Source organism: Glandiceps talaboti, chromosome 12 (assembly GCF_964340395.1).
Source record: "Glandiceps talaboti chromosome 12, keGlaTala1.1, whole genome shotgun sequence".
Taxonomy (NCBI): domain Eukaryota; kingdom Metazoa; phylum Hemichordata; class Enteropneusta; family Spengelidae; genus Glandiceps; species Glandiceps talaboti.
The window spans coordinates 4,912,064-4,977,997 of NC_135560.1; the positions used below are offsets into that span (position 1 = coordinate 4,912,064).

At 36.6% G+C, this 65,934-nt stretch overlaps 2 protein-coding genes across 2 annotated transcripts; both read left to right on the plus strand.

Moving 5' to 3' along the window:
- The first annotated feature begins 17,278 nt into the window (after positions 1-17,278).
- On the plus strand, positions 17,279-35,688 carry LOC144443835 (sodium-dependent multivitamin transporter-like). The gene is made up of 14 exons (XM_078133398.1): positions 17,279-17,406; positions 19,826-19,943; positions 20,554-20,621; positions 21,629-21,783; positions 22,736-22,870; positions 26,431-26,516; positions 26,741-26,794; positions 28,568-28,635; positions 29,240-29,328; positions 32,069-32,211; positions 33,215-33,368; positions 33,676-33,781; positions 34,560-34,699; positions 35,373-35,688. The coding sequence occupies exons 1-14, from the start codon at positions 17,329-17,331 to the stop codon at positions 35,524-35,526; spliced, it is 1,548 nt and encodes a 515-aa protein (XP_077989524.1). The 5' UTR covers positions 17,279-17,328; the 3' UTR covers positions 35,527-35,688.
- Positions 35,689-39,437: 3,749 nt separating this feature from the next.
- LOC144443638 (sodium-dependent multivitamin transporter-like) lies at positions 39,438-59,956 on the plus strand. Its single transcript, XM_078133180.1, has 15 exons — positions 39,438-39,565; positions 43,238-43,457; positions 43,896-44,013; positions 44,672-44,739; positions 50,039-50,193; positions 51,264-51,398; positions 52,168-52,253; positions 52,490-52,543; positions 53,400-53,467; positions 53,994-54,082; positions 55,382-55,524; positions 55,843-55,996; positions 58,527-58,632; positions 59,057-59,196; positions 59,803-59,956. The coding sequence occupies exons 1-15, from the start codon at positions 39,438-39,440 to the stop codon at positions 59,954-59,956; spliced, it is 1,818 nt and encodes a 605-aa protein (XP_077989306.1).
- Positions 59,957-65,934: the final 5,978 nt, after the last annotated feature.

Here is a 65,934-nt window from a genome sequence, read left to right on the forward strand (position 1 = left end):
TTAATAAAGTCAGCATTCAAAAAGAAAATGAAACTCGTCCTCTATAGAACAAGACTCGCAGAGTCACAAATCCTCTCTGTATGATCAAATCCTTCATACCGACCCGTTTCTATTGCCAGCTGGTTACTTGAACAGTGCAACTGGAGAATGCCTTTCGATGTTTTTTTTTCAAATTAAGAAGACAGTTTTCTAGTGTGGGATATCTTTTGACTTGACACAATAAATATAAACGACTTGTATTTGAACATCCTTCCCACCATTTCTGTTGCCAGGAATCTGTAACCCTTTGTGATAGGGCAAGAATAAAGTTCTTTCCGTTTCCATCACCTTAGTTTAACCAGGCATGTCCAAAGCCATACCCATTCAAAATACATCAAATGTGCATTGCCCAGTTTATCTTACAACGTTCGTCCTCCCTTATCACAAGAAAGTAGGAATGTTTAGCAATTCTACACTCTGGCATGATAAAACTTTCAGCCACCACTTGATACAATTTATAAATGTAATAACAAATACCTCCGCTGCAGTTTACGTGTGTTGAATGTTGAGTGACTTTACATTGAACTGTATGCAAAACATACGATAGAGTAACGCCCCATTAAATGACATCACATCATGAATAAGTAATAGAAAGGGGGATGGCATGAGCGAGAACAGTCATAGGAAAAATATGCTCTGGCTCAAGAGAAAGTTCAGTCAATACATCAGATTTAAACTGAATGCCTTCCATAAGTTTTAAGATTGTCGTTCCTGCAAACAATCGTTGGAATACAACAGAACATATGCAATAAGTTATTTTTCCTCATTGATTGCTATTTGACCAGTGCTGTTAGTGACCTCCTGGCCAACCACAACATGTAATTTGAAGCTTTATAGAACGTAGTAGCATAGCACTCACCGTAGAAAGAGTTTTATAGGCCAAAAAAAGAAAATTGTTTCTGGTCAGCGCCCATCACTTAAGTACTCCCTTCCCGCATTATTTTTTTTTTCATGTTTGTCCAGTCAATTGAGTCTGCAGATGAAAGGGAAAACACAAAAGTAACTCTCCCTACATTAATTGCCACCAGTGAAGACAACTGCAAAACTAATCATGAACTAGCCTATGACATCTTCCCCACATACATACTTGCTGTAAAGTACTAAATAAAAAGAACAGTGACTGCAATGATAAGTAGATTGATTAACATTTGATGAGAATGTAAAAAAAATCACATTGTCGCATCACTTTAGACAACATTTCCTGACCAGAAACTATTTTCTTTCTTTTTTATGGTCTACCAAAAATATGCCAATAACTTATTAAACCTAAAAGCTACATTAGTGATGTTTTCAGGACAGGTGCACTTTGGTATCGCAAATGTATGTACCAAGTTATAATGAATTTCAAGTGTGCATTCTTGAGAAATAGCCTAATTACCGAAAACCATTAATTACGTAAATTGCTCATTAATATTCACGGGATATTTACCAAAACCTAATCAGTTCTTGCCATTACCCTACAAAACATGTGTACAAAATTTCGTTTGAATCGAGCCAGCCGTTATGGAAAAAACGATGACACAGACAGACAGACACACAGACAGACACACTACCACCAGAAGAAACCATATTTAAACTGAATACCTTCCGTAAGGACAAAGTTTTGAGACTGTCATTCCTACAGACAGTTGTTGGAATACAACAGAGCATGTGCAATAAGTTATTTTTTTCTCATTGATTGCTATTTGCCCATTGCTGTTAGTGATCTCCTGGCCAACAACAACATGTAATGTGAAGCTTTATAGAACGTTGTAGCATAGCACTCACCATAGAAAGAGTTTTAAAGGCCCCCAAAAAATTGTTTCTGGTCAGTTCCCATCACTTAAGTACCCCCTTCCTCTGTTAATTTTTAGAAAATGGTGATAAAGTCGCACCACAATAGACAACATTTCCTGACAAGAAACTATTTTTTCCTTTTTAGTGGCCTACCAAAATATGCCAATAACTTATTAAAACTAAAAGCTACATCAATAATATTTTCAGGACAAGTGCGCTCTGGTATCGCAAATGTATGTACCAGGTTATAATGAATTTGAAGTGTGCATTCTTTGGATATAGCCTAATTACCGAAAACCATTAATTACGTAAATTGCTCATTAATATGCATGCGATGTTTACCAAAACCCAATCAAGTCTTGCCATTGCGCTACGGAATACGTCTTCAAAATTTCGTTTGAATTAAGCAAGCCGTTATATGGGAAAAACGATGACACAGGCAGACAGACAATCATACATACAGAAATGCACACAGACACACACACAGACTTCCACCCAATGAATACATCTCTTCCTTACGGAAGAAAAAATGAGAAAAGACAGAAAGAGAACAAAAATTTGTGAAAGTTCATTTATTCATTTATTTATTTGCTTTAATCACAATCAATCGATCCATTCATCCATTCATCCATCCACCCATCCATCAAGCAAGCAAGCAAGCAAGCAAGCAAGCAGTAAATCAATCAATCAATCAATCCATCAGTCAGTCAGTCAGTCAGTCAGTCAGTCACTCACTCACTCACTCACTCACTCACTCACTCACTCAATCAGTCAGTCAGTCAGCAAATCAATCAATCAATCAATCAATCAATCAATCAATCAATCAATCAATCATTCAGTCAATCAGTCAGTCAATCAGTCAGTCAGTCAATTAATCACATCTTTGCTGCCCCCTGTGCTGAAATGAGAAGTAGGTTTCAAGTTTGACGGTATTTATTGGTCCACTTGCTTGATTCGTCTTTGCAGTTTCATAACAAAGAATCATAGATATTTTTGAGAACACAATTAGTTAATCATGTTACTATTTTTGCTCACCTCAGTCACAGAACATCTCAGCTTGGTAAATATAGCTATGGTGGGTAGTGCGTCACAAAGTAGTACAGAGTTTGAGGGCTATGCCTACCAAGCTATAGATGGTAATTTCGAATCCGATTATCACTTAAAATCATGCTCTCATACCAATTATCAACTGAATGCTTGGTGGAAAGTAGATTTAAGTATGCCGTATCCTATATATGGAGTTGTCATAACCAATCGCTGGGATTGTTGTCGTAAGTAGCGAGTGTATCAATAGTCAATTAATTTAAACCAGATTTAAACTGAATGCCTCCCGTAAGGGAATCACTAGTACTAATTATGCAAATAACTCATTAAACTAAAAAAATCTATGGTAACAGGCTTTGTTTTTGGACAAGCATGCTTTCTTAGGTTAATGTAAATGATTAGAAAATGATGACACAGACACACACACGGACAGACAGGCGGACACACAGACAGACATTCCCCTTTTAATACCTCCCGTACCCTTACGGGAGGTAAAAATAACTTTTCGAGTTTAAAGTGTAGCTAAATCGTTCATTTCAAAGATATTATCGCGAATCGCCTTGTCTCCATTTGTTACTAATAGTACTCACCTCACTGAACTATATTTGATAACTACAGGTCAAAGACTACTCGATGCTGAAGTGAAAGTTGGAAACAACTATATATTTAGTGAAAATGCCCGTTGTGGAGATCTGGTTGGATGGGATACGGCTTTTGACGAAACACTGACGTTTGACTGCAATGGACCGGTGATGGGTCGTTATGCCAGTGTTCAACTGAAAGGCCGACTGAATTATCTGACTCTGTGTGAAGTTCAAATTATGGTGCCTCAATAGGTTTATTCATAGATTATTTCTTTCTCTACAGACAGTACACTGCCATAATGATAACGTTGATATGGTTCTAGGACAAACGCCCCTTGGACAAATGCCCCCCCCCCCCCGGACAAACGCCCCCGGTAGGACTGTCATTGCCTACGAATATATAGAGATAAAAACAATCCAGATGGTTTTATCACTTTTATTGTATAACGGATGAATAGTCAGAAGATGTTCAAAAAATGTTGAATTCGACCAAATAGGGCATGCTTTGATTTTATCACTTTTATTGTTACAGTATTATTACCAAAAGCGTGCTTATAAATTGATTTCGGGTGGTATACTTATGTTAAAAATGACTTAACTCAAACACAGTCATTGTTATATACACATACACATTTTATTTCAGATATTAGACTGAAATTGTGACGACAGTAAAGAAAAATACAAACAACAAACTTAAGTGTGATAAACACGGGATTTGATTTTTAAATAAGAAAGTTAATAAGCATTGTTTAAGTGTAGAACTCCAGAATCCGATTGCATAAATACTAAACATTACTATAATATTCAAAACTGGAGGTTGTAGGCTATTCCCCTCAAAGAGTCAAGCACATGACGATTCTCGAAATCGGCAACAATTTGTGTAGAACTCTGGAATCTGATTGCATAAATACTTAGTGATAAAACCATATTTTTATTTTTAAGTACACGCCTGAAATCACGTCTTTCAATCGCACTGTAGTAGAAATGCTAAGAAACCCTAAAAACATGCCATTCTTGGTTGAATCGTGAGCAACAGTCCTACCGTACGCATTTGTTCGGGGGCATTTGTCCGTAGGGCTTGTCCTATTACCCGTTGATATATAGCAATTACTCTAATCAAACAATGTTCTTTGACAATGAAATGAAAAGATTAATTAAAATAATTGTTGCAATATGGTGATACAATAACAGTTGTCATTTCTATGTTCAAATGCTTACATCTTTTATAAATATTTACATGTTATAACGAATAAATGGCAATTCGATTTTTAAACAATGTCCAGATTTTCCGATTTCAATGGCACTATATTATGCATTGCAGTGGTTCATCCCCAACTAAATATGTGAAAAATTAGATATGTACCCATTGACCAATAACGTAGTAACCGATAATGTACCAATTGAGCAATAATGTAGTAACCGATAATGTGCCCATTGACCAATAATGTAGTAACCGATAATGTACCAATTGACCAATAATGTAGTAACCGATAATGTACCCATTGACCAATAACGTAGTAACCGATAATGTACCAATTGACCAATAATGTAGTAACCGATAATGTACCCATTGACCAATAACGTATTAACAGATAATGTACCAATTGACCAATAATGTAGTAACCGATAATGTACCAATTGACCAATAACGTATTAACCGATAATGTACCCATTGACCAATAATGTAGTAACCGATAATGTACCAATTGACCAATAATGTAGTAACCGATAATGTACCCATTGACCAATAATGTAGTAACCGATAATGTACCATTGACCAATAATGTAGTAACCGATAATGTACCCATTGACCAATAATGTAGTAACCGATAATGTACCATTGACCAATAATGTAGTAACCGATAATGTACCATTGACCAATAATGTAGTAACCGATAATGTACCCATTGACCAATAATGTAGTAACCGATAATGTACCAATTGACCAATAATGTAGTAACCGATAATGTACCCATTGACCAATAATGTAGTAACCGATAATGTACCATTGACCAATAATGTAGTAACCGATAATGTACCCATTGACCAATAATGTAGTAACCGATAATGTACCATTGACCAATAATGTAGTAACCGATAATGTACCATTGACCAATAATGTAGTAACCGATAATGTACCCATTGACCAATAATGTAGTAACCGATAATGTACCATTGAGCAATAATGTAGTAACCGATAATGTACCCATTGACCAATAATGTAGTAACCGATAATGTACCCATTGACCAATAATGTAGTAACCGATAATGTACCAATTGAGCAATAATGTAGTAACCGATAATGTACCCATTGACCAATAATGTAGTAACCGATAATGTACCATTGACCAATAATGTAGTAACCGTTAATGTACCAATTGAGCAATAATGTAGTAACCGATAATGTACCCATTGACCAATAATGTAGTAACCGATAATGTACCAATTGAGCAATAATGTAGTAACCGATAATGTACCAATTAAGCAATAATGTAGTAACCGATAATGTACCAATTGACCAATAACGTAGTAACCGACAATGTACCAATTGACCAATAACGTAGTAACCAATAATGTACCAATTGACCAATAATGTAGTAACCGATAATGTACCAATTGACCAATAATGTAGTAACCGATAATGTACCCATTGACCAATAATGTAGTAACCGATAATGTACCATTGACCAATAATGTAGTAACCGATAATGTACCAATTGAGCAATAATGTAGTAACCGATAATGTACCCATTGACCAATAATGTAGTAAGTTAAACCAATAATATACCAATTGAACGATAATGTAGATTATGTTCAATTTTTTTTATTTGTTTTGTCATAATGGAGAAAAAATCATTGTTCTGTTAACAAAAACTATAAATCACGGTAGAAATAAAGCATCATAATAAAGTTATATTGTAGAGTAAATAGATATGAAAGCATTATGTAAATAAGTTGACTGACTACACAGGTAACCTTGTGTATCCTAGTGCTAGGACGTGGCCACTTCCTAGTGCTAGTGTTACGAGTCACAGAGCTAAATTATATCCATTCAGGATATTTTGGAAATTTTGATTATGAAGTCAAAATGCATTTAACTTTGTACAATACAATACAATACAATACAATACAATACAATACAATACAATACAATACAATACAATACAATACAATACAATACAATGATATTCTGTTATGTAACAACATAAGTCTTGGCATCTCAACATCGCGTGTTTCGAAATTGTTTGTACCAGATTCGATTGAAGCGTCGGCAATATGACATTATGTGTTAATTTTAGAACTTTGATTTTAGAACTTTATCGTATGATTTCATTTTTCTGTAGAAGTATTATTGCAATATTGCATAACTAGTTTATGGTGTTTGAGATATGAACTTTTATTACTAATCTATACATTGGTGATTGGATATCGAATCTCAGATGATGTCTTACATAAGACTTAAGAATACGCCATACTCTAAGAATAGAGATTTATGGACTTTGAAATGTATTTAAGTTGGGGTTTAAGCCCATCTAGGAAAGATGGAGACGAAGATTGGTTTATGTAATAAAATCAACTAAGTCGTTAGCTTGGCGTTCGTTGAAACCAGATATGAATGGTTTGTTGTGAGTTCTTTTCTAATTCTACACACAGTCCAAGACGGTACGGTACCTCGTAGAAGAGATGGAGTGGGAAGAAACTAGTTGGTCGGCTAATTCAACGTTGTAGTCTTAAATGGAACAGACTGACGACTGGACTAGCAGTGCGACTGACTACTTCCCCATTAAACACTATGCAACTGCACAGAAAGCCAATCAACAACGTTTCACAAGGAAGAAGAGCACAGCTATGTACCAACTGTGTGCCTCACAGCCCCGTTACAGTTTATATTTTTCCACAGGTCTGGTACATGATTGTGAAAAATATGCCTGTTGTATGGCTGTGAAATACCCCCTCTGTGCCATAACTGTTTTGCACATTCCAGTACCATAGCTGTGTACTATACTGCACACCTAGCACACAGTTGTGCACATCCATGTAACAGCTATGGTTGAATAATACCCTGCAGTAACCCTTTTGTTCATATCTGACTAGCATTTCTCACATAGCTGGCACATGGCTGTGGGAAATACCTATGTTACAGCTATGCTAACATAGCTGGTACATGGCTGTGGATAATACCTATGTTACAGCTATGATAACATAGCTGGTACATGGCTGTGGGAAATACCTACGTTACAGCTATGATAATATAGATATGGTACATGGCTGTGGGGAAAAGCTATTGTATATGGATGTCGTAAATACATTGCTGTTTTTAACATCCATGTTATTGATGTTGGCATACCAGTTACACATCTGTCAAATCCAGGTATGTTACACCTAATGTGTTGGCCAGAGCTGTTACAGGGATATTGTAGACATAGCTGGTACAGTCCCCATAGCTCCACTGAGCTGGTACAGCTATGTGCAGAACCCTGTCCTAGGTATGTGAATGTTACAGGGGTGTGCAAGGTTCCATGGTTCCATATCCACATGCATGATATGATCTGGTTACATGGCAACCAAAGAATGGAAAGAGGTCTCAGGGGAGACTGCATCTGACCTATTCGACACACATTCCCTTGAACTCTGGATAACTGGTGCTGAACTTGAAATATTTACACAAGACAGACATCAAGAGAGAGGTATTGTGAAAGTCTATGGGACCCGTCCTTCAATACCACCTAGACAGGCAAGCAGATTAGATAGATTTCTCCACTCCGTGTTATTTTCTCTCTCCTTACAAAGATTTCTCTTCACCGATATCTTCATAATGTTTTTATCTCAGTACAAATATTTCTTCATGCAGTGACTTCGTTTTATATGTTATGTAGTTATAAAACATGCTGCCTAAAAAAATGAATCCTTCCAAATGGTGCCTCGTTAATACTTGACATAGAAATTAATGGGAAACACATACCTTGGATCAACTCACTATTAACGTTTTTAAATTAGTTAACATGGGCGGTGTACAGAAGTCACAAAATATCGGGGAAATCCAAAAATTCTGACTGGAGTTGCTTAGTAACTAAGCAAAAATGTCGGATTTTTTTTGTGGGGGATAACTTCCATCAGCTACACCTATTGATTCGTCCAAGGATAACAAATTAGGTGAGAAAGAAGATGATAGCAAGGATATTTATTTAAAATATAAATCCTCATAACTAATACATGGTGTAAATGTTATAGCATAGTTATAATTTCACATGTATCGGCTAGATCCGACCTTAGTTGACATGGTCTGACACAGCATGGGTTGACCTTACCTGAAATGACCAAAGTTGACCTCTCGCCACCTTCATTGATAACACTCCACATAGGCATAGGTCATATATTGTCAAATTTTAACTTCAACCAACTTCAGCCTTAGGTGACCTGACCTGATCTAGCATATGTCAAAGTATCTGACATTACCCGATATGATCTGACTTGACCTCTCATGGACATAGGCCAGACATTATGTCTACATTCCTATTCCTATTCTTGGTTTGCTAAGTATCCAAAATCGATTTACCAGATAGTCCGTACAGCATATACCGTTATCAAAACAAATGAATCGTAAACTGACCGAGGCTCATGCCAAACTACTTTTTTCTTGGAAGAATTTTGGCTTGCATTTTGGTATTTGAAAGGAATTCTTTCATCCTATTTTCTCTTTGTACTCATTATACATCGTTATTAAGTGTGCAGTTTTGTCCATAACAACAACACGGACTTGGTCTTATGTTCGAGTGCTGCTATTTGCTGTACATGCCTAAGAGTTGCATGACTACCTGATTGGTTATGGAAGCAGTAGGGACAATTTAAATACCAGGATGGTCCCAAGATATTTGTTGAGGAGAATGGTTCAAACCTATTTTTCAATATCGATTTCAACGATCACGTCCGATGAAAATTCAAGAGAAAGATACTGAATCAATGACTGAGGGTAAATATTATGCACCAGACATTTTTTTGTCATTAGATCGCGATTTGGGGTGTTTTTGTTGAGGAATTGATGCATGAGCCTACAGCCCAATCCAGTCACACCCCTTGTGGTGTTTGTATAGTAGAGTATATATAGAAACATAGTATATTATTTCAATAGTATACGGGCCAGTACATACATATATACATAATTATCCATGACATTAAAAACATACAATTTAATTTACCCATGCTTATTTTGCATAGTTTGTTTGCATATTTTGTTAGTTTCGCTGTCTGTCTGTCTGTCTGTCTGTCTATCTGTCTGTCTGTCTGTCTGTCTGTCTGCCTGTCGCTGTTTGTTTGTTTGTTTGTTTGTTTGTTTTAAGTATTTATTTGTAACACGATTCCTGGGCTCCTTGTGGTGTTATATGGCTGCTACGATAGTAAATAATTCTATTTTAAACATGTGCGTTAGTTCATAGTTATAATTTGCAGGTATTTACATGGACTCATTCAAACACAAAATTAATGATCAATATCTATGTAAATATTTTCGTTCGAGGCTAGATCAAATCAACTGTAGAACTTACAGTAAGATTAATTGTTCAAACTTGTAAGGTAATTGCCTAAAGGATTATGGTCAAACCTTCTAGGATTCCCAGGTGAGAGAGTACATCTGTATTTACCTGTAATGTGACAATGATCACGTACACGGGTATCAGTTTCTGTAAAAAGAAAAATCACATATATGGCACTTGTTTGCTATTTGAAAATCTTTTTTATCATTAACTGTCATAATCATATCTTTGTTAAAATGTTCCTTCTTCATCTTTTTGCAATATTTAACTTCTCTGTATATTTCAACAGGTTTGCTATACTTTTCATCATGACAACATACAAACTTATAACCATAGCTGCAGTCAATATGCGTAATCGCATCTCCTGGAAGTAAATGACACCCAGTTATACAATTTTCAGTAAAGTATCCATGGTATTGTATATTAGGCAAAGTCAAAATTATTTGTTTACCACTGCATGATTATATATAAAGAACCTGCCCCACCCCTACCCCTGCCACTGAGAGTCACAGCAAAATGATGTTATGATGACTTCGTGTATATATAATGTACTCACTAATCACTGATGTATGCATTGCAGTTTTATGAGGCTCAGCACTTTGTATACTCACATCATCAAATGTCTTGTAAATGTTTACAATAGAATAATGAGTAATTTGCATAATTAACTATTTTCAGTAATTAGGCTTTATCTTAAGATATTAGCAAAGATGTTTATTTAAAATATATTGTATCATAGCTAATACATAATTCAAATGTTATAGCATAGTTATAATTTCACATGTATCGGCTAGACCCGACCTTAGTTGACATGGTCTGACACAGCATGGGTTGACCTTACCTGACATGACCAAAGTTGACCTCTCGCCACCTTCATTGATAACACTCCACATAGGCATAGGTCATATATTGTCAAATTTTAACTTCAACCAACTTCAGCCTTAGGTGACCTGACCTGATCTAGCATATGTCAAAGTATCTGACATTACCCGATATGATCTGACTTGACCTCTCATGGACATAGGCCAGACATTATGTCTACATTCCTATTCCTATTCTTGGTTTGCTAAGTATCCAAAATCGATTTACCAGATAGACCGTAATGCATCTACCGTCATCAAAACAAAAGAAACGTAAACGGCCTAGGCTCATTCCAAACTACTTTTTCATTGGAAGAATTTTGGCTTGCATTTTGGTATTTGAAAGGAATTCTTTCATCCTATTTTCTCTTTGTACTCATTATACATCGTTATTAAGTGTGCAGTTTTGTCCATAACAACAACACGGACTTGGTCTTATGTTCGAGTGCTGCTATTTGCTGTACATGCCTAAGAGTTGCATGACTACCTGATTGGTTATGGAAGCAGTAGGGACAATTTAAATACCAGGATGGTCCCAAGATATTTGTTGAGGAGAATGGTTCAAACCTATTTTTCAATATCGATTTCAACGATCACGTCCGATGAAAATTCAAGAGAAAGATACTGAATCAATGACTGAGGGTAAATATTATGCACCAGACATTTTTTTGTCATTAGATCGCGATTTGGGGTGTTTTTGTTGAGGAATTGATGCATGAGCCTACAGCCCAATCCAGTCACACCCCTTGTGGTGTTTGTATAGTAGAGTATATATAGAAACATAGTATATTATTTCAATAGTATACGGGCCAGTACATACATATATACATAATTATCCATGACATTAAAAACATACAATTTAATTTACCCATGCTTATTTTGCATAGTTTGTTTGCATATTTTGTTAGTTTCTCTGTCTGTCTGTCTGTCTGTCTGTCTGTCTGTCTGTCTGTCTGTCTGTCTGTCTGCCTGTCGCTGTTTGTTTGTTTGTTTTAATTATTTATTTGTAACACGATTCCTGGGCTCCTTGTGGTGTTATATGGCTGCTACGATAGTAAATAATTCTATGTGCGTTAGTTCATAGTTATAATTTGCAGGTATTTACATGGACTCATTCAAACACAAAATTAATGATCAATATCTATGTAAATATTTTCGTTCGAGGCTAGATTAAATCAACTGTAGAACTTACTGTAAATTTAATTGTTCAAACTTGTAAGGTAATTGCCTAAAGGATTATGGTCAAACCTTCTAGGATTCCTGGGTGAGAGAGATGGGGTACATCCCATATCATCAATTGGCCCTGGAAATGTAAATTCTGTTATGTCGTCCGTCATGATTGACAATGCAATTTATGTTTACAATCATGCTAATAGGTGAATTGCAAAACAGCATTCCTAAACATTGTAACCCACCAAAGAAAAATTGTTTTTTTTTTCGTAAATTTCATCCCATGAATTTCGTGCATGAATAGTACACCATAGCAATAAATGTTTTTTTCCAATACCATGATTTCAGAAAATAGGGTAGGTAGGGCGGGGTTTTATTTTACATTTTATTTTTTTTAGTTACTTCGACCCAATGACAATATCCTCGTCGGTCATAATACTTCTGTAACAGTTGATGGGGTATACAAGAAGTAAATGAAGATAATTATGTGATTTAGAAGTAGACAAACACAATATACAGACTGTGCTGTTATAGGCTGAAATGACATCGTTTCTCTCTGGAATGTGACTTCAAAAAAGTAACCAAAGATACTTTAGCAAAATAATCTACAGGGAAATGGAAGTAAATTGTCATAATTATACCTTTTTTGCATTGCAAACATCTTTTAGGTTCGGAGGCTTAAATTAGGGTCGGTCGGGTTATTTTTTTCATTTGACCTTAGTGACATACACGTCGTGCTTGTCACATCCTTGACATCCAGCATGCCCTCATGTCAATACAATTCACTGAGCTGAATAGCTTGGATGATAAGGCCCCCACCACACACTAATCTGCACGAACCGTGGATAGGTGATCAAGTGCATCGGTCTAGCTTCAACATCCAATCCAGTATTTATGTTGACGTCGCTTTAAATGTAAGTACATCTATCTTTTAGGTGTGTTTCCAACGAAACGTTAACATGTTGTTTGGACATTATAATCTCATATTTTTCAACTACACCATTGATGTTACATGTTAGCTTGAGTACCTGAAATCTAATTTAGAACGTTCTTTCACGGTACGTCGAAATACTCGACAGAAATGAAGTGACCGTGATTGCCCTGTCATCGTAGTGATGCTGTCTGATATATGCTTTTAAAAACCATTTGCAAAGGAAATTTTCAAACTTCTCCCAACTCTTTTTGTTTCCGTATAGACCAACCAACTTGTCGTCTGTACAATTACATATTTTGTACCTGTTAATGTAGTTTGTTGTATGTGTCTGGTTAGATGTTATCGCCAGTCTAGAAGTCTAGCTGAAAGAATACCATATCAAAGTTTTGTTTGTCCAAACAGGAAGATACAATAAGTCACGAACAATTCATGATAGTTGTTATGCCGCGTCGGCCAATTTGTTTTTCTGTTGACGTTTGCAACTACAGCCCCCTTCAAGTTACCGTCCACCGGCTCTCTTACAGCCATGCAGAATCCAATATTAAAGAAACTGCATATTCTATACTAAGATAGCAAGATCGAATTTCTCGCAACATTTTTTCTAATGTGAAACAAACCATTTAAACCTCAGGTGGTCTGATTTTAAATATACGGCAACCAGAGGAAGACACACGGGTGCCAGTGTTTTGAAGTCTTCATTTGATGGCTGCGTGTAGTGGTGGCAAGTTACATGTAGTTAATTTCATTTAGACAAAATGTCGCACAAAACTGTATTCATTCATTGTTGATATCTTAATGTACAGCATGTGCAGTTCTTTATTGGTTTCTACGTGGTTGTATCATTCAAACAGAGCAGCTGAACTGTAACCTGGATCGGCTGTAACTGATAGTTAACCAATAAACTTTTCAATAGTGTTATTTTATACTTGATATGCACAACACATGGTAAGGAAACATTGAAGTCGGCTTTATTTAGGTGTTATGGGTTGTAATTGTGGTATGGCCTACATCATCTAAGAAACGACGTTTAAAAAAGCAAAGTTAACTAAGTTTAGGTTACATGCACTATATAATATTGTTAGATAAGAATATTAGTGACAATTTGATTTTGTAGGGTATATACTTTGCAGATCGACCATGTAATGGGCGTTTATGGCAACAGAAACACTTATTATTATTCTACACGAATCCTGATTTATGTGGGTCATAAATTACAACCTATACACAGCCTAGTAGAACGAGTGGTTTTTGCAAGGTATACACGGTCGATTGTAGCCTACCTGTAGTCTTGAAGGACTAAAACGGCTTTAGTATTTCACTGAGCTATCCTAAAGAATCAAAATTGCTGACATTACTGGTGGAATCGCAAGTAGATCTATCTCTCGGCAATCTTGTAGCTTTTGCAACCTCTGTGAAAGTCGCAAATGTTATCTTTATTACAGCAAGTTAAGTCTAGCCTTCGGTCGTAAAGTGTGTTTCTCTTGTATTACAGACGTGTCACTATTTATACATGGGCGTATTTTGGTTGTGTTGTGAAACGCAGATTTTTTGTTCTTTTGTATCAACAACAGTTGAAAATATTAAAGTTCAACATGGATAGACCACATGTTAATATCAATGATTGATACGATGTTTACACGATACGTTTTACGCGTCTGAAAATCAGTCGGACCTGTACGACATTTGGTCATGTACAAACAATTGTTAAATTTTATTGACTTTGCAGCAAAAGATTTCAAAAAACAACTAAAGAATACAGGCACAAAATGAAAAGGAAGAAAATTGGTGGTAAATTTTTACACAAAGTTGTAGAATTACATAATGATTTTGATGGTCCGAACTTCTTCAAAATCTAACGTTGCCTTCAATAAACTGGAGTTTCGTTTTGGTGTCACCGGGACAGCTCTAGCCTGGTTTAAATCATATCTTCTCAATCGCCATCAACGTGTCAAAGTGACCTCTACAGCGTCTTCTACGTCGCATATAAAGTACGGTGTCCCACAAGGGTCAGTTGTAGGTCCGATCCTATTCACATTCTATACAGCTCCATTAGAGGATGTCATCATTGGACACGGCCTCGACTGCATGATGTATGCGGACGACTCAGAGATTTACACAATCTGTAACAAAACTGCTGACATTCTACCTGATGTTGAAACGTGCATCGTGGACATTCGTAGCTGGATGAGATCAAATATCTTCATTCTGCTGAAAAGCTACTCTTAGTCCAACCACTTGGCAATTTCAATAAATCTTATGGCCACAGGGTTTTTCAGTGTGCGCACCCTCTCTGTGGAATTCGCTTCCATTTGAAATGGAATGACTGTTGACAATGATGTCAAAAATGTACCTCAAACCATGTATTGTTTTAAGCCACTTTTTGAACCTTGGCGTCCTGACTATCTATATATATTGGAAAAGAAATGAAAGTGTTTACTATCTGTATGGTACCACGTTACCCCTGACAACCGATCAATGTGACCTTGTATGAGTTATGGTGTGAATGTGGGTATATACATGAAAATAAGAGACGGGGAAGCCACTTGAATATCGTCGTCATCGCCACAAAAGGAACCGTGGTATGAGTCCTCGTTACATATCCATTACTTGTTCAATTACAGGTAGACATGTCTTCGAACGAAGTTACCCAATTCAAAGTTGCAGACTGGGTTCTATTTATTGGTCTGCTGGTTGTGTCGGCTGCTACCGGTGTTTATCATGCCATCGTAAAGGGAGGACAGAAAACAACTTCTGCGTGAGTAGCATTGAGTGGTCTAGGTCCCCCAGTATATTTTGAGCGATAGGTGCGAATGTACTGCCAGACTGCAAGCATCACTGAAAACCAGATCAGGCAGTTAATTCGTGTAAGAATCTTAATATGTTAATGAGATTTCCCTTCAAATCAGAGATGCCATCATTTCGCGCAGCGCACTGCAGTGACTGTTCCCAGAGCCTGACGTGTTTTTTCGCTCGACAAATTGACGATTTTATTAGTCGTTACAACATTTTACATGTAGGTTATCGACTGTCGTTTTTATGAAGGTAGGTATGTTATGTAAAATGTTAACGTGAATAGAATGTTTTAGTGACATGATCCGTTCCGTGTGTGCCAACTCAATTGACATATGTACGGCTTACAGAATCTTGGCCACTATGTTTTACATCGAATAATTACTCCACAACAGTCACCGGTAACAGTAACGGTATTTTTTGAAAATAGTAAATACCTATAATAACGTCATTACTTTGTATTATGATCACCCTAGACTAGAATATCACCATCATGGAATGGAATATTAGTTCACAAGTGACTGTGATATGAACCCACTTTGCGAGCCACGGCAAATTCAACACAGACAAACCTACATACCCACAATCATTAACTTGAGAATTTGCAAGGTCAGATTGAAATATGTACGAAATATAGACCACAAAAGGCACATACACCAAATTTGGCACAGATAATGAATCTAAACTAAAATATTAGTCCTGAAAATTTTGTGTTGTTTCAAGCATCGAAACCCACCTTGCTGGCCAGACAAATTTCGACACAGACACAACATAGCCACAGTTATTAGCACAGACAGTCATTTGACAATTTGCAAATTTCCTGTTATAACGTTATATATGGTTTGTTTTATCCTTGTTAAGCATAACTTCCATTGTGAAAAAATGAAATCGACCTACCTACCCAATGTGATGGGTTAGGTTGCCTGTTGACCAGCTTTTCTAATTTTTTTTGGCCTTACATATGATATTTAATTGCGTATGCTAAAATAGATATTATGTAAATTGAATGCAAATTTATTTAAAATAGCCACCTTTCTAAATTTTTGAATGCATGATTGCACCAAGACAAAGTTCTTCCCCCCCCCCCCCCTCCCTGGCAATTTGGTCAGGCTACGGCCCTATAACAGTATTGGTTGAATACATAATAAGACATTTAAATCATTCCATCATACATCAGCTCACATGATGAATTCACATGCAACCTCTCTCTAACTACGTATGTTGCCTCCTATGTACGCTAATCACGGTTTTCCACACCTTGTGTGTGGTGGGGTGCGTGGCGTCTAGACCAGTGTGACACAGCTATCATTGTAGACTTGTTGGACGGAGCGAAAATTTAAAAACAACATGTCAATAACGGAAATAGTGTTGTATTCCCACAGAAACTGACGACTAATGATGTCATGTGCGCATGCGTACATGTTTTCATCTCTCTTTCTTTCTCTCATTCCATTCCCAGGTATCTTGTTGCTAATCGCAGGATGGGCTGCTTACCGCTTGCCATGTCGTTTTTTGTTACCTTTACGTCGTCTATCTCTGTTTTGGGATTTCCAGCAGAGATATTTGCATATGGCTTCACATATATTTGGGCATTATTGGCCATGATAATTGGGATAACAATAATGACGTTCACGTTTATACCTGTCATCCGGGGACTTGAAATAGTCAGTATTTATGAGGTTAGTTTAAAGTCTCAATTAATAATTAGACTCTCTTCCATGTGCGCCGCCAACAGAGTGTCTAGGGGGAATACTGCATTGGAACCCCCCCCCCCCCTGGAACATAAGATGGCGACTGTCACCGGGTCTGAACATGCTTCTAATTGGATGAAAACGATTCCTACTTTTCATTTTCAGTAACTCTATATATTTTACGGAATCATGATACATTTATAACAATTTTGAATTTGCAGTAGGGAGGCAGAGCCGAGGAAAAAATGGGCCTTGACAAAGTTTGAGGGTGAGGGGGTGGGGGGTTTAAATTTCAATGGTCTGAAAGGGGAGCTATGAAATATCTTGGGCTAGATACTCTTTGAACCATTACATTCAATCTCATGAGCAGTCAATCGACTGTAAGATACTTTGTGTCGTTTCGCCCTCACCGGCCGCCCCTCCGATGTGTGTGGGCGCCCCTTCACGGCGTACCCGGCTTCACAGACTAAAGCACGGAACAGGATGAATAATTTTGTTCTCACGATTTTCCAGATTTCTAATATTTTCTTATTCTCTCTACATTTCAAATAAAGTTTATAACTATTGTTATGAACAGGATGAATAATTTTGTTCTCACGATTTTCCAGAATTGTAATATTTTCTTATTCTCTCTACATTTCAAATAAAGTTCATAACTATTGTTTCCTGTCACTGTTTTTCTCATTTCCTACCGTTATCACTGTGTTATCAGTGTTTACTAGCTTTGCATTAATTAGTAGATTGCTAATCAAAGAACGAACTCACGGGCTATTTGCCCAATTAACACATTGCGCAGTGAGTGTCAACATCCGAGTACTGATACGACTAATGGAAGTAAACATATACTAGTAGTTATGATGACAATATTGAAAACTTTTATTTGAAATATAGAGATAATAAGAAATAATATTAGAAATCTGGAAAATCGCAAGAACAAAATTATTTATTTGTCCTGTTCCCAGTGACTAGAGCAGTCATTTACCTTCTTCAATAAGAAAATGTATTCTTATAATGTGACTAGAACCCACAGACAGTGGAGTCTCCCCTCCACTGTCTATGCTAGAACTTCGTCTCGGCTCAGACCACGTTAGTGGTCTGAGGTCTCGGTTACCTATTCTTGCTGCTAGACGTTCGGGCTTTCTTTCGATATATATACTATAAGCGAACGAAGTTCGCAGTGAGGAACTCGGATGTTCCATCCTCGATAGCGATGTTCGGGCGTGTGTCGTATTCTATCGGAAGAACATCCGAGGTCTAGCAGATAGACTATCGGTTACCCAGCCTCATGCCTCATATGGGGGAGCCCTCAACGGCAAGAGGCTGGGTAACTGAGACTAATCAGAACTAGGACAAAGGTCAGATAATATATACCGAGGGTAAAGACTAGCTTCAAGTTTTCTACCTGAGGAGGGATATGTGTTATCTAATTAGGCTAAGTGGGGATCATGTACTTTGTGATTGGCACTGTGGATTACAAAATCTATGTAATCATGGTAGCATGGAAACCTGGAATCTGGAATAATCTTTACAGGGGCACAAAGTGAATTTACATGTGATGTATTTTGTCTGCATTTCAAAAGGTACTAACCATCACTTACATTTGACTGAACTAAAACCTGGTACTAGGATATCATTTATTAACGATCCAATGACGTAATTTATCATGTGTCTGAAAAAATGAAATAAAAAACATGTAGGCAGACAGACAGTGCCCAATGCCATCCAAAATTTTTCCTGTTCCTTGTTTTCAAAAAAGGAATATCATGTGACGTGCACGTGGTACTGTCGTGTAAGTGTCACATGATTATCAAAGTGGCACAAGCTGAGTTTATATGCTTATGTGAAAATACTTGCAAAACTTTCAATTTACTATTCCCCTGTAATGTTAATATCGATGTATACCTTCTATGATATTACTATTTGTGTTCTGGCATTCTTGATTGCATAGTGGACGTACGCTTATGCTGCTCCAAAGCTTTGGAATTCACTGCCAACTGACATTAAACTTGCACCAACTATTGATTGTTTCAAAAGAAAACTGAAGACACATTTCTTTTGTAAAGCCTACGGTGTGGACTAACCACCCAGCGCCCCTGAACAGAATTTTGCCTGGATTTTGGCGCTCTACAAATTATTGTGATTGATTGATTGATTGAGTTCCTGTACATTTTTTGTTATGTACCATAAATTATGTCATTGAATAGTTTATAAGTTATATCCTAGTACCAGCAGGTTTCAGTTCTGTCAAATGTAAGTGAAGGTAAGTACACATCAGTAGAATACCATGAGTACCTTTTAAAATGCAGAAAAAGTACATCCCAAAAAAATATGAATTCAGCTTGTGCCCCTTTAATGACTGGATTCCGGGGTTTCTATGCTACCTTTAATTATTTTGAATTCCCTATAGTATGTTTCTCTCCGATTTCATCACTCACTGCGCATCGCCGTATCATGTCTTTATCTGTTGACAACAAACCTATATATGGCTACCACATTGGTTGGACCAGCATTGGCTTTCCAAGCAGGTAGGCAAACTTGTACTTGTGACCTGTTAAAAGTAGTATTGTCAGATTTCTCGTATTAGTGATATAAAGTGGATACATCATGTACATCAACCCTCAACTTTGTATGAATCTCAATCGTGTTCACATCCAGGTTTCATAATCACATCAATCTAGTGATTAGTTCATGTTCACATCAGTGCAATATCATATAATATTGGAACAAGTTCATCATCGTGTAGTAGCATAGAACTTTAATAATGATATGGATTAGGGGGTAGAGTAGGGTTAGGGCTCTGATAGAAAGAAGGACGTCTGTTTTACAAATTGTAAATGATGTTGGTAGACAGACTGGCGACAGACATACAAACGGACAGACAGGCAGGCAGGCAGACATGTACAGACAGACAGACAGACAGACAGACAGACAGACAGACAGACAGACAGACAGGCTGTCAGACTGTCATTGATAAAATGAACGACGAATGAAGTTTAATATAGACATTGAAACACGACAATGGCTAATTATGCATGTCAACTGTAATTAATGTGAGTAGCGAGGTTTCAATTAATAGTCTTCCGAAGTGTAGTAATTTCATTAACTCTTGTCTACTATTTCACTATGACCATCTAGTACAAGGCATAGACTATTGGATAACCATCGTCATTACAGGGGCTGTCTGTACCTTTTATACGACCTTGGTGAGTGAGAGAACTAGCAGAATTTACGTCGGGGTGGGGTCCTGATGAGAAAGTAGGGTAACCTGAAAAAAGTTAGTAGAGAGTGAGAGAGAGAGAGAAATTCATACACAAGTGAACAAAAACATTCAAAAATGTATTCAAGTATATCTAACAACATGACCACGCCCATAGCAACAGATCGCGTATATCGCAAAGATAGCCACATGATTGGATAGGCAACTGGATAGTCATTCAGCACTGAAATGAACACCTATTGTTAACATGGCCTAGCATATGGATAAACAGTTTTTTTTTAAACTGTACAGTTGTGCTCCAACGCCTTTGATGGTATGTTTTTCAAAATTGTGCTCACCGTGGGAGGCGGACACACCCTCCTCACCAGCTATCACGTTGATGCCGTTTCTCCCAAATTAAGGGTGGAGGGGGAAACACCTGCTGGCTAAGTATCTCCAAGTATACGGGTTACAGCCTGAATGTGAGACCTCCCCTTGCAAAGCCCACTTGTATTTATAAAGAAATCTCTTTTATGTATAGAAGCTGAAGTCGATTGCCATGGTTTAATACTTTAATGTAATGTACCATATAATTGTACACCTCCAGAACGTATGGTACCATATAATTGCACATATAAACACATGTGTAGTCTTGAGGAGGGGGCTACGAAAATCCATGTTAAATGTTTTTTCCCTCAGACCCCATCCCCTGCCGTACATTCTGCTCGTCCCCTAAACAGATATTGATTTGCACTTTGTTAAACATTAATTACATAGAGTATCTTGTAGAACTGACTCTAATAGAAATGTATGTATGTATGTATGTATGCATGTATGTATGTATGTATATGTATGTATGTATGTATGTATGTATGTATGTATGTATGTATGTATGTATACCGTACGTGTGAAGATTAGAGACATATATAATGACTTCCATGTGCAATGCCTCTGAAGAGACGTTTTGTAATTCATGTTAATAAACTGTATTGCTGTTCATGTCATGCCGTATAGGGTGGAATGAAAGCTGTCATCTGGACTGATGTCTTTCAATGCATCGTTATGTTGAGTTCGATCATTGTTGTCATGGTATTGGCTACCAACCAGGCCGGTGGTTTAAACACTGTGTTTGAATACAACAATTACCATGGAAGGCTCGATATTTTCGAGTAAGTGTAAAAAAAATTTCCACTCATATAAGTTAGTAGAATTGGTTAAAATAAGGTGGTGTGAGAATTTTAAACAGACGGACTTGAGATTCACATACACATATCATAAGCAAACTGTTATTTTGTTGACATCCCACAAAGTTTCTTCGTTCAGCCAAGGAAAATACGAGTGACCCATTCACCCAAGGGGCCTTTGTAACTACGAGTCGCTAGGCGAGTGACAACCCTTAGGTCACGAGTTTTTTTCCGGCTGAATAAAGAGAAATATTGGAGAATAAAATAGTTATACCATGGTCAGTAATATCAAAGAAAAGTCAAGGTAATTAATGGCAGTTTTGAACGTTTTGAGTCATATTTCGAACACAGCAGAACCAGAGACGTAGACAGATGTTGTCGTGAGATAGATGCTCGTTGTCGTGACGTAAAATGACCAGAGTATATATATATTCCATATTTTTTGTTCAATTTGGCTTGTGCCTGCTATAATACAAGTAGTTACGTCTTCAATGTCATTGGTTCATTTCCAAGATATTCATACATATATATTTGATGAGGACAACCACTCCATTTGCAAGGAATCTATCCCACCGCTGACACCTCACTGATAGTGCTAATGGCATTTGAGTCTGACTGGGCTGGGACTCATCCCAGGCATTAATCAGATGTCACCAAAACGTTGTCGTCAGCTATGTATACTGATAAATTTATTCGTTCAGAATTATTGATATTAGCATTACAAGTTGATTAACACTGAAATAAAATTTACTTTGGGTCCGCCCACTTTAAATTTTAATCGCTGGACTGTTTCTTATACTTACAATACAAGTGGTGGCTGGGATGGTATGACGAAATTACAAATCAAATTATACAAAGATGCGAGTCGTTGTAAAATGTGACTCGCCCCCAATTCAACAATCGCACTAAGACTTTTTTCTTTGTGTTCAACACACAGGTTTGGTCCAGACCCAACCATTCGCCTGACGTTCTGGGGTGTATTAAGTTTGATGTTTTATTCAATGGGAACGATGGTTAACCAAGGTGCTGTCCAACGAATAATGGCGGCAAAATCTGTAGGCCAAGCCAAAGGGTAAACATTACAGACACTCGTGACACGTGATATGTTTCGTAACGGGTTAATATATCGATAAAACTGACGCTTATAACTGATAATATCAGGAATGAAAATAACACGGATGTATTGGCGCTAGTTGAATTTCGTCATAGAAACTGGTGTTATTATACCTTGTTTGTATATTATCGACCATAATACGTAAACATTATCAATAGTCTTCTGATACATATCATGGGTCACAAGTGTCTGTGGTAAATGCAACCGGTAATACAAGACTAGGAGGCCGGTCAGTGTCAGTTTCTGTGGCCATGGGGGGGGGGGGGGGGGTCTGTGGATATTTCCATAGTGCAGATGAAAGGTCACCCCGTCTCTGTAAACAGGCTGATTCCCCACATCACTTGATTTTAAAACATGATGACCCCCCCCCCCCCCCCACCTCCATATATCACATGATAGGTATTTGGTCGTGATTCAGAGTGGACTGCTTGACTATCTATGTCTCACAAATACTTTATAAGATTGAAGCATCATGTAATTAGCGACTACACAGGGTAAACATATTTTAAAAGGAGTTTAATAGCATTTTAGGTTTTTACGGCCTGACAAATAAGGGGGTGGGGTCACCTCAATTTGGGATTCAAAGAAGGGGTCATCATTTTTACGAATAACTAAACAAAATCATGAGCCACACTCCTGTACTTAAATGTCCATACATTTAATATCATAACTAGGCAACTTGCGCAGGGAAGATTCATTTGTGACTGGATGCCTCATGATGATATCGTAGATAGCGCCCTCTGCGTGGAGATTGCGCATCGTATATAGAACGTGCATCCTTGAGTGAAACCACCAAAAATACCATAGTATATAGGACGCACATGCGTACTGGTCATTGAGCTGCTACGCTAGCTATTAAACAAAATAATGTATGTCCATAAAATAAACCATAAACAATTAGCTATAAATATACATTCAAATATAACATAAACTCTGTCTCTTGATACACCCAATACATAATTATGATATGGAGTCACAACACTGCACTAAGGCCACCTTTAAGCAACAGTTATTTGTTAGAAATGACTTCTTGCTATTGCACACCATATGGGTTGCATTGTGTCATCTTGTGGTATAAAAACTGTCATGTGTAGCTGTACATGTAACACTTTAGAAATAAAATACCTTAAAATGTACTGGTTCTAAAATCTGTTCCTCCATTGACCTGAACATGTTGAATTGCTCAAAACATAACCATTTTAGGAAACTCTGAAATAATATGTGGCAAACACTGTGACTGACCCAGCCTGTGAATAGATATTGGATATTCAATGTCCATGTATATAGTTAGTCTAGTTCCTATACATTTTTGTACATATAAGGTATGATAACTACGATCATCTCCATTAGAAGTCCCAAATTGATTTATGGTTGAGATCAATAGTTCAATGTAGGGTAAAAACTAAATTCTTTTAGTGTGGGGAGGAGGTGAGGGAGGAGGTCTTTTATAATGAAATCTGTTTTCTACACCAATACACATTTCTAAAAATGTCAAATTGAAAAATGGAGAAAAATAATTGTTGTGCATGTCACTAAAATACATTTATTGTGCCAATAAAAGAGCTATTTTGTCCTCACTACATACTGGCTTTGTATTCATAGCACTACATAATACTACATACTGATTAAAATGTTGTTAGCAGATCATAATATTACATTTCCTTGGTATTAAAATGTATTTATTTTCAAGGCTATCATGTTGTCAGCAATATACTGGACAACATAGCCAGTAGTAAGTGAATTGAATTGTATTAGTAATGTAGTTCGGAAACTGCTGTAGTACAGAAAACCTTTTAATGACATTTTTAATTTCTATTTTGAAATCAATAACATTTATCACATTTCATTATTCAAAACCTTTTCAAAAACACTTTGGATGAAATTAGCAGTTTGGTCAATGAAGGGAGGGGAGTTTTGAGTCAGTGATTAAACTGAACAATTATGAACAGGACAAACAAGTGCCTTGAGGAGTGCAAACTAGTCAATGCGTGTACATGTATGGAAAGCCGCAGCTGTCTTAAGTCTAAAGAAAACAATATATTGACTATATGATGCGAACATTCGTGCAAACAATTCATTATATGAGTTGTAAGTATATCATTATGTGTGACACTTATTGACATGGGTTTACAAGTATATTAACTCCATTTCTAATATTGTATTTGACAATTAGCTGAATTAATCTATGGTAATTGTTCACTCAATCAGAGAGATATCCTAGAACTTTTGGTTACTAAACCATGAATATTTTGTATGTCAGTGAACAGACAATCATATACTTCTCATAGGGTTCCTATCTAAAGAGCTTTATACATGTGAAGCAATGGATTTTGGTTAGCAATTTACCAGATACACTTAAAATTACTGAAAATGTAACATGTAAAATTAACTATCCAGTGTGTGGTATTATGCTTTGAGAATAGAATGTCTTTTGCAAGAACAAAACGAATGTTTCTTGGCAAAAGATGGGGGGAGGGTGTCAGTAACAGTGTTATTTTATTTATTTTTTTTTATTTTTTTTTTTTGGGGGGGGGTGGATTGTTTTGTTAATGAATTGCAGGGGATCACTATTTTTAAGTACAACACGAACAAAAAGTCACCGACCCACCCCTGCCCGTAAAAACTGATCCCCAAACTGAAATGGGAATATGTACAAATCTCATGCGGAGGGATCCTATGAGCTACTCTGGTGTTTTTTGACACTTAAAGCGACCAGGCCCTTTTTAGGAAGTACAAAGTTTCCAAGCTTTACAAGACAGAACCAGCATGTAATTAGCAAGTACATAGGGTTGAACTATTTTATTGTTTTTTAAAACTCCAGAAGTCTAATAGCATCATCTTGACAGTAAGAGATGGGGGAAGAGCTTGAGACTGGGATATGTCCACCTCTAAATTGCAAAAGATTGCTTAATGGCTGTGTAAAATGTTTGTTATTGCACATACAATAACAAACTTTTTGCACGTATTTTATCTTCAGTATGATGTGGTGTATATATTGATTATAACAAAGCATACAATCATGTCCAATGTTGATGTAGCTTACAATGTTGGTGAATCAATCACATTATTTAATGTATGTGGGGTTGTTTCTGTAATTTTAAAAATCACATGCACGTTTCATAGTGTATATACTCTGGTATGTACAATTTGATGATAACAAAACAAAAGTGTCCTGAATAGTTTGGTTAAGTAGCTTTTAATTATAATCAAGGTTTTATGTGAGTATTTTCAATTGAGTAAAACAGATTTATAGACTCAGCTTGTGCCACTTTAAGCAGTGTACATCCTTTGTGAACGGAGAGCTCGTTCATAATATTAGCCAGCTCTGTAGCATTGGTATCTTGGTATCTCTTAGTATTATCAGAGAGAGCGTCTATTGTATAATAACCTACTATAATTTACTGTAAATTTAAATTGAAGAATTTATACTTAGACATCAACACCACTTTCACGCTTTTATGTTAACTTTGAAATAATATATTGTAAATATCTAAACGTTTCTACCCATCGTTCTAAAGGACCGTGTTATTGACAATACCGCTCAACATGGTGATGTTTTCACTCCTGTTTGTAACTGGGCTTGCTCTGTTTGCCTTCTATGACAGTAAGCATGTTTAATATTTGTATTATATTAATGTACATGATTGATAGATGACACCAGAAGATCTGTCTGTTCTAATTTTAGAGAATGTATATTAATTGAGAACACCTTTCTTGAGTTTTCCTTTATTGTTTCAACCGTTTTACCTTCATGTGAAATTCTGTGTAGATCTTATTTTATCTTTTCAAAGACTCCATTGTTTATACAGTATAATGTCTTTTCTGTAGATGACTTAACTCCACTTTGGCCATCAATCAACAGTACCTTTTCTCCACTAGACAGTAAGTACGGGGAATACTTTCAAGTTTCGTTTTGACTTGTATTTGGTTTACTTTATAATTAACAAAAACAACATCAACGCCATCATTGTAACCATCTTCAACATTATTGTCCTTATCACCCCTAGTCCCTCCTCCCTTATCAACCCCTACACCCATCCCACTAGACTGTCGACAGTCGTTCCTGCTTTTTTGCTATGTTTTATCAAGTCATTGCCTCGCCCCGATCTGGAGCAATACTATAACCACGTACTGATCAGCGAGTGTCGGACTGTCAACAGTCGTTCCTGCCTTTTTGTTACGTATTATCTAAAACTAAAGTCGTTGCCTCGCTCCGATCTGGAGCAATACTTTAACTGCGTACTGATCAGCGAATGCCGGAGGCACGAGCGACTGTCACTGCTCACTGTATCTCCTTTTCTATTACTTATTCATGATGTGACGTCATGGAATTGGGCTTTACTCTCTCGTATGATTTGCATACAGTTCACTCAACATTCAACGCATATACACGTACACTGCAGCGCAAATTTGACCTCGTAAATGTATTTTGATGGTCATAATCAAGTAATTTACCTTTCCTATCTTTCCTCGTGAAAGCTTGAAAATGTGCATTTTTTTAAAGGTGTTGTTGGACGACCTCGATGCCCAACACGGCAATTTCATTGACAATGTCATGCTCATACACTCACTTGTCTATGGTGCCGTGTACGTGTACAGTCTATTAGCTAGCTGCGAGTCGAAGGAGCTCAATTGGCTCCAACTCATGGACTGTTATCATGCAGATAATTTTTCTTCTATGAAAGTCTTTCACGTGTGAATATCCAAGTTTCACCAATGCGTCTTGATATGTTTACTTGCTTGGTGACTGGCGACGCCATGTTGATTTTGATTGACAAGCTTTGAGAATGATGACCCCAATGTCAAACATACAACAAGAAAAATGTTCTTACTGTTATCGCGTGAGGGCGCGGCAAGGCCTTCACTCACAGTGCGTGTTTGGCAATCGCAGTTCCTATCAGTAGGCATTAGTATTCAGTCCTACGGAGCGTGGCGACGACTTTGATTTAGATGACACATAGCAAAAAAGGCATGAACGACTGTCGATTTATCGGTAATAAAGTTTTCATAAGTTGTGATATCTTTTCATAAATTTATTTATGAAGATTTGTTACATTACAATTTAGCTATGTTTATATGCAAGGCACAATCGAAAATGAAATGGTGCAGTAAAGTATTTGGGTTTTATGGTGCAGTAAAGTATTTAGAAAGAATTTCCCAATGTTTTCTTCGTTCAGCCAAGGAAAATTAAAGTTACCTATGGGGCCTTATCACTACGAGTCGATAGACAACACCATGATGATATGCACGAGTATTTACCGAGTTAATAAAAAAATATATATACATGCTCAAGAACAATTTATGAAAATTAGATGCAATGAGTGCGATTTAAAACATTTTCACTTATATTTCGAGCACCAAATAGCAATGATGTTAGAAGCTATTTGTGATGTAGATTGACCAAGGTACAAATTCCATAGTTTTTGTTGCAACGTTCTCAACTAGTACTGTTAGCTTTAATATTATTTAACATTGAGATTTTTTTATATTAATTTTTACTGAGAGTGGTTTATGCTCTTTTCAATAGAATGTAAAACAATTCGTGCATAGAACATTTATATAACATTTATTGGTGTATTCATTGAATGTTTGGAAGTAGAGAATGGTGTTTAATGAAGCAATTATATTACCTCAAAATCATTCAATTATTTGCAGATATAACAGTTCCTCCACAAGACTGGGAGGAACCAAACTACGTGCCAAATTACCGCACCCCAGACCAGGTACAAATCTTCATCTCATACAATTGTTTGGTTTTATTTAGCAAAACATACTCTGATTTAGTAAGTCACAAGTATATATTACGTTATCATCTAATCTCAAAGAGCTTGCCCTCATCATTAGAATTCATGTTAACTTTGAGAAAAATAACTATGGCAAGGAAGAACGTTAAACCAAAGAAACATAGACGTTCTTAAAAGAATAATAACACATGAACAAATGCTTCACGAGACTAGGGTATATATATATATATATATATATATATATATATATATATATATATATATATATATATATATATATATATATATATATATATATCTTTCAAATTAGCTACATTTACTCACCTTACCACCACCCCCTCCTGCGCCGTCATTTTGAATTCCGCTTAGCTTATTGACTGCTTTTTGTACCATCAACATTAATTTCGTATCTAAGTATATTTTTTTTACAATACTTCATTGACAAATTACATGAATAAATATATTTCTCTCACCGTCACTTATTTATCTTCGCCCCAACTCTTCATGGAAACGAGGTGACAAACAGTATGGCCAACTCTTTATGGAAATGAAGTGACATGGTTCCCATTTTATCAATTTACAGATACTTATCTTCTTCGTGAGTTCAAAATTAGGCCACATCCCAGGACTGCAAGGATTGTTTGTTTCATGTTTGTTTGCTGGTGCATTGAGGTAGGGCTTCATCATAATCATAGTCACTATAATTGAAATATTTACATACACAATTTATGTTTTGTTATTTCACATCCATTAAGATGCAAAAAGACTAGTGTAATAGTGTACAGTAATTAAATACAAGACTAGAACACTGGAGAAGAGATTAATTGTTAATGATCATCAGTATTATATGGAGTGCACCCTTCATTGGCATCCCCAAATCCTTTACTCTTGCAACAAAGCGTTTTTTCTTGCTTATTTGGATTTTCCTTCATCGATTTTTGAAGCCATTGACTTGTGAATATCTCAGGACTATGCTGGATAACACTGAGACTTGCCTTTTGCAAGACTTTGAAGATAATATCATAATCAGGCAAAGCCCATAAGCTTGCACAGGGTAGATTCATTTGTGACCAGCTGCCTCATGATGATATTGTAGATAATGCCCTCAGCGTGGAGAATGCACATAGTATATAGAATGCGCATGCATAGTCCTTACACCGCAATGCATCCTTGGGTAAAACGTCAAAAAAAACATCGCATAGTATATAGGATGCGCATGCATACCAGTCATGCATTGAGCTGCTATGTGGCTGCTTCGCAGCAACTGTGCGAGCTATCAGTTAATAAGTGACATTCATTATTGACTTTCAGAATCTCTGCTTAGTTCATTTAGCCATTAGACAGTGGGCCAATATGACTGCTGACCTTTTTCTTTTTACATGCTAATCAATGAACAATGTAATATCCAATATCACAACTGTAACTCATTCTGTTCAAAGTCCAGTGTGGAATACCATCAAACAAACAATTGAACCTTCAAAGAAAACCTGACACACATAGAGGTCACAGAGCTGGAATATGGAAACAAAGGGATATTAGAATAATCTCATCAAGCCTCAGATCAAGATGTACTGCACATTCAAAAGTCAATGGGGTAAACTTCAACAATTTTATCCAGTTTACATTATCACTAGTAAGCCACCACAGTTCCTCTGTCATTCATAAGCAAAGTCAGTTCTTACATAAAACTTGGAACGTCCGTTCTGTCTGTAATAAGGCAGCTGAGATCAAAGATTACATAAATTAAAAAGATGTTGACATTCTCACTTTAACAAAACCTTGGCTGAAGGAGGCAGGTGATGAGCATATACTTGCTGAATGAACTCCATCTAGCTATGTTTACAAACATCTACCTCGAGTGGAAACATCTGGTGGTGGATTAGCCATTGGTCCAAAGTGCATGTATCATGTATTTCTATACAGTGCACCTTCAGTCGCCCATTGAAGGGTATCAAATATGGCTGAACACAATGTCTGTACTCAGTGTGCATGTACCCGTTGAAAACATATTAAGTGCGAGGTTAATTCCTGGCTCGTTTTGACTTGTTTTTATTCGTTTTGGCTCGTTTTGGTTTGTTTTGTGTAGTTTATGGGTCGTTTGGCTAGTTTTAGATAGAATTACCAGACTTTGGGTCGTTTTTTGGTAGTTTCAACATTTATGAATGACCATTAGCCATTATGCACAAGGCACCATTGAAGCTGAGTTCCTGGAAACCAATCTAATCTATTAAGTCATTTGAAGCTGTTGAAGGTACAATTCTTCACCGGGAATCTCTTTAAAGATATTAAATCGTATATCGACCACCACCTTCCGTTAAAAACAAATTATCAGTTTCTCAATTCACGATGGAATTTAGTTCTACATTGGCAAGATTAGTTATATGTCCGAGTCCTTTCTACATTGTCGGTGATTTCAACACTACAAGTCATCCTGCTACTAGGAAATTTAATCTCCACATATAATCTGATACAATGGGTACACGAATCAAATCACATTAAAGACCACACATTGGATCTAATTATGCCTAATTCTCCAACAATTATCAATAATACTTTCGTTGATTTCACCGGACTTTCACATCACAATCCCGTCCATGACGATCTTATACTTCGTAAACCTTCACTTCCAAGACGTGAAATGACGTTTCGATGTATCTCAACAATCTCGATGGAAAACTTCACCCATGATTTGATTTATCTCCCAGATCTCATGTCACTGCCAACAGACCTCTCTTCTGCCATAGCATCATATAACACACACATCTTACTTCTTGAAATACATGCTCCTCTGAAAAGGCGGACTGTCACTATACATTCTGACATTAAATGGTAATCACCCGAAGCTGATATGGCCAAAAAAAAAGAGGAGAACAGCTGAATGTCTGTGGCGCACCACTAAGCTAGACGTACATCGCCGGATTTTTTTAAGAAGAATGCAGAAATGTTAGCCTCGTAATCAAGAAAGCGAAGATGGAATATTACTCAAATTTAATCACTGAGAACAAGGATAACCAGAAATCACTATTTCGCATATTCGCATAAAATGACAATATCAGAAGAGTGATATGTCAGTGAAAATATAATTTCTTCTCACAAAAAAAGATGTGCCTATCCTCACTGGTAATATCCAGGAGATCTGTAGTGTTATTTAATGTCAATTTCCCTACAACAGCAAAGGTTTTGAGAGAGGTACCAAGTTATAAAGATGACGTATATTAATATTATATATCTAATAACCTCAACCCCCCATAATTTGCACAGTTTACTAAGTATATTCAAACACCATATTTTTCCCGATTTCTAAGAGTTTAAGCAATGTACAGGGTTTTTTTGAATACTGTGTGAACAAATTCTCGTCACTGTTAATTTTATACCTCGTGTAATAATTTATAACGTATTTTTTTACACCAAGCTCAATTTCCTCAGGCCTTAATGGGTTAGTTGCAGTGATATTGAGGGATATGATATTACCATGGCGACGATGGCGATCTATCCGGACTGACCAGCCGATGACACAAAATGACTTCAGAGATACCACCATAACGAAAGGACTAAGTACGTCTATGCGACTGCAGCGAGTCATTGTTCAGTTTACTAAGATGTCACATTCACTAATTTACAATATTTACAATATTTAGAGTGATTATATCCGAGTCTGTACGGTACGCCTTGCTGGGGCGCCTTCACACATAGGTCAGTTTCTTCGGCCGGGGGGGGGGGCGGTGGATTGGTAGGGGGTCACCCTGTTTTTGAAATTGGCAGTAGGGAGGTCATGCTGTTTTGAAAATTGTGGTTGGGGTGGGGGGGGGGATCATTGTGTTTTGGATTGTGATGCAAGAAAAAAATCCTTTTCTGCAGTGGCATATAGCCTTGTCTGAAATGTGGTACATGTAAATATTTTTTCTTGTCCCTGTTCCTTACATGAATTCTTTAATATCAGTTATTAGTTCAAACATAACTATACATATACATATACATGTATTACCTAGCTACTACACTAGTCACAAAACATGTCAAGCTTGGCTGTTTCACAATCAATGCTTCACTTATATTGCACTTTTGGGCAAAAGTGAACTTGAGGGTTTTGTAATGGTAACCTTCATAGATAGTTTATAAACGAAGTTAATCTAAATTTTCCTACTCGTCAGTATGAACTTGTCAGAAGGGATTAATACACTTTCTATTTTGGACACTACATGTTATTGACACTACAAATCACCACATCTCATCAGATTCCAGTTTCTATTATACACTAGGTATGACCACCTAAAGTTCTCTAACATACCGGTGACTTTACTATACATGCAATATTAATGCCCCTATACCAATGTTACGGGCCCATTTTCATGTTACATGGGGAAACCCATTTATAACTTACATTCTTACTTGTCTGTGGTAGAAAGCTGAAAGCTGGCTTTCGAATTCCACAGTCAGTATACTGACATGTTTTGATATTCCAACGTAATAAATCAGTTACGAAAACAAAGGTTTCGCTTCTCTCAAGTCAGTGTATTCTTTAGATTTCTGTAATGTATTTGTGTCTTTATACCCCACACAGCTTTCTTATTTGGTATCGTCTCCACTGTTCTGGCTTTCGGTGTACCCTATTTAGGCACATTCGTCCAAATTACTGCTGTGATATTTAGCGCATTTGCATCTCCAATTCTTGGTACGTACACTCTGGGCATGTGCTATCCAAGGGCAAATACATGGTAAGTTTTCTACTTATTACAACTCATATACATATATCAAACCAAACACTCAAATAGTTGTACTGTGGAATACATACATGCTTTGACGACTACAACAACATATACTATAATGCAATTACTAGACTTCTATACTAAGTAGAATTACTGAAGGAAGAGAACTGTTTTTTGTACCTTTATATTTCTTTTAATAAACATATTTAATATTTACAGAAATATTATCCCGTATACATGAGTGTCAAATTGCCCCCAATGCATTTTGCTTTGGAATGTGATATAGCTAATCGACTCTGTCTTTTGTATTTTCCAGGGGTGCTTTTATTGCAATTATCATAGGAACTAGTTGGGGCATGTGGGTCTCCCTGGGAAACGTCTTGTCAATGAAGGCTATGATTCCAGTTTTGCCATTTTACAAGGTATTGGACACTATGGTTCTATTACATGCATTTTAGAAGTTAAACCATATGGTTGATATATTTGGTTACTTGTTGGGCCAACATGCCATAATACAAATATATTATTGAATATAGATATATGTATACGTGTGTGAGAGAGAGAGAGAGAGAGAGAGAGAGAGAGAGAGAGAGAGAGAGAGAGAGAGAGAGAGAGAGAGAGAGAGAGAGAGAGAGAGAGAGAGAGAGAGAGAGAGAGAGAGAGAGAGAGAGAGAGAGAGAGAGAGAGATGAAGTTGAGGAATGAAAAGTAACGTGTAGGATTTGAGTCCAGGTCCCCACTAGCCAGAATGCTCTAACCATGTGGTGTCAATTGGTAGATTCCAGTGTGTCGTGTTTATACTTTTGTATTCCTCGCAGTGAGAAGTAGTATAAACCTATCTTTAGGATAATATGATAAATGTACGTACTACAAGGATTTACAGAATATAACCGTTCGGTAATTGTTTGCCAGGGCAGACCATGAGAAAGTTGAATACCTAGGAATTTGAAGAAAAAAACAAGTAATTTTGACTTCTCTTCCTTGAATGTTGATCGTGGCATAACTTTAAAAATACTATCCTTTCGACAATAACTTATTTTGATGTGTTTACATTACAGGGAGTCAAGATTGTTCGAACCACAACAGTTAATGGTCAACTTCATATAACACTTGCATAACATATCTTTTCATTGTACGTACAGCACCATATTATACTCAATATTTCTGATTTGTGAAGAATGTAAATATCATCTTTCTGCAGATATCTTTCGTTTGGTATGGGTTTATGAATTGGACAGTGACTGTCATATTTGGTATTGTGGTCAGTGAAATTCGACGATGTATTGTGCCCTCAGAGAGAAAGAAGAAGGTCGATCCAAAGCTACTGTTATCCTTCCTAAGGTGGGGAAAATCAACGAATTTCAAAGTCTACTAAAATTCAGGCACACAGACACGTATACTATTATTAGTAAAGCAGCAGAGGCCAGAAAAGTGACCTAGTTTTTGAGATGCTGGTTGACGTTAGAAATGCCGGCCCAGCTGCAGCACTATAAATGTTATGAAAATATCACACGAATCTTGCTACTACAAACGTATCAACACTGTGACAATCTATACTTTTTAAAGATATGTTTTGAGATATAGGTAGGTGAAATATATTCAAGTCAAAATGTCATGTATAGCCTGTAGACAGGGAAAACAACAATCTAAGAAATACTATGTGCCCCTATGGTCAAACAATGACGTCAGTCTTACTTAGACAGACATGTGCCATTGCAATAATGGTGTAAATAATACACTCCATGTACTGTGGTGTAGTACATCCTTTCTTTCAATGGTTCAGTGACTAACAATATTGCTTTGTTTGCTCCCCAAACTGCAATTGATGGCAATATTTGGCAAACATGGCCTAAATTCCTTTATGAGTAAGATTTCAGATTTGTTGAAGGGCTCCGACAGACAGTCCCGCTGTACTGTGTTAGGTCTGTTCGTTATGGAATCGAAGCATTTCTCACACTATACGAATCCACTCCGAATCCACTCTGTAAACTCAAACGATAACTTTTCTCCACAGACCCAAACATCCACCACATGAAGAACAGAAGTCTCCTGAAAGTGTTCGTTTGACTGAACCCAATGAAGAAAAATGGAACATGTCAACAATGCAAGAAACGTCAACCCTTGTAACAAATCGATATGTGAATCTTGATCGAGTGACTAACGTGTAAAGATTATAGTGCCTCATCAAACTGTATTCTAAGATTAAGTCTGGCTTTACCTTCTGACCATGATATTTATGTCATCATTGTTGTCTTTGGAAAGATTGTCTCGTTTAGATCTGTATAGGGAAGATCATTGATTAGTTACTTTAAATTGTAGCCTCCAAAAAGAAAAATCACACATACGGCACTTGTTTGCTGTTTGAAAATCTTAATTTATCATTAACTAGAGAGAGAGAGAGAGAGAGAGAGAGAGAGAGAGAGAGAGAGAGAGAGAGAGAGAGAGAGAGAGAGAGAGAGAGAGAGAGAGAGAGAGAGAGAGAGAGAGAGAGAACCTGCCCCACCCCAACCCCTGCCACTGAGAGTCACGGCAAAATGATGTTATGATGACTTCGTGTAAACGTAGTCACTAATCACTGATGTATGTATTGCAGTTTTATGAGGCTCAGTACTTTGTATACTCACATCATCAAATGTCTTGTAAATGTTTAGAATAGAATCAATTGAAACAAAATACCAACAGAAACAACAAATGTAAACTGAATGCTTTTCATAACGGCAGATTCATAGATTTTTGTTCCTACACACATTGTTAGAATGCAAAATTCTGAGCTGTAGCTGTCATACATGATATAGCCCTTAATTGGAAAATAAATTATGTGATATTTGAAGCTTGCATACTTAAGATATTGCCTAATTATCGAAAATCGTTGATTATGCAAATGTATGATTACGATAGCTACATCAATAAGCTTTATTGGACACGTGCACTTTGTTATTATCAATGTATCAAATTATATTAAATTGTAAACTTGCATTCTTTAGCTGTTGTCTAATTAATGACAATCATTACAATTGAAAACTATATTGGCAAACTCTTTCCCAAACTCGTGTACTTTGTTATCATCAATACATGTACCATGCGTGAACATATATTAGATGAATTTTACCTCCTTACGGGAAGGTTAAGTCTAAGTGATGTCTGTCTGTATGGCTGTCTGTGTCTGTCTGTATGGCTGTCTTTCTACCTATCTATCTATATATCTATCTATCTATCTGACTAACTGCATGTGCATGCTTGTGTGTGTGTGTGTGTGTGTGTGTGTGTGTGTGTGTGTGTGTGTGTGTGTGTGTGTGTGACGGTCGTCGTTTCCTCAAAAACGGTTTGCACAATTAAAATGAAATTCGGCACGCATATTTTTTGGGTAATGGCTAGAGGTGATTAGGTTTTGATGAACCACAGAGCAGATCATGGAGGGGCCCTCCAAGATCTATGAATAAACATCTTATAAATATTAATGAGGTTTTTGCCAGAATAACAATTTTGGATTATTAGGCTTTATATTTCATGTAATTTTGTATACACATTAATGTTAACAGAGTGCATGTGTCCTATAAAGCTTGTTAATGTAGCTTTTCATGCTAATAAGTAATTTGCGTCATTAACTATTTTCAGTAATTAGGCTTTATCTTAAGATATTAGCAAATATATTTATCCTCTCGCCACCTTCATTGATAACACTCCACATAGGCATAGGTCATATATTGTCAAATTTTTGCTTCAACCAACTTCAGCCTTAGGTGACCTGACCTGATCTAGCATAGTTCCAAGTATCTAACATTACCCGCTGTGATCTGACTTGACCTCTCATGGACATAGGCCAGACATTATGTCTACATTCATATTCCTATTCTTGGTTTGCTAAGTATCCAAAATCGATTTACCAGATAGTCCGTACAGCATATACCTTTATCAAAACAAATGAATCGTAAACTGACCTAGGCTCATGCCAAGCTACTTTTTTCTTGGAAGAATTTTGGCTTGCATTTTTACCTCCCGTAAGGGTACGGGAGGTATTAAAAGGGGAATGTCTGTTTGTTTGTGTGTGTGTGTGTGTGTGTGTCTGTCTGTCTATATGTCTGTCTGTCTGTCTGTCTGTGTCATCATTTTCTAAAAATCGGCTTGCTCAATTGTAATGAAATTCGGGATATATAATCTTTAGGGTAATAGCTAGACCTGATTAGGTTTTGAGCCAGATCTGTTTATGTTTAATTAGAGAAATTCAACTAATTACGCAATATCTTAAGACTGCATACGCCAATTTCAATATAAATTAGTATATTCGTTAATTATAACAACATACATTTATCCTATAAAATTCGTTGATGTATCTTAGAGCGTTAATGAATAATTTGCATAATAAATTATTTTTGGTAATTAGGCTATATCTTAAGAATACATACTTCAAATTCAACATAATTTAGTACATACATTAACCATAACAAAACACATGCCCTATCAAGTTTGTTGATGTACCTTACAGTGTTAATGAATAATTTGCATAATTAATGATTTCCGGTAATTAGGCTATATCTTAAGAATACATATTTCAATTCCAATATAATTCAGTACACACGTTAACCATAACAATCACATATGTCCTATAAAGCTTGTTGGTGTACCTTTCAGTGTTAATGAATAATTTGCATAATTTATTATTCTTGGTAATTAGGCTATATCTTACGACTGCATACTTCAATTTCAATCCAATTCAGTACATACATTAACCATAACAAATTGTGTATGTCCTATAAAGTTAGTTGATGTACCTTACAGTGTTAATGAATAATTTGCATAATCAATGATTTTCGGTAATTAGGCTATATCTTAAGACTGCATACTTCAATTTCAATACAAATTTAGTACATACGTTAACCATAACAAAGCGGATATGTCCTATAAAATCTTTTATATAGCTTAGTTTTAGCATAGTTTTTAGTTTAATGAGTTATTTGCATAATTAGTGATTCCCTTACGGGAGGCATTCAGTTTAAATCTGGTTTTATACTTGATATAAACGCAACACACGGTCAGGAAACATTGAAGACAGCTTTATTTGAATATCATTCTGGGAACAGAAAAACTTGGCAGTTATTCTACAGCAATCCTAAATTATGCGAGCCATAAGTTACAACCTATACACAGCCTAGTAGAACGAGTAGTTTTTGCAAGGTATACACGGTCGATTGTAGCCTACCTGTTGTCTTGAAGGACTAACACTTGGTATTCCACTGAGCTATCCTTTTCTGGATGAGCGACAATTCAAAGAATCAAAATTCCTGTCATTACAGGTGAATCGCATGTAGGTCTATCTCCCGGCAATCGTGTAGTTTTGGCAACCTCTGTGAAAGTCGTAAAATGTTATCTTTATTACAGCAAGTTAAATATAGCCTTCGGTCGTGAAGTGTGTTTCTCTTGTATAAAGACGTGTCACTATTTATACATGGGCGTATCTTGGTTGTGTTGTGAAACGCATATTTTTTGTACTTTTGTATCAACAACAGTTGAAAGTATCAAAGTTCAACGTGGATAGACCTAATGTTAATATCAACGATTGATACGATATTATACGATACGTTTTACGCTTTTGATAATCGGTCGGACCTGTACGACCTTTGTCCATGTACAAACATTTGATAAAGTTGTGTTGACTTTGTAGCAAAAGATAAGAAAAAAAACACAACGAAATAATACACATACAAAGTGAAAAGGAAGAAAGACAAGACAAGACAAGACAAGACAAGACAAGACAAAACATTTGATAAAGTATAATTATTCCTAAATATTGTTGCGCCAAAGAATTTAAAACAGTCCACGCTATTGTAGAACAAACCAATCTAAATATAGTGGAAAAGAAATGAAAGTGTTCTTTACTTAAGCTTGTTTGTGCTATATGGTACCACGTTGCCCCTGACAACCGATCAATGTGACCTGGTTTGAGTCACGGTGTGAATGTGGGTGTATACATGAAAATAAGAGACGGGGAATCAACTTGAATATATCATCAAGTCATCACCACAAATGAGCCGTGGTATTAGTCCTCAATGTCTATCCGTTACTTGTTCAATTACAGGCAGACATGTCTTCGAACGAAGTTACCCAGTTCAAAGTTGCAGACTGGGTTCTATTTATTGGTCTACTGGTTGTATCAGCTGCTACCGGTGTTTATCATGCCATCGCAAAGGGAGGACAGAAAACAACTTCTGCGTGAGTAGCGTTGAGTGGTATAGAGCCCTGGGTTTAGGGGCCGGTCAGTTTCTTCGGCCTGGGGGGGGGGGGGCGTGGATTTGTAGGGGGTCACCCTGTTTTCGAAATTGGCAGTAGGGGGGTCATGCTGTTTTGAAAATTGTGGATAAGGGGATCATTGTGTTTTCGATTGTGATGGAAGTAAAAAAATCCTTTTCTACAATGGCATATAGCCTTGTCTGAAATGTGGTACATCATGTAAATATATTTTCTTGTCCCTGTTTCTTAACATGAATTCTTTAATATTACTTATTAGTTCAAACATAACTATACATATACATATACATGTATTACCTAGCTACCACTCTAGTTACATAACATGTCATGTAAATATTTGGCTGTTTCACAATCAGTGCTTCCCTTATATTACACTTTGGGGCAAAAGTGAACTTGAAGGTTTCGTAATGGTAATCTTCATAGATAGTTTATAAAAGAAGTTAATCTAAATTGTTCTACTCGTCACTATGAACTTGTCAGAAGGGATTAATACACTTTCTATTTTGGACACTACATGTTATTGACACTACAAATCACCACATCTCATCAGATTCCAGTTTCTGTTATACACTAGGTATGACCACCTAAAGTTCTCTAACATACCGTTGACTTTACTATACATGCAATATTAATGCCCATATAACAATGTTAAGGGGACATTTTTATGTGATATGGGAAACTGATTTAAAACGTACATTTACGTTAGCTTTTCGAAACTTGGAAATTTTAGCTCAAAGGCTATGAACAACCTAATTATTGCCTTAATAGCAGAAAAAAACCCAGATCTGCCAGGGGGAAAACCCCAAGGACTCCCTCACCCCCAGAGGTAACTCATGCATTCAACCAACAATCAGATGTACCAACAACCTTTTTACTGTCATAATGGTATTAAACTTTTCTTAAATATTTTCACCCTATTCTAATTTGAGATGATATTGTCTTTTAAAGATGTGAAATGTTTGCCAAGATAGTCTAAAATTGCCTTAATCTCCAAATCTCCCCCACCAATGATACTACCATTAGATGAGCTGACCTTTACTACATGTATATAATGATGCCATTTAACTTTTTAAGAACATATTTCAACCCTATGTAAGTTTTAAAGAATAGTTTCTGATACTTGATGGTGCCGTCTTGTAAAGCATGGATTGAGTTATTGCTTGAAAGGGTCTGAATAGCCTAAATATTGGCTTTCAGAGTAAAAATCCTCCAGCGTTCTAGAGGGAGACCCCCTCGGACCCCCCCCCCCCACCCCACATGAGGTGAATATATCCCAGTCTCAAGCTCTTTTTCTCTTACTGTCAAGATGGTATCAAAGTATATTTCAAAAGTATTTCAACCCTATGTAGTTGCTTTTTACATGTTGGTGCTGTCTTGTAAGGCTTGGAAATTATAGTCTGAAAGGGTCTGAATAGTCTCAAAATTGACTTTTCAGTGTAAAAATACTTCAGGGCTTCTAAGGGGGAGACCCCCTAGGACCCCCCCCCCCACACACACACAAGGTGTACACATCCTAGTCTCAAGCTCTTCCGCCTACCTCCTACTGCCAAGATACTATCAAACTATATTTCAAAAATATTTCAACCCTATCTAGTTGCTTTTTACATATTGGTGCTGTCTTGTAATGCTTGGAAATTATTTTCTGAAAATGTCTGAATAGTCTCAAAATTAACTTTTCGGAGTTAAAAAACCTCCTGGGCTTCTAGGGGGAGACCTCCTAGGACCCCCATAACAGAAGTACATATTCCCATCTCAAGCTCTTCCCCCTACCTGTACATTAAAGATGTTATTAAACTACATTTGGAATATATTTACCCTGTGTAGTCAATGATTAGAATTATGATAGTGCTAACCCGGGATCTTATAAAGTAGTTGCAAGACAGTCAAGCAGTCCATACCGAGTCACGATCAAAAAATACCTGTCGTGTGAATATTATATATGAGGAGGTCATCATGTTTTAGAATTAAGTGATAGGGGTGGGGGTTTAGCCTGTTTTTGGTATTACAGATAGGGAGGGGGTCAGTGACTTTTTGTCGGCCCGATTTAAGAATCCACCTACCCCCCCCCCTCCCGGGCTGGAGAAACTGACCGGTCCCTTAGGTCGAAACTTTAAGGTTGCATTTCTTGCACCTAGGGCAATGTTTGTGAACCTGGCAAAATTAGAATCGCTCGTAGCGTATATTTTCAGCGATAGACACGAATGTACTGTCCTACTGTCATCACTGAAAAATCAGATAGTAATACCATATACTGTCTGATATGATAATACTAAATGATTGGTCGGTCGGTCGGTCGGTCGATCGATTGATTGAACAGTTTCACCTTCTCCTTTATCACCCATCTCGTCCATCGCAGTCACATCTTATATCATGCTGACGATGCTAAGGTTTTTAATTCTGTAAATGATATTTTAGACTGCTCCAAGTTAGGATAGCATCTTGGTGCAGTACATGGAAGTTGGACTTAAATCTTGAGAAATGTTATGTGATTTCTTTTGCAAATAAGAAGGAGCCAATTACTTTTAATTATTGTATTTCTGACTTTAACCTTACTCGAGGAAAGATTATTAAGGATTTAGGAATTACCTTTGTTTTTATGGTCATATTATCTGTTATATTATTAGGTTTTTGTCAAACGTAACACACAATTTTTCTCAGTTAAGAACTTTACTAACTTTATATTTTACTCTGATCCGTAGTTGCCTTGAATATGCTTCTGTTGCTTGGAATGTTTCGCACAAATCACACATAAATTTATTAGAGGGTGTTCAACGTAAATCTATCACTTTTAATAGTTATTCATATCCACACTGTTTGTGTTTTAACCGAGCTACTTATAACCAAAGCGAATTCCATTGTATAATTTTATACTTATGGCAATAAAGTTAATAATAATAATTAAGTTAATAATAATTCAATATCTTTGTTTTAAAACTCATACACAATACAATTCCAGCCAGTTTGATACTTTGTGCAGTGTTTCCAAATTACCAACTTTTATTCAGCGTCGAAGCTACCTTGATGAGTAGCTTTTATATAAATGTGTAAACGGTTTTTATGACGTCCCTGTTATCTTATCTAAGTTGTCTTTAAATGTGTCAGGAAAACTTCTGCGCTCTTGTCCCACTTTTAGACCCCCTCGGTGTAGAATAAATGTTTTTAAATTTTTTCCACTTAACAGATGTATGAAATAGTTCGATCTTCTCCTGATGTTGACGTTTTTAGTAATATTAATAAGTTTAAGGCTGACATTCGATGTGCAATTTTTAACTAATTTAATCAATTAATCAACTTGTTCTTTTCTGTATATATCTTTTTCTGTTATTATCTGTCTTATTGTGTTTGTAGTTTTCCTGACTGTATTGTGTAGTTTATTTGTACCCTGTATTTTAGGAACCAGTAAATGGGACTTGTTTCCCTTAGGATATTCCTAATAAATAAAGAATAAAGAATAAAATCGCTCTCGCTCGCTCGCTCTCTCTCTCTCTCTCTCTCTCTCTCTCTCTCTCTCTCTCTCTCTCTCTCTCTCTCTCTCTCTCTCTCTCTCTCTCTCTCTCTCTCTCTCTCTCTCTCTCTCTCTCTCTCTCTCTCTCTCTCTCTCTCTCTCTCTCTCTCTCTCATATATTCCACTCCCAGGTATCTTGTTGCTAATCGCAGGATGGGCTGCTTACCACTTGCCATGTCGTTTTTTGTTACCTTTACGTCGTCTATCGCTGTTTTGGGATTTCCAGCAGAAACATTTGGACATGGCGTCGTATATTGTTGGGTATTATTGGCCATGATAATTGGGATAACAATAATGACGTTCACGTTTGTACCTGTCATCCGGGGACTTGAAGTAATCAGTATTTACGAGGTGAGTTAGTCTCAATTAGTAAGACTGCTCTTACTTCCGTCACCACTAGAGAGTCTAGGGGGAATACTACATTGGAACGTAAAATGGCAACTGTCACTGGATCCGAACAGCTTCTGGTTGGATGAAAACGATAGCAACTCTATATATTTCACGGAAATCATGGTACATGTATAACATTTTTTTAATTTGCGGGAGGGAGGCGTAGTTGAGGAGAACATGTAGCACAAAACAGTTCGAGGATGCGAGGGGGGGGGGGCGGAGTTAAAATTCTAGTGGACTCAAAGGGAAGCTATGAAATACTTTGCGGTAGTTACTCTTTGAACCATATTCAATCTCATCTGGTAATATAATTAAGATGTCTTGATTTGTCACGATCATGTACTTTGTGATTGACATTGTGGATTACAAAATTATCTAATGATTTTGAATTCCTTACAGTATGTTTCTCTCCGATTTCATCACTCACTGCGCATCGCCGTATCATGTCTTTACCTGTTGACAACAAACCTATATATGGCTACCACATTGGTTGGACCAGCATTGGCTTTCCAAGCAGGTAGGCAAACTTGTACTTGTGACCTGTTAAAAGTAGTATTGTCAGATTTCTCGTATTAGTGATATAAAGTGGATACATCATGTACATCAACCCTCAACTTTGTATGAATCTCAATCGTGGTCACACCCAGGTTTCATATTCACATCAATCTAGTGATTAGTTCATGTTCACATCAGTGCAATATCATATAAAATTGGAACAAGTTCATCATTGTGTAGTAGCATAGAATTTTAATAATGATATGGATTAGGGGGTGGGGTGGGGTTGGGGCTCTGATAGAAAGAAGGACGTCTGTTTAACAAATTGTAAATGATGTTGGTAGACAGTCTGGCGTTGACAGACAGACAGACAGACAGACAGACAGACAGACAGACAGACAGACAGACAGACAGACTGACTGACTGACTGACTGACTGACTGACTGACTGACTGTCATTGATATAATGAACGACAAATGAACAGTTTAATATACACATTGAAATAGGCCTAACACATCAAGTCATTTTGATTGGTAAAAACAACAATGGCTAATTATGCATGTCGACTGTGATGGAATTCAAACTGCTAATTTATGTGAGTAGCGACGTGTCAATTAGTAGTCTTCAGAAGTGTTATTATTTCATTAACTCTTGTCTACTATTTCACTATGACCATCTAGTACAAGGCATAGACTATTGGATAACCATCGTCATTACAGGGGCTGTTTGTACCTTCTATACGACCTTGGTGAGTGAGGAGACAAGCAGCATTTACGGCGGGGGAGGGGTCCTGATGAGAAATTAGGGAAACCTGAGGGTGCAAAAGGAGCCCGTGAAAATTCTGATGGTCTGAAGGGGGGGGGGGCATGAAATAAATTGTTCATTATTTGAACCAAATTAGGGAGCGATCAGTTTTTACGGTCGGAGGTGGGCCGGTGACTTCTTGTTCGTGTTGTACTTAAAAACAGTGACCCCCTGTGATTCATCCACAACAAATCCGAACCCCCCCCCCCCTCCCTGACAAATAAAAAAAAACACTGTTGTCCCCCCCCCCCCCGACATCTGAAAGAAATATTCTTCTTGGCTTGCAAAAGACACTCTAGATTCTCAATGCACAATACATCACACTGCATAGTTGATTTTACTTCTTACATTTAAAGTAATTTTAAGTGTATCTGGTAAATTGGTGTCTCAAATCCATTGCTTCACATGTATAAAGCTCTTTAGACAGGAACCCTATGAGAAGTATGATTGTCTGTTAATTGACATGCAAAATATTCATGGTTTAGTACCTTAAAGTTCTAGGATATCTCTTAGATTGAGTGAACGTTAACTATTACCATTATAGATTAATTCAGCTAATTATAAAGTACAATATTTGAAATGGAGTTAATATAATTGTAAACCTAGAGGTTTCAGTAAGTTTCAAAGTAGGGAGAGAACTGGAATAAGTATGGGGAGAAGTGCACGCTATGCGTGTGTGCGCCTGCTATACAAGCGCGGGGGAGGTTGGGAGGGGTGTCACCCTCCCACGGTAAGAGCTTTTTGAAAAATGAACACCATTTGGAGGCCATTTAGAGCACCATTCAGAAGTAAAACACAACTTAATTATATCATAAAAGTATCACTAATTTTAGGGTTTCAAAAGTTTAAATCATTTCAAGTCATATTGACATAAATAATAATAAAAAAGATCAAGTAGAAAGTGAGAAAATTTGAGGAAAACATGCTCAGTGGAGGTCAGTTACTACAAATTCATTAAGTCATTTGAAAGTGTGTCTCTATTGGCTATGTTTGTGTGCAATTAAAACATGTTCGGTCAATGGAGGCACAGATTTTAGAGTCAGTCCATCCAGTAAATTTCAAGGTATTTAATTTCTTATGTGTTATGTGTACAGCTACACATGCAAGTTTTATACCACATGATGACACAATGCAACTCATGGCCTGCAATATTAAGAAGTGCTTAAAAGGTGCAATGTTATGACTCCGTGTCATATGCTTGGGATGTATCAAGAGACAAAGAGTTTATGTGATATTTGAACGTATATTTATAGCCATAAATTGTTTATGGTTTATTGTATGCACATACATTTGTTGTATGGAAATTTAAGTACAGCAGGGTGGTTCATGATTTCGTTCAGTTGTTGAAAATAAGGTGACCCCCCTTTAATTATTCACTTTGTAAAAATGATGAGAGCGAGACAGAGACAAAGAGAGAGAGAGAGAGAGAGAGAGAGAGAGAGAGAGAGAGAGAGAGACAGACAGACAGACAGACAGACAGACAGACAGACAGACAGACAGACAGACAGACAGACAGGCAGACATACAGACAGACAGACAGGCAGACAGACACTTTTTGAACAAAGTCCAAACTCAAAAGCAGTTGTTTACCTTGGACGTTTGCAAAATTGTTCACTTCATTTACCTATCATATATGATGCAGTCGATAACCAAATATTATATGAATGTGTGTGTGTGAGTCTGTCTGTCTGTCTGTCTGTCTGTCTGTCTCTGTGTGTGTCTGTGTCTCGAAAAATCTCTTTATATGTTACAAATGTAGAAATATAGCCATATATTAACAATGAATTGAGAGTAAAATTGGGGTATCCAATTTTCGTACTGTATGGTCTTCAGTAATATGTGTGGTTTGAAATTTTATTTCCCTAAGGGACTGGTCAGTTTTTTCCACCGGGGGGGGGTGGATTCTTAATTCGGGCCGATAAAAAAGTCACTGACCCCCCCCCCCATCTGTAACACCAAAAACAGGCTGACCCCCCTATCACTTAATGCTAAGACATGGTGACCACCCCCACCCCCATATATAATATTTATTCACATGACAGGTACTTTTTGATCATGACTCAGTGTGGACTGCTTGACTGTCTTGCAAATACTTTATAAGATCCCGGGATAGCACTATCCTAATTATGATTATTGACTACACAGGGTAAATGTATTCCAAAAGCAGTTTAACAGCATCTTGACAGTGAAAGGAAGGGGGAAAGCTTGAGAAGGGAATATGTACATATCTTATTGGGGATCCTAGGAGGTCTCCCCCGGGCCCTAGAAGCCCAGGTTTTTAACTCTGAAAAGTCAATTTTGGGACTATTCAGATATTTTCAGAAAATAGTTTTACAAGACAGCACCAACATGTAAAAAGCAACTACATTGGGTCGAAATATGTTTGAAATATACATGTAGTTTGATAGCATCTTGACAGTAAGAGGTAGGTGGAAGAGCTTGAGACTGGGATATGTCCACCTCATGCGGGGAGGGGGGTCCGAGGGGTCTCCCTCTAGAAAACCTGGAGGACTTTTACTCTTAAAGCCAATATTTAGGCTATTCGGACCCTTTCAAGCAATAACTTAATCCATGCTTTACAAGACAGCACCATCAAGTATCAGAAACTATTCTTTTATAACTTACAGAATATTATTGTTGGTTGAATGTATGAGTGACCTCTGGGGTGAGGGAGTCCTTGGGGTTTCCCCCCTGGCAGATCTGGAGTTTTTTGCTTCTATTAAGGCAATATTTAGGTTATTCATAGCCTTTGAGGTAATATTTCCAAGCTTCGAAAAGCTAACGTAAATGTACGTTTTAAATGAGTTTCCCATGTCACATAAAAATGGGCCCGTAACATTGGTATAGGGGCATTAATATTGCATGCATAGTAAAGTCACCGGTATGTTAGAGAACTTTAGGTGGACATACCTAGTGTATAATAGAAACTGGAATCTGATGAGATGTGGTGATTTGTAGTGTCAATAACATGTAGTGTCCAAAATAGAAAGTGTATTAATCCCTTCTGACAAGCTCATAGTGACGAGTAGATTATTTTAGATTAACTTCTTTTATAAACTATCTAAGAAAATTACCATTACGAATCCTTCAGGTTCACTTTTGCCCCAAAGTGCAATATAAGTGAAGCACTGATTGTGAAACAGCCAAGCATTTACATAGCGTGTTCTGTAACTGGTGTGGTAGCTAGGTAATTGTATATGTATACGTAAAGTTATGTTTCAACTAATAAGTAATATTAAAGAATTCATGTAAGAAACAGGGAGAAGAACAAATATTTACATGTACCACATTTCAGACAAGGCTATATGCCATTGTAGAAAAGGATTTTTTTCTTCCATCACAATCCAAAACACAATGACCCCCCCCCCATCCACAATTTTGAAAACAGCATGACAACCCCCCCCCCCCGCCAATTTCAAAAACAGGGTGACCTCCCCTACCAATCCACCCCCCCCCGGCCCAAGAAACTGACCGGTCCCTAATGTCCTTATTTTATGTATAGACGTTAAAGTCGATTGCCATGGTTTAATGTTTTAATGTAATGTACCATACGATTGTACACTCCAGAACGCGAGGGTACCGTATAAGTGTACATAAAGAAATATGTGTATGTTACGTAGCCTTCGAGGGAGGGGGGGGGGGGGGGCTACGAAAATTCATATTAAATGGCTTTTTTCCTCAGACCCCACCCCATGCCGTAATTTCTGCTCGTTCCCTAAACAGATAATTATTGATTTGCACTTTGTTAAACATTAATTACATATTTTTAGAACTGACTCTCATACAAATGTATGTATGTATGTATGTATGTATGTATGTATGTATGTATGTATCTATGTATGTATGTATGTGTGTGTGTATGTATGTATGTAATATGTATATATGTATGCATGTATGTATGCATGTATGTATGTATGTATGTATGTATGTATGTATGTATGTACAGGGTCGTAGCCTGACCAATTTTCCAGGGGGCAGAACTTTGTTTTGGTGCAATCATGCATATAAAATTTGGAAAGGTGGCTAATTTACATAAATATGCATGCAATTTACATTATATCCATTTTAGCGTACGCAATTACATATCATATATAATGTCGTATCTTTTGAAAGTAGCTGCCGAAGAGATGGCACATTCAAAGTCAAAAAAAAAAGAAATTGGATGATGCTTTCTCAAATAAGTAACACAAAATAACCCTATTTTTTCTGCCATTCCAAAAGCTTTCATAGCCCTACTTTATGTCGGAATCCAAGGTGAACTCAGTGGATTCTCCTTGTCATTATCATTATATGAAAATTGAAGGTTGGATTTTGATGTCGAAGGTACAACTCTGTTTACAAATTCAGGTCCATTCTTTCCATAGCAAATTGTCGCTTCAAAATGAATTGCGGAATAACGCTAGTGTCAGTGCAATGAGATAATTATATCAAATAGCATTTTAACCGTCGAACGTCGAACACAATTGAAAGTAGATCTTCTAAGAGTGGACCTTAAACTATGTACCTGGTTTACAGTTTTCTCCAGGTTGTTTTTCTAGAGTTGGGATGTATTTCGTATTTCTGTGGACCAAGGCATCCCAAGCGCACTGAGGCGATTTTCTACCAAAATAGACTGCTGGACACAAAGAATTTGTAATTCGCTACACTGAAAAAAGTTACAATTTTTTAACTGGACACATTTTTATTCAAAGTTAAGCCAGCGTACAGTAGAAAGACATATTAGTGAGGAGTCAGTGTAAGTACAGTCACTTTTGACTTAAATGAACCATCAATTGAAAGCGTGCGTGCTAGGAATCGTCACGTAAATAGCGATTTTAATAAAATCGCTATGTATTCGAAAAGTTGCATTTTGTCCTAGAAATCTAGGGGGGGCAGCTACCCCATGCCCCCCCCCCCGCAGGCTACGGTACTGGAACTTAAAAGAGTATGATTTACAATCCCATCATCAATAAGTTTAAAGTTACCGAGAGGCTTACCCTGAAAGCAATGTTTCATACATACATACATACATACATACATACATACATACATACATACATACATACATACATACATACATACAGTGTGTGTGTGTGTGTGTGTGTGTTTGTGTATGTATGTATGTATGTATGTGTGTATGTATGTATGTGTGTCTCTGTGTGAAGATTAGAGACATATATGATGACCCATGTGCAATGCCTCTGAAGAGACGTTTTGTAATTCAGGTTAATAAACTGTATTGCTGTTCATGTCATGCCGTATAGGGTGGAATGAAAGCTGTCATCTGGACTGATGTCTTTCAATGCATCGTTATGTTGAGTTCGGTTCTTGTTGTCATGGTAATGGCTACCAACCAGGCCGGTGGTTTAAATACGGTGTTTGAATACAACAATCACCATGGAAGGCTCGATTTTTTCGTGTAAGTTTAACATTTTCCCCACTAATATGAGTGAGTACAATTAGTTATTCACATACATATATCACTAGCAAACTTCGCACCAACAGTTATTTTGTTGAAACTTATATATATTTTTTCCCAATATTTTTCTTCATTCAGCCAAGGAAAATATGATTAACCTAAGGGGGCTTTGTATCTGCGAGTCGCTAGACGAGTAGTGACAACCCTTAGGTCATGAGTTTTTTTTCCGGCTGACTGAAGAAAAATAATGTAGAATAACAATTATACCAGTGCAATTAATATCAAAGACAAATCGGGAAAGTAATAACAATTTTGAATGTTTTGATTCATATTTCGAACACAGCAGAACCAGTGACTTATATTCCATATTTTTGTTCAACTTGACTCGTGCCTGGTATAATACAAGTAGTTACGCCTTCAATGTCATTGGTCCATTTCCAAGATATTCATACATTGATATTTGATGATGACAACCACTCCATTTGCAAGGACTCTATCCCACCGCTGCCACCTCACTGATAGTGTTAATGGCATTGGTTTATTACACCTCTACCATAACAGTTAATAATAAGTGAACTGGTGTGCAGGCACTGTATGAAATGATCGATTTATTTATTTATTTATTTAAATGTAATCAATACAGCTATAGCCAGTAAAAATCACATTATTGCAATCCCTTCATGGTATTGAGTTTGGCTTGGCTGGGACTCATCTCGGGCATAAATCAGATGTCACCATAACTAGCTAGTTAGACACTTGTGTGTATTTGAATCAGTGTGTTGTCGTCAGCAACTGATGAATTGATATTCAGAATTACTGATATTAACATCCACCCAAGTTGATTAACACTGAAATATAAAACAGTCCGTGGATTAAAAATTTAACTCGGGTCCGCCCACTTTAAATTTTAATCGCTGGACTGTTTCTTATACTTACAATACAAGTGGTGGCTGGGATGGTATGACGAAATTACAAATCAAATTATACAAAGATTTGAGTCGTTGCAAAATGTGACTCACCCCCAATTCAACAATCCCACTAAGACTTTTTTCTTTGTGTTCAACACATAGGTTTAGTCCAGACCCAACCATTCGCCTGACGTTCTGGGGTGTATTAAGTTCGACGTTTCATGCAATGGGATCGATGGTTAACCAAGGTTCGGTCCAACGAATAATGGCTGCAAAATCTGTAGGCCAAGCCAAAGGGTAACTATACAGAAACTCGAGACACGTGATTTGTTTCGTAGCGAGTTAATATATCGATAAAATTTATGCTTATAACTGATAATATTACAAAGGGAATGAAAATAATACGGATGTATTGGCGCTTGTTGAATTTCATCATAGAAACTGATGTTATTATATCTCTTTCGCATATTATCCACCATAATACGTAAAGATTATCAATAGTCTTCTGATATATATATCATGAGTCACAAGTGTCTGTGGTAAATGCAACCGGTAATACAACACTAAAGAACCGGCCAGGGTCAGTTTCCCCGGCCGTGGGGTTGGGGGTTGGGGTTCGGTGGATTTTTCCATAGGGCAGACGAAAGGTTACCCTCTCTGTAAACAGGCTGATCCCCGCATCACTTAATTAAAACATGATGACTCCCCCCCCCCCCCCCCCTCCATTTATCATATTAACATGACTGGTGGACTTCTTGGCTATCTATGTCTCGCAAACACTTTATAAGATTGAAGCATCATGTAATTAGCGACTACACAGGGTAAACATGTGCCACACTTGTGTACATCCTTTGTGAACGTAATATTTTTTCATAAGATAACCCAGCTCTGTAGCATTGGTATATTGGTATCTCTTAGTATTATCACAGAGAGCGTCTATTGTATGATAACCGACTATAATTTACTGTACATTTAAATTTATACTTCGACACCACTTTCACGCTTTAAGGTTAACTTTGAGATAATATATTGTAATTTCTAAACGTTTCTACCCATCGTTCTAAAGGACCGTGTTATTGACGATACCTTTCAAAATGGTGATGTTTTCTCTCCTGTTTGTAACTGGGCTTGCTCTGTTTGCCTTCTATGACAGTAAGCATGTTTAATAGTTTGTACTATATTAATGTACCTGATTGATAGATAAGACCAGAAGAGCTGTCTGTTCTCCTTTTAGAGAATATGTATCAATTGAACACACCTTTCTTGAATGTCTTTTCTGTTTTTATTTCTTCATTGTTTCAACCGTTTTGCGTTCATATGAAATTCTGCGTAGATACTTGTCTTTTCAAAGACTCCATTGTTTATACAGTATAATGTCTTTTCTGTAGATGACTTAACTCCACTTTGGCCATCAATCAACAGTACCTTTTCTCCGCTAGACAGTAAGTACGGGAATACATTTCAAGTTTCCTTTCGGCTTGTATTTGGTTTCCTTTATAATTATCCATGTGTTGGCATAAGTTGACAACACAAACAACAGCTGTAACATCAACAACAAAAACAATATCAACGCCTTAATCATCTTCAACAGTATCGTCCTCATCACCCCTAATCCCTCCTCCCTCATCAACCCCTCCACTAACCCCCTCCCAACCATTTATCTCCCCACCAACTGTCCCTCCATCTTCATCAAGATTGTTGGTCATTTATCGGTAGTAAAGTTTTCATAGGTTGTGATATCTTTTCATAAATTTATTTATGAAGATTTGTTACATTACAATTTATCTATGTTTATATGCAAGGGACAATCGAAATGTTATATGAAATATTAGTTTTTTGATGCAGTAAAGTATTTAGAAAGTATTCCCCAATATTCTCTTCATTCAGCCGACGAAAATAAGAGTTACCTATGGGGCATTGTCACTACGAGTCGATAGATAACACCATGATGATATGCACGAGTATTTACCGACTCAATAAAAAAATATATATACATGATCAAGAACAATTTATGAAAATTAGACACAATGAGTGCGATTTCGAGCACCTCATAGCAATGACGTTAGAAGTTAATTGTTGTGATGTATTTAATGACCAAGGTACAAATCCCATAGTTTTATTGGAACGTGTTCAACTATAATTTTATTTAACATTGAGATTTTTTGATATTTACTGAGAGTGGTTTATGCTCTTTCCGATTGAATTTATTACCGGTGTTTATTGAATCTTTAGAAGTAGAGAATAGTGTTTAATGAAGCGAACAATTATATTACCTCGAAATCATTCAATTATTTGCAGATATAACAGCTCCTCCACAAGACTGGGAGGAACCAAACTACGTGCCAAATTACCGTACCCCAGACCAGGTACAAATCTTCATCTCATACAATTGTTTGGTTTTATTTTGCAAAACATACTCTGATTTAGTAAGTCACAAGCAAAGACGGGTAACAAGAAATATTTGCCTGGAAAGACTAAACATATATTAATGATTACTGTGGCCAAGGATAACACAAATATATAGACGTACTAAAAAGAATACTAACACGTGAACAAACGCTTAAAGAGACTATGGTATAAATATTTCAAATTAGCTACATTTATTCGCCTTAACACCCCCACCAACCCCCACCCTCATTTTGAATTCCGTCTGGAAAGCCACTATGAAAATTATTAGGCTTACTGACTGCTTTTTTGTATCATCGACTCACATTAATTTTATATGTAAGTACATTTTTTTTACAATACTTCACTGACAAATTAAATGAATAAATGTCAAAAGTGTTTATGATATATCAATACAATATCTTTCTCTCGCCGGTCACTTATTTATCTTCGCGCCAACTCTTCATGGAAACGAGGTGACATGGTTCCCGTTCTATCAATTTACAGATACTTATCTTCTTCGTGAGTTCAAGATTAGGCCACATCCCAGGACTGCAAGGATTGTTTGTTTCATGTTTGTTTGCTGGTGCATTGAGGTAGGGCTTTATCATAATCAAGGTCACTATAATTCAAATATTTACATTCACAATTTATGTTTTGCTATTTAAAAAACAAGAAAACCTTTTTTTAAAAACACGTATGAAATTCTGCAACAACTTCTCCATTAATGATGCAAAAAGACTAGTGTTATGGTGTACAAATAGAACTGGAACAACTGGAGCAGAGATTATTAGTCCCCACTGCACTGGACGAAGTCCGGGGGGACTTATAGATTGGGCTCCGTCCGTCCGTGCGTCCGTCTGTCTGTGCGGGTGTCCGGTCTTGCGTCCGGACCCATTTCTTGGAAATTACTGGACCGATTTCTCTCAAACTCCGTAACAGTTGGTATAAGGACGTTCTATTGCATACATATGCATGTCAATTTATGTTGTGATACGATCCAATATGGCCACCGGGCAGCCATTTTTAAATTGATTTTTTCATGTCCAGAATCATTACTTGGACATGACTGGACCCATTTCTGTCAAACTTAGTGCAAGGACAACACACTGTGGCATACTATACATGTTAATTTATTTTGTAGTACAATCCAATGTGGCTGCTAGACGGCCATTTTGTTATGAATTTTTCATGTTCAAAGCCAGTGTTACAATCCAAAAAGGTATCAACAGTTCCCAATCAGCGGGAAGTATGTCATCTACGATGGATTGTTGATGATCATTTGAGCATAGACTCAAGTTAGCAGTCTCAAAGTAGTATGGCGCCCCCACACGATGTGATTGGTAGAGTAAAGAAATTGAGCAGGACATAGATTTTCATACCATTTATTCGTTATTCCAAAAACAAACTTGGCGACCATCTGTTTCACTTTTGTATTACGTCTCCATCATATCACATATTCCCGAAAATGACAATCAGAAGAGTGAAAATAGAATTGCTTTTCCCAAAAAAAATGATGTGCTTATCCTCATGGTAATATCCGGGAAATGTAAAGAGTGCGGTTTTCCTTTCAAATATCACTTTTCCTACAGCAGAAAGGGGTTTGGGAGAGGTACCAAACTATAAATATAGCAAATGAAATATAAATATTACATTTCTAATGAAAAAAACCCATAATTTTCATATCTTTTACTAAACTTTTTCAAGCTTAAGGGGTTAAGATTCAATATCTGACATCACTACTCAAAAACGACATCATGTTTTTCCCGATTTCCAAAAGTGTAAGCAATGCACTGTTTTTAAAAATCATCTTTGAACAAACTCTCGTCACACTGTTAATTTTATATCTGGACATTTTAATATAATAATATATAACACACTCTTTTTACACCTAGCTCAATTTCCTCAGGCCTTAATGGGATAGTTGCAGTGATATTGAGGGATATGATATTACCATGGCGACGATGGCGATCTATCCGGACTGACCAGCCGATGACACAAAATGACTTCAGAGATACCACCATAACGAAAGGACTAAGTACGTCTATACGACTGCAGCGAGTCAGTGCTCAGCTTAAAGATGACGTTACATTCACAAATTTCCAGTATTTACAATATCTTGATTTAGGACAAAACACCACTAACACCTACTTGTGTAATCTGCCACATAAAACAACAATAGTTATAGTTTGTGACCCTTAGAAAGCTGAAAGCTGTCTTTCCATAGTCGGTAGTACTCTTGATATCCCAACATGATAAATCAGTAACGCACACAAAGTTAATTCGCTTCTCTCAAGTCAGTGTATTTTTAGATGCCTGTAATGTCCATATATTTGTGTCTTTATACCCCTTACAGCTTTCTTATTTGGTATCGTCTCCACTGTTCTGGCTTTCGGTATACCCTACTTAGGAACATTCATCAAAATTTCTTCTGTGATATTTAGTTCATTTGCATCTCCGATTCTTGGTACGTTCACTCTGGGCATGTGCTATCCAAGGGCAAATACATGGTAAGTTTTCTAACTATCCATGCTTTTTTATCATATATATATATATATATATATATATATATATATATATATATATATATATATATATATATATATATATATATATATATATATATATATATATATATATATATATATATACACACAAATCAAACACTCAAATAGTATAGACGAACATACATTCTTTGACGAGAACACCAATACATAATATAATGCAATTACTACTACTACTACTACTACTACTACTACTACTACTACTACTAATAATAATAATAATAATAATAATAATAATAATAATAATAATAATAATAATAATAATATCTATTTCTTATAGAGCGCATTACATAAAAACAATCTCAATGCGCTGAACAAAAGTATAAAATTATTTTTAAATGGACATATACACAAGTATAAACATGATATGAAATAGGATAATAATACAAAGACACGGAATGACAATTAAAAGACTGAAATGTAAAAAAGTTAAAAGTTAATAATAATGAGATCTAAAAAGATGACATTTCAAGGCAGATTTAAAACTGTTCAAAGTATGAGAAGAACAAAGACATGATGGCAGGGCATTCCAAAGGCGTGGGCCGCAAATAGAGAAGGCCCGATCACCATAGTATGCAGTGTTCCCTATCGGTTGATGCAAATTCACCACTCCACCGGATTGCGACCGACGGGAACGACGGGTGGATCTAATCATTAATAAATCGCCTAGATATGAAGGCCCACACCCATTAAGAACTTTAAAAACAATACAGAGTACTTTGAATTCAATGCGCTTCTGAATAGGTAGCCAGTGTAATGAATGAAGAACTGGGGTAATATGCTCAACTTTTTTCCTTCTAACGACAAGTCTTGCTGCTGAATTCTGAATAATTTGGAGCTTACGAATTTGTTGAAGTGGGAGACCATATAATAAACTGTTGCAATAATCTAAACGTGATGTAATAAAAGCGTGAACTAGTTTTTCAGTACAACTTTGATCAAGAAGAATGCGAATTTGCCAATTTTCCACAGAGCATGAGAGGCAGCTTTACAAATATTAATAACATGATCAGACATAGTAGCCACCGAATCCATGGAAACACCAACATTGCGAACAACATTAAATGGTTGTATATCGACATCGCCAATCCGTATCTCACACCGAGGTACCGGACCTGCACCACCAAATTTAGAAAAAAAATGCACAATTTCTGTTTTACCGTCGTTAAAACAGAGCATATTATCACGCATCCACTGTCTAACTTCACTAGTGCATGACTCAATCACTGAAGTCGGAACCCGGTCACCCTCACACGTGAGATACAGTTCGGAATCGTCCGCATACATGACACAATTTAAACCATGACGGATTATGATATCCAAGGGGGCTGTGTAAAGCGTGAACAAAACAGGTCCGAGGACGGAGCCTTGGGGGACACCACAATCGAAAGACCGTGCCTTTGCCGGTGACACGACTGCTCCAACACTCACAGATTGGAATCGACCAATCAAATAGGAACGAAACCACTCCAAGGCTGAGCCCTTGATGCCATATCTATTACGCAATCTGTGTAATAAAATGTCATGTTCAATCGTGTCAAAGGCAGCAGAAAGATCAAGCAAAATCAATATTACATCTTTACGTTTATCAAGGGAGCCTAATATATCATTTTGGACTCTTAGTTTCAGTGCTATAACCCGCTCGATAAGCTGACTGGTATTTCGCGAATAAACTGTTGTCAGATAAATATGAATTCAATTGAACTGAAACAGTGCGTTCTATAAGCTTGGAAAGAAAAGGAAGATTAGACACCGGGCGGTAATTCTTAAGGATGTTTTGTCTAAGTTTGCTTTCTTTAGTAACGGTCGAAGTATAGCTGATTTACAGGACGACGGAAATTCGCCTGAGATCAGAGAGCTGTTGATAATTTGACAAATAACAGGTGCAATCTGTACGCTGCACTTCTTTAAAAGTGTGGTTGGAAATGGGTCAAGTAGACAAGACTTTGGAGGCAATGTGTTAATGAGTTTTGACACATAATCTATCGCGACGAGTGTGAAAGCGTCAAAAGAGCAGCATAAATTAACATTATATGTGTCGGAAAGTGTTGCTACTGGTAAACTTTCTCTAGGTTTTGCAATCTTAGAACAGAAAAAGTTAACAAATGTGTCAGGTAAATTACAGATATCCAAGTCGGGAAGAAATTCAGTATTAACTTTTTTACCACCTATGATATCGTTGATTACATTGAAAAGGGATCTCTGATCAGCACCGTCAATACCATCACGAAGATAGTTCGTGTGTGCTTCGTGTACTTTAGTAAAATAGGCACAACTAAACTTCTAAACTGAGTAAAATTACTGAAGGAAAAGAAGTTGGTTTTTTGTACCTTTATATCTATATTTCTTTTTAAAAAACATATCATTTAATATTTACAGAAATGTTATCCTGTATACATGAGTGTCAAATTGCCCATAATGTATTCTGCATTGGAATGTGATATAGCTAATCGACTCTATCTTTTGTATTTTCCAGGGGTGCTTTTATTGCAGTTATCGTAGGAACTAGTTGGGGCATGTGGGTCTCCCTGGGAAACGTCTTGTCAATGAAGGCTATGATTCCAGTTTTGCCATTTTACAAGGTATTGGACACTATGGTTCTATTACATGCATTTTAGAAGTTAAACCATATGGTTGATATATTTGGTTACTTGTTGGGCCAACATGCCATGATACAAATATATTATTGGATATAGATATATACGTGCTCGGTATTTTGTTTGCCAAGGCAGACCATGTGGAATTTGAATAACTAGGAATTTGAAAACACAACTAATTGAGGTTGAAGGTTGATCGTGGCATAACTTTAACTTTAAGGATACTATCCTTTCGACAATAATTTATTGGATGTGTTTATATTACAGTGAGTTCAAGATTGTTCGAACCACAGCAGTTAATGTTCAACTCCATATAACACTTGCATAACATATCTTTTCATTGTACGTACAGCACGACATTATACTCAATATTTCTGATTCGTGAAGAATGTAAATATCTTTCCTGCAGATATCTTTCGTTTGGTATTCTTTTATGAATTGGACAGTGACAGTCATATTTGGTATTGTGGTCAGTGAAATTCGACGATGTATAGTGCCGTCAGAGAGAAAGAAAAAGGTCGATCCAAAGCTGCTGTTATCCTTCTTAAGGTGGGGAAAATCAACGAATTTCAAAGTCTACTCAGAATCAGTCAACGGACACGTATTATGTTATTTTCCTAAATGAAAATATCACACAAACCCTGCTACTACAAATGTATCAACACAATCTATACCTTTTTAGATATTATTTTGAGATACAGGTAGGAGAAATATATTCAAGTCAAAAAGTTATGTTTAGCCTGTAGACAGGGAAAACAACAATCTAAGAAATACTATGTGTCCCTATGGTCAAACAATGTTCTGAGTCTTAATCAGACAGACAGATATATGCTGTGGTAAAAGGTGTAAATAATAAAGTCCTACAATAGTAGTAACAATGTATTGTGCTGTAGTACATCCTTTCTTTCAATAATGCAGTGACGAACAACATTGCTTTGTTTGCCCCCCCCCCCCCACTTCAATTGATGGGAACATTTTGACAAACATGGCCTAAATTTCTTCATGAGTAAGGTTTCAGATTTGTTGAAGGGCTCCGACAGACAGTCCCGCTGTACTGTGTTAGGTCTGTTCGTTATGGAATCGAAGCATTTCTCGCACTATACGAATCCACTCCGAATCCACTCGGTAAACTCAAACGATAACTTTTCTCCACAGACCCAAACATCCACCACATGAAGAACAGAAGTCTCCTGAACGTGTTCGTTTGACTGAACCCAATGAAGAAAAATGGAACATGTCAACAATGCAAGAAACGCCAACTCTTGTAACAAATCGATATGTGAAACTTGATCGAGAGACTAACGTATAAAGATAACACTTCCTCATATGATGTAAACTGTGTTCCAAGATCAAGTCTGGCTTTACCTTCTGACCAGGATGTTTATGTCATCATTGTGGTCTTTGGAAAGATTGTCTCGTTTAGATCTGTAACGTATAAACTATAGGGAAGATCATTGAGTAGTTACTTTAAATTTTAACCTCCACATACGGCATCTGAATAGGCGTAAGTATATTTCCAACAGCAGCGTTACCATTTTATACGAATGGTCGCAAATATTTCATGTTGATATATTTTCCTGTCAGGTGTAGTATTGCTTGGTAAGGTTTGAAGGAAATATTATAAAACATAGGGTATACAATACACATATTCCCAAATACCATCAGAGTATATATGTTAGTGTCAGAAACTTGTAGTTGATGTTTTTATCCCTGTATCGGGTAAGCACTTCTACGATAATAAGTTCATCACTAAGTCGATGGTCTAGAAAAAATACTTGTCTGATCATCAAATTATGATGACACAATATTTAGGAAGGATGTGTCTCAGGGACGAATTTTACTGATATCGATAATCATAAGTTCTTAAAATCGCTCCAAACTCCAAGCCATGTTTTAAATTTGATATCATGTGACAATTATATAGTGAATCCTAAGTTTGTCTTGATTTTAATTGAGAATGGGCTGGGGCTTTGTTGAAGCAGGTATTAGCACAAGTTTAAACAATATATTCCAACGCGCATTTCATATTAACATGATGGACATTGACATGAACATTAATTATCACGTATGTAGGTTACTTTGTACATGATTTTGTTGTTTATACTGAGTGTAAATCTGTGTGTTTGATTTTCATACAACGATTCAAAAGAAGATTTTCCATAGCGTTTGTTAGAGTCGGAAGCTCATTTTGTTCATTCGCCTTTAATAAAAAAAACCTTCTAAACTTAATGTTTTTTTTTAGCTTTTCAGTGTTTTTTTGTGTGGTAAAGTGTCCTATAAGGTATGTACTGGTAACATGATATAAACAGTTGATTCAGAATTCGATGGTTTCAATCGACTGAGGGCGCTATGATGTACACCACGAATCGAACCTGGATCCTTATATTAATGTGTAAAGTTCGCACTTCGCATTGGCCATTGTAATACTGTAAACAAACCATTTTTTCGCATTTTTGGGCAACACAATAATAAAGTAGATATATGTAATCTATTGCAAATCATATCCCATTTCCCTACAGATGCAAAAAAAACAAATATTGACTGAAACAGTTCGAAGCCACTCAAAAATAGATCTATAGTATTAGTAATACTATATACACTGACATCATCTGAATAGTAAGGTAGATGGATACAAAGTTGTATACAACAGAGCTAGAGATTACCACGTCACTCTAATATAGTCTATGTTTGTTTTAGTGTTACCATGGCAACGAAAATTCGATCTTGAGCATATTCAAGCATAATGTTAATTAAAAGATCAAATATGCAGTGTACTTGTACACCTAGTTTATCAACTGTTTTGATGGATTCTTGATGGATATTACAGCATTCAGTGTGTATTATGCTGCCCAGAAGGTCTATGTCGTGGTCAAGCATGTTTCATCTTTGACACTCTCAACAGAACGGTCGATTAAGTCAAAATTTGGACCCTCGTCAAATTATCTTGTTACGTTATAGCTTTAAGATATTCGTTCCGTTTATTTGTAAAGATGATGTAACATGTCAAAACTCCATCCAAAGACTATTAGATTTCATTGTAAGGAATATTATGTACATAATAGAATTTCGAAGGGTTTTCCGAACGTAATTTAGAGACTCTGTCCGAAATTGTATGTACAAAACAGTTGTAGGATTACATGTCAATTACCTTTAATATGATAAGGGAATAAATTACATCTAAATGGCATTAATCCATTCATCTTGGATAAACAAGGGTTTCGATTTCACTGTTGTCCATTCCCCCTTTTCTTCTAAAACTGTGTCAACGTCTTAATGTGGATGCATCTTCCAATTGCTTCGAAGTTGATTTCAGTGTGGGAGACAGACATGTTGGAAAAACAGTTGACGTAAAAAGATAATGGCGGCGTGCTATTAAACATAATTAGCTTTCTATCATCGACGTACTGTCCTAACAACAATACAACGCAAGCGGGCGCTATTCAATGCCATTGAAAGCATACATCAATGGGTCAGTTTAATCGTTACCTCAGTATTCTGAAACCAACCGAATAAAAACACATGCATAAACTCATTTTAATAATTTGTCAAAAATTACATTATCTCGATAGTACGGTAAGATTTCGTGACTGCTTGACAGTGAAAATAGCACATCATGAATATATGCATATACATGTTATATCCAAAACTAGTTTGATGGTGGATGAGCAACAGAAAATTGAAAACAATCTTAAAGACTATGTATACCCTTAACCTCATATCAAACTGTCTTTAGAGATTCCCTCTCAGATTGACAAATCAATATTAATTGTGAGACCACGTGAGTTTTCTCTTTACGCAAATTAAAGTTTCCCGAATCCACAATACTTACAATGTTATAACTGTTTAGTTTATTACATGATGTCTCTTCTGTAGAAAACGGGTGTCATTTTCTGGAAAGTTGTCATCGTTGTGATGAGAAGGGGATTCCTCACAATGTAATTATGAAAACCCCAAATATGATACATTTATGTCACAAGATGTCACAAAAGGAACTAAACTTATCGTGCGCATGCTTGTTTCATTTATTGTGGTTTCAAAATGAGAACCTAAGTTTTATACATGTAGTGCTTCCATTATCTTTTCTGAATTGTATATTTTATGTTGTGTACTTCTTTAGGTCTTGTGACCTTTGAAGATACACTTATAAAAGTATATTATCACTACTGGAAATCCTCTGACTAAATTTGCACTTTATATGTATACAAATTTTGAATCACATGGCTATTATAAAGAATTCATCTTAGCCTCTTGTAAATAGAAAGTTGAATTAAATCGAAAAACTTACTTTGCTAACAATGCATGTTTTCTAAATGGTGGCGTCTGTTTTGTGTGCTTTGACTATATGTACGTGTGTGTGTGTGTGTGTGTGTGTGTGTGTGTGTGTGTGTGTGTGTTTTATCAAATGTAGGAATCGTTTATCGTTTGTAAGTGAATCTATCGATCTTTCGTAATGATCAAGTGAAAACTAAACTTGTCACCAACATACTTAAAACTCGCAGTTAAATTGTGATGAGTAAACTTTTCATCGTTGAAAAAGGTAAGAAATTAAAATTACACATACAATTGTAATCGAAATCAAAATGACAACAAATGAAATGGCAGTAAAACTCGATGTAGCAACTTGACTAAAGTCATCGTCATTTTTTGGTGAAAAAGATTTCCTTTTATTTGACCTAGCAGAAGAAGGAAAGACGAACGCAGATTCTGCATTGAAGGGGTTTTTTTCAGGTGTACTTGATGTTGAGGAATGCCGACGAAGACAGGTCTCGGCGTACGTTAAGGGCGGTGCTGATATAGGCGGTGAACTCAAATCGTGGGCACTAGAACTTGAAGTGAACAGTGATGAACGGCGCCTTTCTAAGGGTACCATGTCTGCTCCGCATGCAGAACTCCGTCGACGTTCTTGGTTACGTCTAGCCATACGACTACGAAAAGCTATCATGGTGATTCTGATCTGTCTCCTCGACCTCACAGGAACGAAAAACACAAAATATATACGAATGTTTACCAAAATGACATTTTACTCTTTGAAACATTCATATTAACGAACTCCGGTTATTGAAGTAATCCAAATCCATTCGAGTCAGATATAGGTATTTGATGTTTTACTGGTATTACTCGTCTTCTACTCGTCATTCGTAATAGTAGTCTGTCTGCTATTCAAGAGATCAAGCCAAGTGTAAGATATCCAGATGTGTCACATTACAAAGAGGTGAGTAAAATACCAACTATTGTGATGGCAACGTGTATCATTCTCAGTGGTTGCCACGACTTGTTGATGTCATTGCAGTCTGACTACCTCCAATATACTGCGTTGTTTATGCCAGATCTGTGAGTGATAAGAAATTTGATGAGAATTGATTTACTCATGCGAAATACTAAATGTATGGCACGACGGTGTTAATGATGCTCCGAAGTAACAGCCACGCCCCCCCCCCGCCACAGACCTGTAAGTACATGTGTATGCACTTACGTACGTACGTACATACATACACACACACACACACACACACACACACACATACATACACATACAACCTCACACACATACACACCCTCACGTACGTACGTACGTACGTACGTACGTACATACATACGTACGTATGTATGCATTCGCACATACATACATACATACATACATACATACATACATACATACATACATACATACATACATACATACATACATTCCCATCTGATGTCTTGATCTACAATTTCTAAACGTCCTTAATTCACTACACGCGTGTTCATGAATAAATAAATTTACAAACGTAAGAATATCTTTGAAATAGTCTGGTGATTTCAGCAATGGCCACTGCTTCATGCAACGACGGTTTAACATGCACAGTTGCACAATTTCATTTGTGCAGACTCGGTGGTAGAATTCGCTCCATATCGACAAATAACACTGACATCTATTAACAATGTTTTTTTCCTGTTAGAAACTGTTCAACCATAAAATATATAGATGAGGTGAAATGGAGCTCTGTATCGATGAGAGAGTATTAGATGTGCCATCTCGCAATTCATCACAAAGCTGAATCTAAAGAAACAATTGTCAGGGAGTTATGAATCGATGAGTGGGTGTTACGCGTGACGTATACCACAAAGCTGAAGTTAAAGGAAAAAATGGCTAGATTCCGACTTCAGATACCTTGGGGTGTTGCCTTGGCGACAAGAATCTTATCACAGAGATAGTATTCTCCTTAGCTGTATTCCCACGACATCAACATACAAGCGCTAAGGAGATACCTCAATTATCTTAAATATCTCACTTCTACCATTAACAAAATAACGACCAGATGTAAACTGTGTGCCTCCGGTAAGGGCAAAACCATAGATTTTTGTTCCTACACACGTGCACATTGTTGGAATACAAAATTCTGAACTATAGCTTTGATACATATTGTACCACTTAATTTGGAAATTTTTTACATGAAACTTGAAGCTTACATACTTAAGATATTGCCTTATTATCTAAAATCATTAATTATGCAACTTTCTCATTAAATCAAAAGCTACATCAATAAGCTTTAAAAGTATATGTGCGCGTTGTTATAATTCATGATATACCACGATATATGAAATTTGAAGATTGCATTCTAAGATATGGTCTAATTATCAAAAGTCATTAATTATGCAAATAACTTATTACTATCAAAAACTACAACAAACGTGTACTTTGTTATCATCAATGAATGCATCAAATTATGCATTCTTAACATACTGCCTAATTGACGAATTTATGTAAACGATTCATTGCAACTAAAAGCTATGTCAACAAACTTCGTAGGACACGTGCCCATTGTATATATGGTTGGTACATGCACCAAATTATATGAAATGTAATAGGATATATGGGTTTTGTTATGGTTGATGCATTTACAACCCATAACATCAAAGTAAAGCATTTTCTGTATTTACCACAATCGTTTACAGCATCCATATCAATTTTTAAAATACTGTTTCAGTTGCTAATTGACCACATGCTAGTGTTGTAAATAAACCGATTGAAACAGTCTGAATATACTTGTACACTTGATATGAATGCTATAAACGAGTGTACCACATAGAGAAAGTGCTTCACTTCAGTATTACTCGTTATACCGAATTATATGGAATTTGAAGTGTGTATTCTTTAGAATGATGAAACGATTAAAATCTTTTCAATTATTCAGGATGATGACCCAGAGGTCTTAACCATTAGATGATTATCACATCTGAAAAGAAGAAATATGGGTTGTTAACAACTCACTTCTGGCTTCGAATAGTTATCAGATTGTAGCT

Coding starts and splice junctions, on each gene's coding strand:
- LOC144443835 (XM_078133398.1), top strand. CDS start 17,329: ATGATAATTGGGATAACAATAATGACGTTCACGTTTATACCTGTCATC. Junction 17,407..19,825: donor AAATAGTCAGTATTTATGAG/GTTAGTTTAAAG, acceptor AATTCCCTATAG/TATGTTTCTCTCCGATTTCA. Junction 28,636..29,239: donor ATTACCGCACCCCAGACCAG/GTACAAATCTTC, acceptor ATCAATTTACAG/ATACTTATCTTCTTCGTGAG.
- LOC144443638 (XM_078133180.1), top strand. CDS start 39,438: ATGTCTTCGAACGAAGTTACCCAGTTCAAAGTTGCAGACTGGGTTCTA. Junction 55,997..58,526: donor TATCCAAGGGCAAATACATG/GTAAGTTTTCTA, acceptor TGTATTTTCCAG/GGGTGCTTTTATTGCAGTTA. Junction 59,197..59,802: donor CTGCTGTTATCCTTCTTAAG/GTGGGGAAAATC, acceptor TTTTCTCCACAG/ACCCAAACATCCACCACATG.